We start from the raw sequence: 68,664 nt of genomic DNA, 5'->3' as shown, positions 1-68,664 counted from the left end.
GGCACCCCCAGCACCAGAGCAAGAAAGACTCTGAGGGAGCAGCCGGTCCAAACCCCCACCCCTGCAGCCCAAACACCAAGCAGCCAGAGGGACACACTCCAGAGCTTCCCTACCATCAGCTTCCTAGCCCACAGAAATCTTTGCTTGCCAGCTGAAAGCCCCACAGGGAGTCTGGGGAGAGAGAGAGCCTCCCAGGGACACAGCAATGTCCTTGCTGCTGGACCTCCTCTCCCCAGGAAGCTCCCCCTGGGAATGGGAGAGCTCAGGCCCTGACCTTCCAGCACCCATCCTGACTGCTGCTTCAGGAGCAGTCCTAAAGCCAGCCTCTCATTTCAGAGGGGCTGCCAAGGAATCTGGTGGTGGTGGCTTTGGCTCTCTGCTGGCCAGGGCCAGATTTCCTTTCAGAGGTGCTGGCTCTCTCAGGTCTGGCTCCTTCTCACTGCTGTCTAATCCAAGCTCATCTCTCCTCCCACCCAGCCCCAGGCTTCATAACCAAGGATAAGGTTTCATCCCTTCCCCACCACCAGGACTGAATGAGGGCAAACCTCCTCCCCAGAAGACAGCAGCACACCAGAGAGAAGTTGCTCTCCTGCAGTGTTTGGGTGATGGAGAAGTTCTTCAAAAGCTCTTCCAGGCCTGAGGAGCCTCACAAAGACAACCCCAAAATCCAAGCAGCTGGAGACCAGCTGCAGACCCTGCGGCAGGCAGCTCAGCCCAGCTGCAGACCCCGCGGCAGGCAGCTCAGCCCAGGTGCGGACCCTGCGGCAGGCAGCTCAGCCCAGGTGCGGACCCTGCAGCAGGCAGCTCAGCCCAGGTGCGGACCCTGCAGCAGGCAGCTCAGCCCAGGTGCAGACCCCGCGGCAGGCAGCTCAGCCCAGGTGCACACCCTGCGGCAGGCAGCTCAGCCCAGGTGCAGACCCCGCGGCAGGCAGCTCAGCCCAGGTGCACACCCTGCGGCAGGCAGCTCAGCCCAGCTGCGGACCCCGCGGCAGGCAGCTCAGCCCAGGTGCGGACCCTGCGGCAGGCAGCTCAGCCCAGGTGCAGACCCCGCGGCAGGCAGCTCAGCCCAGGTGCAGACCCTGCGGCAGGCAGCTCAGCCCAGGTGCAGACCCCGCGGCAGGCAGCTCAGCCCAGGTGCAGACCCTGCGGCAGGCAGCTCAGCCCAGGTGCAGACCCCGCGGCAGGCAGCTCAGCCCAGGTGCAGACCCTGCGGCAGGCAGCTCAGCCCAGGTGCAGACCCTGCGGCAGGCAGCTCAGCCCAGGTGCAGACCCCGCGGCAGGCAGCTCAGCCCAGCTGCGGACCCCGCGGCAGGCAGCTCAGCCCAGGTGCAGACCCTGCGGCAGGCAGCTCAGCCCAGGTGCAGACCCCGCGGCAGGCAGCTCAGCCCAGGTGCAGACCCCGCGGCAGGCAGCTCAGCCCAGGTGCAGACCCCGCGGCAGGCAGCTCAGCCCAGGTGCAGACCCTGCGGCAGGCAGCTCAGCCCAGCTGCAGACCCTGCGGCAGGCAGCTCAGCCCAGCTGCAGACCCTGCAGCAGGCAGCTCAGCCCAGGTGCGGACCCTGCGGCAGGCAGCTCAGCCCAGGTGCAGACCCTGCGGCAGGCAGCTCAGCCCAGGTGCAGATCCCGCGGCAGGCAGCTCAGCCCAGATGCAGACCCCGCGGCAGGCAGCTCAGCCCAGGTGCAGACCCCGCGGCAGGCAGCTCAGCCCAGGTGCAGACCCTGCGGCAGGCAGCTCAGCCCAGGTGCGGACCCTGCGGCAGGCAGCTCAGCCCAGGTGCAGACCCTGCGGCAGGCAGCTCAGCCCAGGTGCAGACCCCGCGGCAGGCAGCTCAGCCCAGGTGCAGACCCCGCGGCAGGCAGCTCAGCCCAGGTGCAGACCCCGCGGCAGGCAGCTCAGCCCAGGTGCAGACCCTGCGGCAGGCAGCTCAGCCCAGCTGCAGACCCTGCGGCAGGCAGCTCAGCCCAGCTGCAGACCCTGCAGCAGGCAGCTCAGCCCAGGTGCGGACCCTGCGGCAGGCAGCTCAGCCCAGGTGCAGACCCTGCGGCAGGCAGCTCAGCCCAGGTGCAGATCCCGCGGCAGGCAGCTCAGCCCAGATGCAGACCCCGCGGCAGGCAGCTCAGCCCAGGTGCAGACCCCGCGGCAGGCAGCTCAGCCCAGGTGCAGACCCTGCGGCAGGCAGCTCAGCCCAGGTGCGGACCCTGCGGCAGGCAGCTCAGCCCAGGTGCAGACCCTGCGGCAGGCAGCTCAGCCCAGGTGCAGACCCCGCGGCAGGCAGCTCAGCCCAGGTGCAGACCCCGCGGCAGGCAGCTCAGCCCAGGTGCAGACCCCGCGGCAGGCAGCTCAGCCCAGGTGCAGACCCTGCAGCAGGCAGCTCAGCCCAGGTGCGGACCCTGCGGCAGGCAGCTCAGCCCAGGTGCAGACCCTGCGGCAGGCAGCTCAGCCCAGGTGCAGACCCTGCGGCAGGCAGCTCAGCACAGGTGCGGACCCTGCGGCAGGCAGCTCAGCCCAGGTGCAGCACAGCCTGAAGGGAAATCCACCTGGCTCTGGGAAAGGCCTCAGGGGTGCCCAGCACACAGCTGCAGGTCTCTGCTCGGGGCCTGGGGGATTCAGACCCTGCTCTGAGGTTCAGCCCTGCATGGAGCTGATCTGCCACAGCTTCACCCTTCCCCACTGCTCAGGAGGCTCCAGGAGCAGCTGGGCACTGGAATCATCTCCCAGGGGCAGCAGTGGATGCCCTGCACCGGGCAGGGGGGAGGCTCAGCCTGGCAGGGGGCTGGGCCAGCTCCTTGCAGCTGCTCCATCCCCCACACAGGTTGGAGATGAGCCCTGGGGTCCCTTCCAAGCTGGCTCTGAGTGTGGGACCTTTGCTTGGGCTTTCAGCAGCAGCTCCTGGTGGCCCAGGCTGTTTGCTGCTCAGGGGGGTAGTGGAGTCTCCCTCTCTGGAGATATTCCAACCCCCCCCCCGGCTGTGTTCCTGGGTGCCCTGCCCTGGGTGCCCCTGCTCTGGCAGGGGGTTGGGCAGGATGAGCTTGGGAGGTCCCTTCCAGGCACTAACACTCTGTGGCTCTGTGCAGCTTTGGCTCTCCCATCCCCAGCTCTGTGTTGGGCAAGGAGGGAATTGGATCCTGCTGAGCTGCTCTGTAAGGCTCTCTGCAAAGGAGACTCAGAGGAGCTCAGGGCTGAGGCTTTGGAGACATTTGAGCTCCCTCTGGCTCTCCCAAGCTCCTTCCAGAGGCCTGTGTGACACCACCCTGTCCCTAGTGTGACAGTACCCTGTCCAAAGTGTGACACAAACCTCTCCATACTGTGGAACAAACCTGTCCTAGGGTGGCACCAACCTGTCCCCATTGTGACAAGAACCTGTCTTTGGTGTGGCACCAACCTGTCCTTGGTGTGGCACCAACCTGTGCTCATTGTGACACCAACCTGTCCTTGGTGTGACACCAACCTGTCCCCATTGTGACACCAACCTGTCCTTGGAGTGACACCAACCTGTCCTTGGTGTGGCACCAACCTGTGCTCATTGTGACACCAACCTGTCCTTGGTGTGGCACCAACCTGTCCCCATTGTGACACCAACCTGTCCTTGGAGTGACACCAACCTGTCCTTGGTGTGGCACCAACCTGTGCTCATTGTGACACCAACCTGTCCTTGGTGTGGCACCAACCTGTCCCCATTGTGACACCAACCTGTCCTTGGTGTGGCACCAACCTGTCCTTGGAGTGACACCAACCTGTCCTTTGTGTGACACCAACCTGTCCTTGGAGTGACACCAACCTCTCCTTGGTGTGGCACCAACCTGTCCTTGGTGTGGCACCAACCTGTCCTTGGAGTGACACCAACCTGCCCTTGGTGTGGCACCAACCTGTCCTTGGAGTGACACCAACCTGTCCTTTGTGTGACACCAACCTGTCCTTGGAGTGACACCAACCTCTCCTTGGTGTGGCACCAACTTGTCCTTGGTGTGGCACCAACCTGTCCCCATTGTGACACCAACCTGCCCTTGGTGTGGCACCAACCTGTCCTTGGAGTGACACCAACCTGTGCTCCTTGTGGCACCAACCTGTCCCCATTGTGACACCGACCTTCCCTGGGGAGGCAGCAACCAGTCCCCACTGTGGCAGCTTGGAATGGCTCGGGGCAGACCCCTCCCCAGCAGGCACAGAAATAACGACCCAGACAAACAGGTTGCAAAAGTGGTGGAGGGTTTGAATAGGGAGCAGTGAGTGTGTGCAGAAAGAAACACAGTGCCAAGAAAGAGACCAAAATAGACCCAGAAAGACCCCAACCCCACCTGAGGGTGCACCCAACACCCCCAGGGCTCCTCCTTCCCCCCCCTGCTGCTCGGCTGGTCGCAGCTGGGCAGGTCTGAGGCTGCCCATCCCCCGTGGCCTTGGGCCGAAGCAGGTCCCTGGCCGGGAGAGCTCTCCCCCAGGTACCGAGGCTCGGAGAGGGAAGGGAAGAGGCAGAGCCAGACCCCGCCACGAAATGAGAGTGGGGCAAGGGATCAGGGCAGCAACAGAGAACTGCCTGTGCCACCCAGGGGGCTGGCTGCTGGGCACAGCAAACACCCCCGGAGCAGAGGGCACCCGGCCCGAACGGCAGCACAGTGTGAGCAGAGCCTGGGCAGAGCTGCAGCCTGGGGAGAGCTGCAGCCTGGGGAGAGCTGTGAGCAGAGCCTGGGGAGAGCTGCAGCCTGGGCAGAGCTGCAGCCTGGGGAGAGCTGTGAGCAGAGCCTGGGGAGAGCTGCAGCCTGGGGAGAGCTGCAGCCTGGGGAGAGCTGTGAGCAGAGCCTGGGGAGAGCTGCAGCCTGGGGAGAGCTGTGAGCAGAGCCTGGGGAGAGCTGCAGCCTGGGGAGAGCTGCAGCCTGGGGGCTGTGAGCAGAGCCTGGGGAGAGCTGCAGCCTGGGGAGAGCTGCAGCCTGGGGGCTGTGAGCAGAGCCTGGGGAGAGCTGCAGCCTGGGGAGAGCTGCAGCCTGGGGGCTGTGAGCAGAGCCTGGGGGCTGTGAGCAGAGCCTGGGGGCTGTGAGCAGAGCCTGGGGGCTGTGAGCAGAGCCTGGGGGCTGTGAGCAGAGCCTGGGGGCTGTGAGCAGAGCCTGGGCAGAGGCTGCAGCCTGGGGGCTGTGAGCAGAGCCTGGGCAGAGGCTGCAGCCTGGGGGCTGTGAGCAGAGCCTGGGGGCTGTGAGCAGAGCCTGGGCAGAGCCTGCAGCCTGGGGGGCTGTGAGCAGAGCCTGGGCAGAGCCTGCAGCCTGGGGGGCTGTGAGCAGAGCCTGGAGGCTGTGAGCAGAGCCTGGGCAGAGCCTGCAGCCCTGCTGCTGTCAGTGCAGAACCTGGGCAGAGGCTGCAGCCCTGCTGCTGTCAGTGCAGAGCCTGGGCAGGGGTTGCAGCCCTGCTGCTGTCAGTGCAGAGCCTGGGCAGGGGTTGCAGCCCTGCTGCTGTCAGTGCAGAGCCTGGGCAGGGGTTGCAGCCCTGCTGCTGTCAGTGCAGAGCCTGGGCAGGGGTTGCAGCCCTGCTGCTGTCAGTGCAGAGCCTGGGCAGGGTCTGCAGCCCTGCTGCTGTCAGTGCAGAGCCTGGGCAGGGGTTGCAGCCCTGCTGCTGTCAGTGCAGAGCCTGGGCAGGGTCTGCAGCCCTGCTGCTGTCAGTGCAGAGCCTGGGCAGGGGTTGCAGCCCTGCTGCTGTCAGTGCAGAGCCTGGGCAGTGGCTGCAGCCCTGCTGCTGTCAGTGCAGAGCCTGGGCAGGGGTTGCAGCCCTGCTGCTGTCAGTGCAGAGCCTGGGCAGGGGTTGCAGCCCTGCTGCTGTCAGTGCAGAGCCTGGGCAGTGGCTGCAGCCCTGCTGCTGTCAGTGCAGAGCCTGGGCAGGGGTTGCAGCCCTGCTGCTGTCAGTGCAGAGCCTGGGCAGGGGTTGCAGCCCTGCTGCTGTCAGTGCAGAGCCTGGGCAGGGGTTGCAGCCCTGCTGCTGTCAGTGCAGAGCCTGGGCAGGGGTTGCAGCCCTGCTGCTCTCTGTGGCTCGGCTTGGAGCAATTCCTGTGCCAGAGGCATAGCAGCTGCTGGGCTGGGGCAGAACCACCCTGAGCCGGTGCCTGGCAGTGAGCTCCTTGGCAGCTGGGTTTAGGGGAGTGTTAATGAGCAGCCAGTGCCTGCCAGCACAGTCAGGGCTCCCAGGGGCCTCCTTTGTAAGGAATCAGCAGCAGGCAGCTCCCTGTGCTTCAGGAAGCAGGGCTGCAGGTGGAGGCAGCGTTAAAGGGCATCAGGATGGGCACCCAGCCCCTGTGCCTGCCCCACAGGCACCAGTGGGGCATCTCTTCCAGCACCCCAGCTCCTCTCTGAGCTCTGCAGCCAGCCCAGGAGGGCTTTGCTTTGCTCTCTCTGCTGCCAAAATACTGATTTTGCTCCCTGGTTCTCCTAGCATCCTGCTGAGCACAGCTGCAGCTGGCACAGGCTCACAGCATTGCCTGGGCTGGAAAAGGCCTCCAGGCTCACCCAGTCCAACACCAACCCAACCCCACCATGGCCACCAAACCATGCCCCAAGTGCCATGGCCAAGGGGTTCTGGAACACCCTGAGTTCAGGTTTCAGCTTTGTCCTCACCATGATTTCACCATCAGGAATGAGGGTCCAGGGCCACCCCTAAAGGAGCAACAGGGCTCACACAGGCTCTCAAAGCTTTCAGTCAAAGCATCCCCAAGCTACTTTGTCTTTATTCAACATCCAAAGGATGTATTCAACATCCAGAGGGGCTCAGCTGGGACCCTGAAGGCAGAGCTTGCTTGGATTTTCTTAAGGCTGAGGACCAGGGAAGCTGTGGGAGCTGAAAGCACTGAGCCATGCTGCTGGCTTGCCCTGCAAGGAAGGGCTGCAGAGCCTCCCCTGTGGGGCCAGGCTGGGAGAGCTGGGGCTGTGCAGCCTGGAGAAGGCTCCAGGGAGACCTCAGAGCAGCCTTGCAGTACCTGAAGGGCTCCAGGAGAGCTGGGGAGGGACTCTGGCCAAGGGCTGGGAGTGCCAGGCTGAGGGACAATGGCTTTGAGCTGGGAGAGAGGAGATTGAGAGTGGAGAGGAGGAAGAAATGGTTGAGAGTGAGGCTGGGGAGACTCTGGCACAGGCTGCCCAGGGAGGCTGTGGCTGTCTCCTGCCTGGAGGTGCTCAGGACCAGGCTGGATGAGGCCCTGAGCAGCCTGTGCTGGTGGGAGGGGTCCCTGCCCCTGGCAGGGGCTGGAGCTGGCTGAGCTTTGAGCTCCCTTCCAGCCCAAGCCCTGCTGTGACTCTGTCTTGAAAGGGACCTCCAGAGCTCATCCAGACCAACCCCCCCTGCAGTCAGCAGGGACATCCCCACCTGGAGCAGGTTGCCCAGAGGCACATTGAGCCTGACCTTGAATGCCTCCAGGGATGGAGCCTCCACCACCTCCCTGGGCAAGCTGCTGCAGTGCTGAGCACTCTGATAGTGAAGAACTTGCTCCTGGTGTCCAACCTAACTCCACCACTGCCCCTTGTCCTGTGCTGCCTGTCCCTGCCAGCAGTCCCTCTCCAGCTCTCTTGTAGCCCCTTTCAGGTGCTGGAAGGCCACCATAAAGTCTCCCCAGGGGCTGCCCCCATCCCATGGCATGCCCAGCAGCTGCCCACTGCTGCTGCCTCTCGCTGCACACACACTTCAACCACTGCAGCCAAAGTCAGCTGATGAGAAGGGACAGCCAGGAGCTGAGTGGCCTGGAGAGGAAGGGGGAGCAGAGACCAGGCCAGCCCTGCAAACAGCCTGGTGCCACCGACTTGGAGCTGCCAGGGCTTCCTGCAGCAGGGGGGCAAAGCTGGCACCCAACAGAAGCAGAGTCTGCAGCCAGCACCAGGCCCAGGGGAGCTGAGTGGGGAACCAGGTCGAGTGTACAGGGCCAGAAGTGCTCTCCCTGCTTCCTCAGCTGTGTGCAGAGCTGCTGCAGTCCCTTCCCCATACCCTACTGCTGCACCCAAGTCACTTTCTCCCAGGGAGAGAGGCAGGGCTGGATGGCACCTCAGGAACCAGTGCCCACAGCCTTTGTGGGAGCCCTGGATGATGAGGGCACAGAGAGACCTCCAGGGCAGCATCAGGGTCTCTGCTCTGTGCTGCTGGGAGGAGAAGGTGAAGGCAGGGAACGTGTGACTGAGCCAGGGCCTGAGGAGAGAGCACTGCAAGGTGACCTTTCCCCTGCTGGGGGACATCCTCCCGTGGTGCTGGCATGGAGCTGAGCTGCCTGCTCCTGGGGCTTGGCCCCACATCCACAGGGAAAATCCCTGAGCTCCCTCCCAGTGACCCAAAGGCAGCTGGGAATGGATGAGGAGCTGAAGCCCAAAGGTTCCCCTGGGGAAGAGGAGGCCACAGGCAAAGCTGTGCCACAGTTTCAGGGTCAGGAAAGTGTCCAGGAGCTGCTGAGCCCTGAGCTCCAGCTGCACCCAGGGGCAGCACGACTGAGCTCCACTCAGCTGCTCCTGCAGCTCAGGTTGTGCTGAGCACCAGCTGCAGCTATTCAAACAGAGCCTTCCAGCAGCACCAAGCAGCCAGTGCTGCTTCAGCACACCCAGCTCCACAGGGGCAGCCCTCAGCTCCAGTCACACTGGGGACGGGAAGCTGGAGACAGCTTCCTGCAGCTCCTGCCCAGCACCTTTGCAGCTCTGCAGCTGTATCCTGAGCCTCACACAGCAACACACTGAACACAGGCTCAGGCTCACAGGCTCACAGTATTGCCAAGGTTGGAAGAGACCTCAGAGCACAGAAAGTCCAAGCTGGCACCACAGACCTCATGACTGAACCATGGCTCCAAGGGCCACATCCAATCCCCTCTGGAACACCTCCAGGGATGGGGACTCCACCACCTCCCTGGGCAGCACATTCCAATGGCTAACAACTCTCTCTGGGAAGAACTTTCTCCTCACCTCCAGCCTAAACCTCTCCTGGCACAGCTTGAGACTGTGTCCTCTTGTTCTGGAGCTGGCTGCCTGGGAGAAGAGCCCAACCCCCACCTGGCTCCAACCTCCCTTCAGGGAGCTGTAGAGAGCAATGAGGTCTCCCCTGAGCCTCCTCTTCTGCAGGCTAAGCAACCCCAGCTCCCTCAGCCTCTCCTCACAGGGCTGTGCTCCAGACCCCTCCCCAGCCTCGTTGCCCTTCTCTGGACACCTTCAAGTCTCTCAATGTCCTTCTGAAACTGAGGGGCCCAGACCTGGACACAGGACTCAAGGTGTGGCCTGAGCAGTGCTGAGCACAGGGCACAATGACCTCCCTGCTCCTGCTGGCCACACTGTTCCTGATGCAGGCCAGGATGCCCTTGGCCTTCTTGGCCCCCTGGGCACACTGCTGCCTCATATTCAGGCAGCTGTCAATCAGCACCCCCAGGTCCCTCTCTGTTTGGCAGCTCTCAGCCACTCTGCCCCCAGCCTGTAGCTCTGCCTGGGGTTGCTGTGGCCAAAGTGCAGCCCCTGGCACTTGGACTTGTTGAATGCCATCCTGTTGGCCTCTGCCCATCTGTGCAGCCTGGCAAGGTCCCTCTGCAGAGCCCTTCTGCCCTCTAACTGACCAACCTCTGCCCCCAGCTTGGTGTCAGCTGCACATTTGCTGATGACTGACTCAGTGCCCTCCTCCAGATCATCAATGAAGATGTTAAAGAGGCTGGGGCCCAGCACTGCTCCCTGGGGCACACCACTGGTGCCTGGCTGCCAGCTGGCTGTGGCACCATTCACCACCACTCTCTGGGCTCAGCCTCCAGCCAGTTCCTAACCCAGCTCAGAGCTGCTGTCCCAGCCAGGGGCTGACAGCTTGGCCAGGAGCTTGCTGTGGGGGATGGTGTCCAAGGCCTTGCTGAGGTCCAGGCAGACCACATCCACAGCCTGCCCCACAGCCCCCAGGCAGTCACCTGGGCAGTGAAGGAGCTCAGGTTGGAGAGGCAGGACCTGCCCTTCCTAAATCCCTGCTGGCTGGGCCTGAGCCCTTGGCCATGCTTCAGGTGCAGTGATTGCCCCCAGGATAATCTGCTCCATCACTTTCCCTGGCACTGAGCTCAGGCTCCCAGGCCTGGAGCTTCCAGGTTCCTCCATCCAACCCTGCTTGTGGCTGGGGACCACCTTGGCCAGTTTCAGTCACCTGGGACCTCTCCAGTGAGCCAGGGCTGGAGGACAGTGATGGAGAGCAGCTTGGCAGCTCCTCTGCCAGCTCCCTCAGCACCCTAGGATGGATCCCATCCGGTCCCATGGCCTTGGGAGTGTCCAAGTGGCTCAGCAGGTCCCCAGCTATTAGCCTCATGGATTTCCAGGGCATCACACTGCTCCCTGACCCCATCCCCAGCTCAGGAGGCCACCTGAAGCTTGAGACTCCCTCCAGGACATGATCCAGTGTCCAGGAGGGGTTTGCTGCTTTGATTCCTGAAGGCACAGCAGTATTTTTCCAGAGGGGTTTCTTGTCACAGCCTTTTTGCTTTGCAGCTGTAGCCTCCTAATTAGGCTTTCACTCTAAGGTGACTCTTTAAGCCCTCCAGAGCTGGGACATCACACACAGCCCTCCATAATCTCTTCCTGAGGAAATGATTGCATTATTTAATTGTCTTTGTGCTGGGTAATTAGAGCAGGCTTCCTTCCTCTTCTCCACTGCCTCTTCTCCCTGTTACAGCTGCAGCAGGCTCCCAGGGCCAGTCCCTGCTGGCTTCCAGATGAAGAGAGCAGAGGCTGGGCTGGCTCTGCACGGATGAACAATCTGCTGTGCCTCTTCCTGCCCACCACATCCAGCCACATGCAGCAGGGCAGCTTCCTCACAGCCTGGAGGAGGAATCACAGACTGTTAGAGGCTGGAAGGGGCCTCTGGACATCATCCAGTCCAAGCCCCCTGCCAGAGCAGGGTCACCCAGGGCAGGGCACACAGAACACATCCGGGGGGGGGTTGGAAGCTCTCCACCCCAGGAGACTCCACAGCCTCTCTGGGCAGCCTGCTCCAGGCTCCAGCAGCCTCACACCAAACAACTTTCTCTTCCTGCTCAGATCCAACCTCCTGGACTCCACTTTGTGTCCACTGCCTCCTGTCCTGTCCCTGGGCCCCACTGAGCAGAGCCTGGCCCCTTCCTGCCCCCCACCCCTCAGGTATTTACAGACATTGCTCAGCTCCCTCTCAGCCTTCTCCTCTGCAGGCTCTCAGCCCCAGGGCTCTCAGCCTTCCCTCCTCACACAGCTGCTCCAGGCCGTGCAGCATCCTCACAGCCTGCCCTGGACTCTCTCCAGCAGATCCCTGTCCCTCCTGAGCTGGGGAGCCCTAGCTGGACACAGCACTCCAGCTGTGGTCTCACCAGGGCAGAGCAGAGGGGGAGGAGAACCTCCCTTGCCCTGCTGGCCACACTCTTCATGCAGCCCAGGACACCATTGGCTTCTTGGCCACCAGGGCACACTGCTGGCTCATGGATAACTTCTTGACCTCCAGCACCCCCAGCTCCTTCTCCTCAGAGCTGCTCCCCAGCAGGTTCCCCTCCCCTGCCCTGCTGCAGGAGGTTGTTCCTCACATGCCCAGGGCCCTGCCCCTGCCCTTGGTGAGCTTCCTGAGGTTCCCTGCCCAGCTCTGCAGGAGCTGCAATGCCATGGAGAGAAACTCCTCAGCACAGCAAACTCTGCTCATTTCCAGATGGCAAAGCCCAGAGCAGAAGTCAGCAAGTGTCTGAGGTGCCTGCAGGGACTCTGCCCTCCCAGAGGCTGTGTGTCCAGCTGCATGGCAAGGTCTCTGTCTCCAAGGCAGGACACAGGCACCTGGCAACACTTCACCCCTGTTCAAGGGGTTCAGATGCTTTCCTGGCTTGTTAGCAGCTTCTCATGGCTGCCCTACACAATCCTACAGTCACAGAATGGCTCAGGGTGGAAGGGAGCTCAGAGCTCAGCCAGCTCCAAGCCCAATGCCAGCACCTACAGAGCTGTGGCACTGAGGGGCAGCCAGGCTGGCTGGGCCCTGAGCCATGCCTCAGTGCCATCAGGAGGGGGCTGGAGGGGAGGCAGCCTTTGGAAGGCTTTCTGAGGAGATCTTCAGCTCAGCATTGGGCTGGAAGGCCACTGCTGCTTCTGGCTCTGCCACAGAGCACCTCTGCCCCAGAGCAGATCCCAGCACCCTGCCTGCCCTCCTGCCTTCCTCAGCCAAGCTCTTCAGCACTCCCTGACTCAGGGCAGCTTTGGGTCAGGAGGTTGTCTCCTAAGGCAGGCTCAGTGCAGTGGTGAATGATGAAGGTTGGACTGAGGTGGGGGTTGGGCTCCTCTCCCAAGGAACAAGTGATAGGAGAAGAGCAAACTGCCTCAAGGAGCACCAGGGGAGGGTTAGGTTGGACATGAGGAACAATTTCATCCCCAGAAGGCTTGCCAAGCCCTGACCAGGCTGCCCAGGGCAGTGCTGCAGTCCCCATGCCCAGAGGGGTTTCAAAGCTGTGTAGATGTGGTGCTGAGGGCCATGGTTCAGTGGTGCCCAGGCTGTGCTGGGTTGCTCCTGGCGACCTTCAAGGTCTTTTCCACCCAAACAGTTCTGTGATTCTAATCCCTGGATTTTCCTGCATGGGAAGAAGCCAGCAGCTCCAGAAGGGTAGCAAAGGCACCTGGAGCCCCAAAGCCTTTGTGTCCAGGGAAGAGACCACCCCAGCTCCTGCCACTGTCCCTGTGCAGGGACAAAGCCTTCCCTTGCTCCACCAAACTCCTGCCTGGTGAAAGGGATCCCAGGCTTATCCCAGCCCTGGAGCACAAGAGCTTGTGGAGGGAAATGGAACCATGGCCAGGGCCAGGCCTTTCCCTTCCCCCCACCCCAGGAGGTGATTAGAATGGTAGATTCAGGCTTGATTGGGTGGTCAATAACTGATCACTTCCAATCACCACCCCCCAGAGCTCTGTCTGCAGGCTGTGGGGCAGGAGCCCTCGGTGCTGGGAGCTCTGTGTCCTCTGCAGATGAAAGGCCTCAGGACTGGGGCTGACAGCAGGAGAAAGGCAGCAGCCTGCTTGCTGGTGCCCAGCTCTGTTGCCTGGGTACCAAGCACAGTAGCTCCATTCTGCTCCCTGCCAGGGCCCTCTCACTGCAGGCTGTGTTTCATTGCACTCCACAACCACCAGGGCCATCGATTCAGCTCTGGTGAAGTGCTCCAGTTGCTGCTTCACGTGGAGCCAGGCTGGCCCCAGAGCCAGCCCTGCCTGCGTGCCCAGGAGCTGGCCCCAGAGCCAGCCCTGCTGCCTGCGTGCCCAGGAGCTGGCCCCAGAGCCAGCCCTGCTGCCTGCGTGCCCAGGAGCTGGCCCCAGAGCCAGCCCTGCTGCCTGCGTGCCCAGGAGCTGGCCCCAGAGCCAGCCCTGCTGCCTGCGTGCCCAGGAGCTGGCCCCAGAGCCAGCCCTGCCTGTGTGCCCAGGAGCTGGCCCCAGAGCCAGCCCTGCCTGTGTGCCCAGGAGCTGGCCCCAGAGCCAGCCCTGCTGCCTGCGTGCCCAGGAGCTGGCCCCAGAGCCAGCCCTGCTGCCTGCGTGCCCAGGAGCTGGCCCCAGAGCCAGCCCTGCTGCCTGCGTGCCCAGGAGCTGGCCCCAGAGCCAGCCCTGCTGCCTGTGTGCCCAGGAGCTGACCCCAGAGCCAGCCCTGCCTGTGTGCCCAGGAGCTGGCCCCAGAGCCAGCCCTGCTGCCTGTGTGCCCAGGAGCTGGCCCCAGAGCCAGCCCTGCCTGCGTGCCCAGGAGCTGGCCCCTGAGCCAGCCCTGCCTGTGTGCCCAGGAGCTGGCCCCAGAGCCAGCCCTGCTGCCTGTGTGCCCAGGAGCTGGCCCCAGAGCCAGCCCTGCTGCCTGTGTGCCCAGGAGCTGGCCCCAGAGCCAGCCCTGCTGCCTGTGTGCCCAGGAGCTGGCCCCAGAGCCAGCCCTGCCTGCGTGCCCAGGAGCTGGCCCCAGAGCCAGCCCTGCTGCCTGCGTGCCCAGGAGCTGGCCCCAGAGCCAGCCCTGCTGCCTGTGTGCCCAGGAGCTGGCCCCAGTGCCAGCCCTGCTGCCTGTGTGCCCAGGAGCTGGCCCCAGAGCCAGCCCTGCTGCCTGCGTGCCCAGGAGCTGACCCCAGAGCCAGCCCTGCTGCCTGCGTGCCCAGGAGCTGACCCCAGAGCCAGCCCTGCCTGTGTGCCCAGGAGCTGGCCCCAGAGCCAGCCCTGCTGCCTGCGTGCCCAGGAGCTGGCCCCGGAGCCAGCCCTGCTGCCTGCGTGCCCAGGAGCTGACCCCAGAGCCAGCCCTGCTGCCTGCGTGCCCAGGAGCTGGCCCCAGAGCCAGCCCTGCTGCCTGCGTGCCCAGGAGCTGACCCCAGAGCCAGCCCTGCTGCCTGCGTGCCCAGGAGCTGGCCCCAGAGCCAGCCCTGCTGCCTGCGTGCCCAGGAGCTGGCCCCAGAGCCAGCCCTGCTGCCTGCGTGCCCAGGAGCTGACCCCAGAGCCAGCCCTGCTGCCTGCGTGCCCAGGAGCTGACCCCAGAGCCAGCCCTGCTGCCTGCGTGCCCAGGAGCTGGCCCCAGAGCCAGCCCTGCTGCCTGCGTGCCCAGGAGCTGGCCCCAGAGCCAGCCCTGCTGCCTGTGTGCCCAGGAGCTGGCCCCAGAGCCAGCCCTGCCTGCGTGCCCAGGAGCTGACCCCAGAGCCAGCCCTGCTGCCTGTGTGCCCAGGAGCTGGCCCCAGAGCCAGCCCTGCCTGTGTGCCCAGGAGCTGGCCCCAGAGCCAGCCCTGCTGCCTGTGTGCCCAGGAGCTGGCCCCAGAGCCAGCCCTGCTGCCTGCGTGCCCAGGAGCTGGCCCCAGAGCCAGCCCTGCTGCCTGCGTGCCCAGGAGCTGGCCCCAGAGCCAGCCCTGCCTGTGTGCCCAGGAGCTGGCCCCAGAGCCAGCCCTGCTGCCTGCGTGCCCAGGAGCTGGCCCCAGAGCCAGCCCTGCTGCCTGTGTGCCCAGGAGCTGGCCCCAGAGCCAGCCCTGCTGCCTGCGTGCCCAGGAGCTGACCCCAGAGCCAGCCCTGCCTGTGTGCCCAGGAGCTGGCCCCAGAGCCAGCCCTGCTGCCTGCGTGCCCAGGAGCTGGCCCCAGTGCCAGCCCTGCCTGCGTGCCCAGGAGCTGGCCCCAGAGCCAGCCCTGCTGCCTGTGTGCCCAGGAGCTGGCCCCAGTGCCAGCCCTGCTGCCTGCGTGCCCAGGAGCTGGCCCCAGGAACACTGGGGGGGGGGGGGGGGCTGAGCTCTTCAAGGCCTCATTGTCCTGCAAGGCACAGCAGCAGTGCTGCTCCTACCTGCCTGCTCCTCTGGCAGCACAGGGCAGGGCAGGGCTGTGCTGCCTGGCAGCTCCCTGGCACTGGGGAGATGCCAGCAGCAGGACCTGGTGACTCCTGGGTTTGCTGACCCTGACAAGCGGTGGTGACTCTGCAAGGGTTTGGCACTGGAGCAGGGCAGAGTCAGGTTGGACACCAGGAGGGAGTTGTGCCCAGGGAGGCTGGGGAGACTCTGGCACAGGCTGCCCAGGGAGGTGCTGGAGGCTCCATCCCTGGAGCCACTCAGGCTCAGCCTGGCTGTGTCCCTGCTGCCCATGGCAGGGGGTGGCACAGGATGCCCCTGGAGGCTCTCTCCCAGCCCAGTGCAGTCTGTGAAGCTGAGTTTTGTCTGAAGCCATGGGATAGCCCCCAGGCTGTGCCAGCTATGCACTGAGTGCCCCCAGAGTGGCAGCTGAGAGGAGCTGCCTGGGCAGCCGAGGGCAGACTCCTTTGCAAGGTGGTTTTGCTGTGGGTTAGGCTCTGCAGCTCTCACACCAGCAGTCACCTTGGCAGCAGCTCAGCACAGGTGCTCCAGCAGCAGCTTGGCAGGCAGCGTGGAGCCCCAGGCCCTGAGCTCCTGCAGTGGGAATGAAGGCCAGCAGGCTGGAGCCAGCTGAGGCCCCAGCTGTGGTGAGCAACCAGCTGAGGGGAGGAGTGCTCAGGACACTGCCTGCAGGGAAACCAAACCAGCTTCACTTCAGAGAGTTATGGCCAGAGAACCAAGAAAGCTTTCCTGACTGTGAGGATGTTCTGCCAAGGCCACTCCACAAGTGCTGATGCACCTCAGGAGCTGCTTGGGCAGCTTTGACAGCCTGTGGCTGAGCAAGAGGAGACTCTGCAGCACTTCCTCTCTGCCTGCTCCAAGATCTTGCCCTTAACAGGCAAAACCCCTTCAGGGTTTCCCCCTGGGCCACAGCAGGAAGTGCCCAGGCCCTCCTCTATGCTCCTTGGTTCTGACTTGGCCCTGTCCCCAGGAAGCCACCCACACAACTGCAGGGCCAGGCCATCCTCTGAGGCAAGAGGCACAAGATGGAGCAGGGAGAGTGCTTTGCTTTAGGCCTTTCACAGAACCCCCACAGCATTGGGGGGTTGGAAGGGACCCCTGGAGCTCATCCAGCCCAGCCCCTGCCCCAGCAGGGCACCCCCAGCAGCACAGTGCCCAGGGGGGGTTGGAAGCTCTCCACCCCAGGAGACTCCACAACCTCTCTGGGCAGCCTGCTCCAGGCCTCCAGCAGCCTCACACCAAACAACTTTCTCCTCCTGCTCAGCTCCAACCTCCTGGCTGCCACTCTGTGCCCCTTGCTGTCCCTTGTGCTGTCCCTGGGCACCCCTGAGCAGAGCCTGGCCCCAGCCTCTTGCCCCCCACAGCTCCTTTAGCTCTTGCTGAGCATTGCTCAGCTGCCCTCTGGGGCTGCTCTTCTGCAGGCTCTCAGCCCCAGGGCTCTCAGCCTTTGCTGCTCCCAGAGCTGCTCCAGGCCCCTCAGCAGCTCTGCAGCCTGCCCTGGGCTCTCTCCAGCAGTTCCCTGACCCTCTGGAGCTGGGGAGCCCAGAACTGGACCCTGTGCTCCAGACCTCAAGCTTTTTTTCCCCCCCACTCAGCAATCACAGCAGCAGTGGTGGAGCACAGCTTAGTCTCCTTCCAGGTCTTTAACAAAAGCCACCTCAGCTTCACCTCTGATGCAACCTTTCAGTCCAGTCACTGCCACTGAACCTCCTTTCCCTCCTTGCTGCTGAGAAGCTCCAAGTGTAACAGAGGACTCCATCTGCCTGGGCTTCTGGAGAGCCTGAACTTGCCCCTGGAGTGCAGCTCAAGGCTTCCTACAGAGCCAGGCCCCCTGCTACGGCTGCAAGGAGTCCTTGGAGCTGTTTCCTTCTACCTCTTCCATCCCCATGGCCATTCCCACTGGGTTCATAGATTCATAGGTTGGAAGGGGCCCAGAGCCCTCTCCAGCCTCCCCTGGAACAGCTCCAGGGATGGAGCCTCAGCCACCTCCCTGGGCAGCCTGCTGCGGGGTTCCAGCAGCCTCCTGGGGCAGAACTTGTTCCTCACATCCAATCTCCATCTGCTCTGCTATGGTTGGAAGCCATTGCCCCTGCTCCTGCCTTAGCAAACAGCCTCTCTCCAAGCTTAGGGCCTGCTTGGGAAGGTAAGGAGAAGCACTTGCAGCACAAGGCAGGCCAGGAGCAGGTAGAAGGAAGAGTGCAGAAGAGCAAGGGGGCTGGGCTGAAGTGCTTTCTATTTATTATAAAGTATTAATGATTGCCTGGATGGAAAAGGATTCTCTCAGACTTGGAGAACAAGCCCAGAGCTCTTTCTTCCTTCTTTTTGACAGGTTCTACTAGACAAGGAAATGCTGCCCAGGGGCAGCTGCTTGGAACAGGACCTGCTCTACAAGGGGGAGAGGGTAGGCTTAGATGTTTATTCTTCATCATACAGTGTTAGAAAGCACAAAGAACATTCAGAAGAAACAAGCTCCCCAGCTCTGCAGAGGGGGCAGGGATTAGACTCAGGTTTCTCTGTACACAGGCTTGTTCCTCACAAGATGCTCCACTCCTCTGGCTTGCTGGAATGTGAGGAAGGGGCAAGGAAAGCACCTCCCAAGCCCTGGGAGCCTGGGGTGGGGGGCAGGCCAGCCCTTTGCTGACCTGTTCTCCACAGCCTTTGGCTCCTTCCAGCCAGCCCCTGTGGCACCAGGACAGGAGAGCTGTGCTGCAAGCACAGGTGGCTGCCACTGCCAAGCCAGGCATCTGGGGAGCAATTCAAGGCACTCTTTCCAGTGCTGCCAGCCCACAGGAGCCCCTGTGCAGGAGAGAGCAGTGCAAGAGACAAACCAAACAACAGAAGCATGTTCTTGAAGGACAGGGGATGAGAAACTCCTTCAGAAGGTCCAGTTCCAGGTGGCTTCACACTTGCCAGGCACACCAGCTTGAGGGAAACATTCATGTGTGTGGGGGTGACCCTTGCAGCACCCTGCTTCCAGGGGGTCAGTTGCTCTCTGGGCCAAGTGGTCTAACTTAGCAGCAGCTTTGAAGATAGTGTTCAAGGGGCATCTTGAGCCTAATCTCACAGTAAGGTTTGAAGCCTACTTCACAGCTTTAGCAGTTGTCTCCTTTGCTTTTAAGAGAGAAGGTGTCCACAGCAGATCCTCTTTCCCAACACCACCCCCAGCAGATGGACTCCCAGTAACACTGCTTGCTCTGGTGCAGGTGGTGCTGCCACTTGGCTGGCAGCTGCCCCAGGATGCAGAACACCTTCTAGAGCACAAAAACAAAAGAGTTAAAGATATTGCACTGCTGGAGTTGAACTTTTGCCTCCCAGGCTCACTCCAAGTGTTTAGGAAACTGTACAGGAGTCCTTTCTGACCAGTCCCCAGCACACTCCAGCTGCATCCCAGGGGGCTGGAGGTACAGTAGCCTAAGCACAGTTCTGGCCAGCTGCCCTCTTTGCACAGTAGCCAACAGGCTGCTCCTCCACAGTCAGACCTTCAGCTTCCTCTTCTGATCGAAGTAGGCATCAAACCTGGACTGTGCATACTCCTGGGGAGAGAAGGGACACTCAGCACAGGGCACAGCTGCCATCAGCTCAGCACAGAACAAAGCTATCAGCTGTGCTCCCACCCCCAGTGCAGCAGCTCCCTGCAGTAATTGGCTCTGCTGGGGCAGGACAACCTGGACACCCCCTCCAGAGGTGCCAGGCCCCAGAACATTTCCTCCAGTCTCATTTCAGGCCTAACCCCATTAGCACTGCCAGCATGGCATTAAAAACAGCAACTGCCCTGGAAAGGAGGATTTCTGCAAGGCTGCCTGCAGGCTACCAGTACCTGCAAGCCATCCCAGCAGGCCACCAGTACCTGCAAGCCATCCCAGCAGGCCACCAGTACCTGCAAGCCATCCCAGCAGGCCACCAGTACCTGCAAGCCATCCCAGCAGGCCACCAGTACCTGCAAGCCATCCCAGCAGGCTACCAGTACCTGCAAGCCATCCCAGCACACTAAAATGCACCAAGAATTGGACTGCCCCAGGAAGAAGTTCTTCACCATGAGAGTGAGGAGACACTGGCACAGGTTGCCCAGGGAGGCTGTGGATTCCTCCTCCCCAGAGGTGTTCCAGGCCAGGCCTGGAGCAACCTGTGCTGGTGGGAGGTGTCCCTGCACATGGCAGGGGGTTGGAACTGGATGGAGCTTTAAGCTCCCTTCCAAGCCAACCCACTCTGCTCTCCCAGCAGCAGCTCCCTGCTCCTCTCCTGCAGAGCACCATCCCCCTGCCCAGCCTGACACAGGGCAGGAGTTCCTCTGCCCAGCAGGATGAGCTGCTCAAGTTCACCCTTTAGATGCTCTGCACCTGAAGGAAAGAGCACAAACTGCTAACAAATTGAGTTTCAAGGGTCTGACTTGGAGGGGCAGGGGCTGTGAGAGGCCATTTCAGTGACTTGCAGCCCAGGTGACTCAGGAGCAGGCACTGCTGCTTACACCAAGTGACTGAAACAACTCACCAGGTAGCCAAACTCAATGGAGGAGATCTTGGCTTGAATAATAGACCAGAGGCCCCAGAAGAAGTGTGATGCAAGGGCAAACCTGAAAGGACAAAGCTGTGTTTACTGAAATCCCCAGCTCAGACAAATCTGAGTCCCATAACCTGCTGGGAGAGCATTCCACAGCTTGGGAATGGCCACCCCCTTTCTTCAAGCATGGCATCATAAACCCCCTCCCCCTCGCTCCCCAGGCAGCAGTGTTTTGTCTGCCACTCTCATGCTGCACACCACACAACTGACACTGACCATGGGCAGGCTGCACAGCTGGGCCCAAGCCAACCTCTTGCAGTTCAGCAAGGACAAGGACAAGGCCCTGCAGCTGGGGCAGGGCAATCCCAGCACAGATCCAGGCTGGGGGAGGAGTGGCTGAGAGCAGCCTGCAGGGGAAGGCCTTGGGGGTGCCAGGTGGTGACAAACTCCCCAGGAGCCAGCACTGGGCCCTGGCAGCCCAGAGCCAGCTGAGTGCTGAGCTGCAGCCAGAGCAGGGAGAGAGCAGCACAGGGAGGGGATTCTGCCCCTCTGCTCTGCTCAGCCCCCACCTGCAGCACTGCCTCCAGCCCTGGGGCCCCAGCACAAGGACCTGGAGCTGCTGGAGAGGCTCCAGAGGAGGCTACCAAGGTGAGCAGAGGCTGCAGAACCTCCCCTGTGGGGCCAGGCTGGGAGAGCTGGGGCTGTGCAGCCTGGAGAAGAGAAGACTCCAGGGAGACCTCAGAGCAGCCTTGCAGTACCTGAAGGGCTCCAGGAGAGCTGGGGAGGGACTCTGGCCAAGGGCTGGGAGTGCCAGGCTGAGGGACAATGGCTTTGAGCTGGGAGAGAGGAGACTGAGAGTGGAGAGGAGGAAGAAATTGTTGAGAGTGAGGCTGGGGAGACTCTGGCACAGGCTGCCCAGGGAGGCTGTGGCTGCCTCCTGCCTGGAGGTGTTCAGGACCAGGCTGGATGATGCCCTGAGCAGCCTGTGCTGGTAGGAGGTGTCCCTGCCCATGGCAGGGGCTGGAGCTGGCTGAGCTCTGAGCTCCCCTCTAACCAGCAACCTGTCTATGAATCCATGAACAGATCAATCTCCTCTCTCTTGGCTGAAGTTTCTCCAGCCAGTGAGGCACACAGGAGTGGACATCCCCTTGGCAGTGCCAAGGCACTCTGCAGGATGAGTTACCTGTTGACTTCTATTAACACCTCCTCTTCCAGCTTGGACTTCTCTTCATTGCTCAGGTCCTCAAAGCCATGGTGGAATGCAGACAGGTAACTGGAGATGAAATGAAGCTGGAAGGCAAACAAACAGTCACAGCTCTGCCTCAGGGCATGTTTGCTACTCTCAGCACCGGGCAGGACTTTAATGAGCTGACAGTGATTCACTCCAGACACTGACAGTGCTGGGCTCAGCTGGCAGGTACATGCTGGTTCTACTAAGTGCTGGGAAGCCTGGCTTAAGGGAAGCCATAATGTTAGGACAGGCTGTGACACTTGGACACTGCCAACTGATGTCCCAGCTGCAGCCCACAGGTGCTGCAGAGCTCTGTGGCACTTAGTCACTACTCCAGCCTGAGCACCTGGGCTGTGGTTTTGAGAGCAGTTGGTCAGGAAGCCATGGAATTGAGGTTTAAATAGAATTGGAACAGAGAGTTGAAGATTTTAAGGCTGAACACATTTCACAGTGCCCCATAATGAACACCCACTCCTGGCCTATGCCTCAGGTGCCTACCTGCTGCTTCTTGGAAGGGTATTTGAGGGCAGTGGCTTTGAAGAAGGGGTACTTCTCATACGTGTAGTCATACATCCACTCACAGAAGTGATTTCCAATGTCAAACCCTCTGCAACAGAGCAGATCAAGCACCTCAGCACTTGCACAGCAGCAGCCTTTGGCTTAGGCAGAGCACAAGTCAGGTTCAGAAGTGTGAGGCTGCCTGCAGCTGCTGCAGGGCTGCTGCAGGGCTGCTGCAGGGCCGCTGCAGGAAGCAGAGCGCTGCCGAGCGGAACAAAGCCTCCAAACCAGCACAGGGGCTGCCAGCCCCCTGGCAGTGCTGCTCTGTGCTCCCAAGGCTGGCACCACTGGAGACAGCAAACCCTTGAGCACAGAGCAGAGCTCAGCAGCAGGCAGGCACACCTCTGATGTCAGCAGGCCAGGAGGTCACACAGAGGTGCATCCCACTGCTCCAGGGTGGAACTCAGGGCCCCAGGATGCTCACATTAAGCTAATGTTTCATGAAGCCAATGGCTGCACACACTTAGGGCAGCCTTAAACACAGCTGCTGGGGGACTGAGTAGGAACAGGAAGCACACAGAGCAAACCCTAGGATGGCTTTGACCTGCACAGGTGAGAAAGGGCAAGCAGCAAACTCACCCTGCAGAGGCACACAGCCAACCACTCCCCTCAGCTCCCCACTGCAGACAGACCTGGACACACCAGCAGGAAGCCATGTGAGCAGAACAAGCCCTCAAGGGCAGCCCACCCAAGAGCTCCTGCAGCTTGGACCCTGCTGTAGGCCTACACTCAAGCCCCCAGGCCCAGAACTGGATTCAGTGCTTATTCCTTCTGCCCCCCATCAAGAGCAGAGCCCAGCTCAGCAGGGCAGGTGATTCATGGAAGGGAATTTCAAGATCATCTACTCCAGCTCCAGCCCCCAGCCATGGGCAGGGACCCCTCCCACCAGCACAGGCTGCTCAGGGCCTCATCCAGCCTGGCTGCAAACACCTCCAGGCAGGGGAAAGCCACAGTCTCCCTGGGCAGCCTGTGCCAGAGCCTCCCCAGCCTCACTGCCAACCATTTCAGTCAGCCTGAGCTCAGTGCCAGGGAAAGTGATGGAGCAGATTATCCTGGGGGCAATAACTGCACCTGAAGCATGGCCAAGGGCTCAGGCCCAGCCAACATGGAGTTAGGAAGGGCAGGTCCTGCCTCTCCAACCTGAGCTCCTTCCATGCCCAGGTGACTGCCTGGGGGCTGTGGGGCAGGCTGTGGATGTAGTCTGCCTGGACTGCAGCAAGGCCTTGGACACCATCCCCCACAGCAAACTGCTGGCCAAGCTGTCAGCCCCTGGCTGGGACAGCAGCTCTCTGAGCTGGGTGAGGAACTGGCTGGAGGCTGAGCCCAGAGAGTGGTGGTGAATGGTGCCACATCCAGCTGGCAGCCAGGCACCAGTGGTGTGCCCCAGGGAGCAGTGCTGGGCCCTGTGCTCTTGAACATCTTCATTGATGATCTCGAGGAGGGCATTGAGTCAGTCATCAGGAAGTTTGCAGCTGACACCAAGCTGGGGGCAGAGGTTGGTCAGTGAGAGGGCAGAAGGGCTCTGCAGAGGGACCTTGCCAGGCTGCACAGATGGGCAGAGGCCAACAGGATGGCATTCAACAAGTCCAAGTGCCAGGGGCTGCACTTTGGCCACAGCAACCCCAGGCAGAGCTACAGGCTGGGGGCAGAGTGGCTGAGAGCTGCCAGGCAGAGAGGGACCTGGGGGTGCTGATTGACAGCTGCCTGAACAGGAGCCAGCAGTGTGCCCAGGGGGCCAAGAAGGCCAAGGGCATCCTGGCCTGCATCAGGAACAGTGTGGCCAGCAGGAGCAGGGAGGTCATTGTGCCCTGTGCTCAGCACTGCTCAGGCCACACCTTGAGTCCTGTGTCCAGTTCTGGGCCCCTCAGTTTCAGAAGGACATTGAGAGACTTGAAGGTGTCCAGAGAAGGGCAACAAGGCTGGGGAGGGGTCTGGAGCACAGCCCTGTGAGGAGAGGCTGAGGGAGCTGGGGTTGCTTAGCCTGCAGAAGAGGAGGCTCAGGGGAGACCTCATTGCTCTCTACAGCTCCCTGAAGGGAGATTGTAGCCAGGAGGGGGTTGGTTTCTTCTCCCAGGCAGCCAGCACCAGAACAAGAGGACACAGTCTCAAGCTGTGCCAGGGGAGGTTTAGACTCGAGGTGAGGAGAAAGTTCTTCACTGAGAGAGTTGTTAGCCATTGGGATGTGCTGCCCAGGGAGGTGGTGGAGTCCCCATCCCTGGAGGTGTTCAAGGGGAGATTGGATGTGGCACTTGGAGCCATGGTCTAGTTGTGAGGTCTGTTGGGACAGGTTGGACTTGATGATCCTTGGGGTCTCTTCCAACCTTAGTTATACTGTGAGACTGTGATATTTCTTCCTCCTCTCCACTCTCAATCTCCTCTCTCCCAGCTCAAAGCCATTGTCCCTCAGCCTGGCACTCCCAGCCCTTGGCCAGAGTCCCTCCCCAGCTCTCCTGGAGCCCTTCAGGTACTGCAAGGTTGCTCTGAGGTCTCCCTGGAGCCTTCTCTTCTCCAGGCTGCACAGCCCCAGCTCTCCCAGCCTGGCCCCACAGGGGAGGCTCTGCAGCCTCTGCTCCTCTTGGTGGCCTCCTCTGGAGCCTCTCCAGCAGCTCCAGGTCCTCCTTGTGCTGGGGGCCCCAGAGCTGGAGGCAGTGCTGCAGGTGGGGGCTGAGCAGAGCAGAGCAGAGGGGCAGAATCCCCTCCCTGTGCTGCTCTCTCCCTGCTCTGGCTGCAGCTCAGCACTCAGCTGGCTCTGGGCTGCCAGGGACCACTGCTGGCTCCTGGGGAGTTTGTTACCACCTGGCACCCCCAAGGCCTTCTCCTGCAGGCTGCTCTCAGCCACTCCTCCCCCAGCCTGGATCTGTGCTGGGATTGCCCTGCCCCAGCTGCGGGACTACCTGTGATGAGCTGCTGCTGACTGCAGCATGCACAGCTCCTGCTGAGGAAGAAGCAAAGGCTTTACCTGTAGTTATAGCTGCTGTATTCAAAGTCAATGAGCATCAGCTTCTGGTTCTCTGAGTCCTCTCTGCCTTCCAGAAGCAAGACATTGCCTGCAATGGTAATACAAGAGCAGCGAGGAGAAGCTGCAGAAGACAGCACAGCATCCAAACAAAGCCTGCCCAGATCATCCCAGTTCCCCCTCACATCCCTGCAGGGAGACAGCAAAAGCCACACTGCAGCTCACTCAGTGCCAGGGGCCAGAAGGGCCCTCTGGGGATCATCCATCCAAGCCCTGCCAGGGCAGGACACCCAGAACACATCCAGGGGGGTTGGAAAGGCTCCAGAGGAGACTCCACAACCTCTCTGGGCAGCCTGCTCCAGGCTCTGGCAGCCTCCCAGGGACAAAGGTTTCCCTCCTGTTCCCCTGGCAGCTCCTCTGCTCCAGCTTGCCCCCAGTGCCCCTTGTGCTGTGCTTGGCCATCCCTGAGCAGAGCCTGGCTCCAGCCCTGCACAGCTTGATCCCCAGCACTGAGGGCAGCCCTCAGGCTGCTCTGCTCCCAGCCCCAGCTGCCTCAGCCTGGCCTCACACAACAGCCATGGAACCTGCAGCTCACCTTCTTGGCAGTCATTGTGGCAAAACACAACTGGGGATGGAGTAGCTTCGAGCATGGCTCTAGGAAACAGCAAGAGGGGAGCTGTAAGTCACAAATGACCAAGTCCAGATACACTTCCAAGTACAGGATGGATTTTGCAGCCACAGCCACAGGCTCTGCTCCCCTTCCATTGAATCAATTAGGAGCCCAAGATGAGGACAAAGCTGGACTGTACTGATCAGCAAGTCAGAGCAGCAATTGATCCTATCAGTTTGCAGTCATGTGAGACTCAGGTCAGTTACAGGAGCAGGAACAATCCCCAGCTCATGAAGTAAAATGCCTGCAGGGTATTTCACTGTGTGATGTGCTCAGACAAGCGTGCAAGCTCAGAGCCAACGTGTGCAAGGGGGCAGACAGGGGCAGAGACAAAGCCTACCTGAGACTCTTCATCTCCTGGGGCAGATTGTAAGCAAGGAGTTTGTTCAGCTTCCTAGTTTGGGACTCTCTGGTAAACTTGATCCTCAGCACTTGATTCAGGTACCTGTTAGAGACAGAGGCCAGAGGACAGTGTCTGGGGCAGGAAGGGTATCAGGCTCCCCACCCCGAGAGGGCACTGAAACCAAACATCAAGAAAGTGTTCACTGATCCTACAGTCACAGCAGGGTTGGCTTGGAAGGGAGCTCAAAGCCCATCCAGCTCCAGCCCCTGCCATGGGCAGGGACCCCTCCCACCAGCACAGGCTGCTCAGGGCCTCATCCAGCCTGGTCCTGAACACCTCCAGGCAGGAGGCAGCCACAGCCTCCCTGGGCAGCCTGTGCCAGAGTCTCCCCAGCCTCACTGGAAAGAATTTCTCCCTAATCTCCAGTCTCTATCTGCCCTTCAAGGCAGATTAAGTTCAAGTAACTACAAAGCAGTCAGAGTCTCAGTGAGCTGCTCCTCAACACTACAGCAGGCCACCTTTTCCCACACTTCACAACCTAGAATGGTTTGGCTTGGAAGAGACCCTCCAAAGATCACCAAGTCCAACCCCCCTGCAGGCAGCAGGGACAGCTCCACTAGATCACTAGATCAGGCTTCCCAGAGCATCTCCAGGGCTGGGGCCTCCAGCACCTCCCTGGGCAGCCTGTGCCAGAGTCTCCCCAGCCTCCCTGGGCACAACTCCCTCCTGGTGTCCAACCTGACTCTGCCCTGCTCCAGTGCCAAACCCTTGCCCCTTCGCCTATCCCCACAGCCCCTCCTGAGCAGTCTCTCCCCAGCTGCCTGCAGCTCCCCTGCAGGTATTGAACTGCAGCTCTGAGGTCTCCCTGCAGCCTTCTCCTGTCCAGGCTGCACAGCCCCAGCTCTCCCAGCCTGGCCCCACAGCAGAGCTGCTCCAGCCTCTGAGCATCTCTGTGGCCTGCTCTGGACCCCCTCCCATCAGGTCCCTGTCCCTCTTGTGTTGAGGGCTCCACAGCTGGACACAGTGCTCCAGGGGAGGCCTTCCCAGAGCACAACAAACTTACTTCTCCATTGTTCCAAAAAGCCACTTGGGTTCTTTATTAAAAGGCATTTTCATGCCGTGGAACCTGGCCATCTTCTCAGCTATTTCAGCAGATATGTCAGGCAAGCTCAGCTCTTCAGTGCTCAGCTTCCTGCTCTGTAAGAAAACACAGAGACAAGGATGAGCTCCAAGCACAGCTTGCACCGGGCTGGAGGGGCCCTCAGGGGGCATCCTCTCCAAGCCCCCTGCAGGCAGCAGGGACTCTCCCATCAGTCTCTTTGCACAGTACTCAAGCCATGCACTTCCCTTCATCCCCAGTGACCTGGGAGCCTCAGGCCTCCATCGGTCCTCCTCTAGAGGAGGGCCTGGGGAGTATCACATCTCACACCAAGAATATCTTCACAGCAGCTTGGGTATAAACATTTCAGAGCATCAGAAGCATCTGCTCTGGTTGCTGCTGAAGGGAAGTGTTACTCCAGAGCTGCCAAGGATATGTTTGGTGTCTAACAGCCTTTTTATCTTCATTTATTAGACCCTGCTACAGCTGAAGAGAGTTCAGACCTCTCTGCCTGGCAAGAGCTGTAACTGGGCTCTCCTCCACACACTCTAAGTGTATCCGATTACAGCCAGCAATTACTGCAGGCTGCCAAGCATTCCCTTCCCCCAGCCCCGCTCCCCCAGGCAGCCCAGAGCCCTGTCAGGGCCAGTGGAAGCAGGCAGCAGCAGCAGCCCCCAGCAGAGCAGCACTCACAGGGATGAACTCCTCCAGCCGGCCCTGGGGAAAGATTCCATACAGCTTGGGGCCGAGGGCTCTCTCTGCCAGGATGGCAAACATAACACTCTCCAGAACCATGGCCTCTGCCCCCTGCAACACACAGCACAGGAAAGCATCACCTGGGGCCTGCACACAGGGAGCTGAGCAGCTACACTGCCACAGAGCAAGGCACTGCAGGGCTGGCTTGAAGACACTCAGAGCTTCACTGAGCAAGGAACAAGTTCCTCCCCAGCAGGGTGGTGAGAGCCTGGCACAGGCTGCCCAGGGAGGTGTTTGCAGCCAGGCTGGAGGTGGCTGTGAGCAACCTGCTGTGGTGTGAGGGGTCCCTGCCCAGGGCAGGGGGCTGGGGCTGGCTGAGCCTTGAGCTCCCTTCCAGCCCTGACAGCTCTGTGATTCTAAGAGGGGGTTGGGAGCAGCCCTGGCTGGGGGGCGCTCTGGTGGGTGGGTTGGTTGGGAGGGGCCCTTTGGAGGGTTGGGTGGGTTGGTTGGGGGGGGGGCCTTGGGTGGGTTGGCTGGGTTGGGGGAGAGGGCTGGGGTGGGTTGGGGCAGGCTGGGGTGGGTTGGCTGGGTTGGGGGGGAGGGCTGGGGTGGGTTGGGGCAGGCTGGGGTGGGTTGGCTGGGTTGGGGGGGAGGGCTGGGGTGAGTTGGCTGGGTTGGTTGGCGGGGGGGCTGGGGTGAGTTGGCGTTTTGGGGGTGTGGTTTGTTTTCATTCTCTTTCTGTTTGGTTCCCATCAAGCCCTGCTAAGGCCTCTGTGCCTGTGCCTCAAGCCTCTTGTCTGCCTCCAAGCAGCACTTCCCCCCCAGGCTGTCCCTGCAGCAGGGAGCTGAGCCCGGGGCAGCAGCAGACAGCTCTGCCCAACGGCCCCAGAGGCAGATCTCAGCGACCCAGCTCCAGCCCCGGAAGCAGAGCTGTCCTGAAGGGCAAGAGCAGCTCGGAGGCAAAGCCAGAGGAGTCACCAATGGCAGCGATGACGGCAACCAGCACCCAGCTCTGCTCCAGCCCCAGAGCCCCTGCCGGGCAACTGAGAGCTCGACCCAGGCCACAGGAGCTGCCGAGCTGAGCGATGGAGCCGAGGCCGCAGGGACTGCAGTGCCACTGCACCCCCTGCCACTCAGCAGGCTGCACCCCCTGCCGCCCCGCTGCACCCCCGCTGGCTGCACCCCCTGCCGCCCCGCTGCACCCCCTGCCGCCCCGCTGGCTGCACCCCCTGCCGCCCCCCCTGCCGCCCCGCTGGCTGCACCCCCTGCCCCCCTGCTGCACCCCCTGCCGCCCCGCTGGCTGCACCCCCTGCCGCCCCCCCTGCCGCCCCGCTGGCTGCACCCCCTGCCCCCCTGCTGCACCCCCTGCCGCCCCGCTGGCTGCACCCCCTGCCACTCAGCAGGCTGCACCCCCTGCCCCCCTGCTGCACCCCCTGCCGCCCCGCAGGCAGCACCCCCTGCCCCACCACTGCACCCCCTGGCGCTCAGCAGGCAGCACCCCCTGCCCCGCTGCACCCCCTGCCCCACCACTGCACCCCCTGCCGCCCAGCAGGCTGCACCCCCTGCCGCCCAGCAGGCTGCACCCCCTGCCGCCCAGCAGGCTGCACCCCCTGCCCCGCTGCACCCCCTGCAGCTCAGCAGGCAGATCGGGTGGCTTACTGGCCCAGACCCTGCCCTTCTGGCAGCTTCACCGAGTTGCAGCTCAAGGTGGGGGCTGGGTCGCAGAGCCCTGCTCTGAAGCATTCATTCCAAGGAGGAGACATCAAGGGAGAGTTTAAGGCATTTGCATGGCAATGGACTGAGCCTGTGCCCCCCCGGCCTCCCCCTCAGCTCCTCCGAGCAGAACTCCCACAGGAGGCCGTGAGGAAGCCGCTGCAGTGGAAGGCTTGGAGGCAGAGGATCTTTAAAATCCCTTCCAAGTCCAAGCACTATGAATGAAGGAAGCTGTGAAGGTCATTTTAATCCCTTCCTGCTCAGCTCTTCACTCTGCAGCCTGATGCCAAGCACCAAGCAGCAGATGAGACCCAGGCTCCTGGGTGTCCATCGCTGCCCATGGCTGTCCAAGCCAGCAGTGGCCAGCAGGGCTCTGTCTGTGGTTCCACAGCCCAGGGGCAGCAATTCTGCCGGCTGTCAGCTCCTCATTTACACAGCCTGCCTGGGGAGCAAGTGCCAAGGAAGTGCTCATCGCAAGTGACAGAGGTAGGCACTGCCAGTTCCTCAGCTGGCTCACTTCTGCCACACAGCTGCCTAGGCCCAGGCCTTCAGGCACGCTTCCAGATGCAGAAGCTTCAATCCACAACACCACAGCCCCAAGTGTCAGCAGCACTGCAGAGGATGCTGCATGGCAAGATCTGCTTCAAGATGAACAACAGGAAGCATCTGAAAGCAGCAGTTCATGAAGACTGAAGTTTAGGGCAGAGGGGCTGGAAGGAAAAGGCCTGGCAGGAAGGCCCTGGGGGTGCTGGGTGCCAGCAGCTGGAGATGAGCCAGCAGTGCCCAGGGGGCAAGAAGGGCAGCAGCAGCCTGGCCTGGAGCAGCAATGCTGTGGGCAGCAGGAGCAGGGCAGAGATGGTGCCCCTGGGCTGGGCACTGGGGAGGGCACAGCTTGAGGGCTGGGCTCAGCTCTGGGCTCCTCACTCCCAGAAGGACTTTGAGGGCTGGAGCAGGGCCAGGGAAGGGCAATGGAGCTGGGGAAGGGTCTGGAGAGCAGGGCTGGGGAGCAGCAGCTGAGGGAGCTGGGGGGGTTCAGCCTGGAGCAGAGGAGGCTGAGGGAGACCTCATTGCTCTCTGCAGCTCCCTGAGAGGAGGCTGCAGGGAGCTGGGCTTGGGCTCTGCTCCCCAGGCTCAGGGCACAGAAGGAGAGGAACTGGCCTGGAATTGTGCCAGGGGAGGCTTGGGTTGGAGAGGAGGAAAAATGTCTTCGGTGGCAGAGTGGTCAGGGCCTGGCAGAGGCTGCCCAGGGGGGTGGTGGAGTCCCCATGGCTGGAGGGGTTCCTGTGGCCATGGCCCCTGGGGCCAGGGCTTGGTGGCTGACAGTTGGACTCTGAGGGCTTTTCCAACCCAAGCAGTTCTCCAAGATTGAATGCTCTAGAATCTGACTCCTAAAAGAACTTCCTGCAGTAGAAGAATGGCCACAGGACAACAGCCCTAAGAGGAGCCCTGGAATCAGACCATCTCCATGTCTTGGCCACAATGAGGATGCCTTCACAGCACCTCACAGACTTAAAGTCCATGCACTGCAGACAGAGGTGTGGAAACAAGTTACTAAAGGACATTCTCCTCTTTCACTCTGCTCTGGTGAAACCTCACCTGGAGTACTGAGTCCAGCTCTGGGGACCTCCCAACACCTGCTGGAACAGGTCCAGAGGAACACCATAAGGATGCTCAGAGGCTGCAGAGCCTCTGCTGTGGGGCCAGGCTGGGAGGGTTGGGGCTGTGCAGCCTGGAGAGAAGGCTGCAGGGAGAGCTCAGAGCTGCAGTTCAGTATCTGCAGGGGAGCTGCAGGCAGCTGGGGAGGGACTGCTCAGGAGGGGCTGTGGGGATAGGCCAAGGGGCAAGGGTTTGGCACTGGAGCAGGGCAGAGTCAGGTTGGAGCTCAGGAGGGAGTTGTGCCCAGGGAGGCTGGGGAGACTCTGGCACAGGCTGCCCAGGGAGGTGCTGGAGGCTCCATCCCTGGAGCTACTCAGGCTCAGCCTGGCTGTGTCCCTGGGCAGCCTGCTCTGGCTAGAGCTGGCCCTGGGGCTGCAGGGGGTGGCACAGGATGCCCCTGGAGGCTCCCTCCCAGCCCAGTGCAGTCTGTGATTATTCATTCCCCAGCACACCTCCTGTGGGCACTGAGCAGATCCAGGTGTTCCAGTCCTCAGTTCAATATTCACCTGAGGCCTTTAAAGGCTTAAGCCCAGAGCTATGTCAAATCCTTTCTTACAGACACTTACAGGCTGCCCAAGACAGCAACCTGCTGCTCCCAGGCCCTCCAGCTGAATCAGTTCCAAGCAGAGGTAACCAAGCTGCTGGAGATGTGACCATCCCCACTTGGAAATGAAAGAGCCTTGGGGAGTTCTTTCCAAGGCCTTTCCATGCCCATGTAGGCCAGAGGAGAACAAAAGCCTTTCTGTACCTCAGCTGGAGCTGAAGCTCCTGCCTTACTCTTGCTGTGGCAAAAGGCTCACTATGAAGTGGACAAACCAGGAATATTGAAGCAACTTACCCCAAGCTACAGCAAGAATCGAGAGGAACCACAGCTAAGCCCTGTTCAAAGGCTGACAGAAACTATCCCCCTCCAGCCCCAGCTGGCAAACACAGCTCACAACACTGCAAGGCTTTGTTTCTCCTGCCCAGAGGATGAGCTGAACTCCCCTGAACAAACCCTCCCACAGTTTTGACCTAAACAAGAAACTTCACAGCTGCACCCTGACACAGCTCCTGAGCCAGCAGGGAAGCTCCAGCCTCAAGCCACCACTACCAGCCCAGAGCCCCTGCTGCTGGGGAAGAAGTCAGGGCAGCTCTGAAGTTCAAAGCTTTGCCTCCTGCACTGCCACACTTCCCCAAGCTACTGGCACTAGGCTGGGGCTGGCTGGAATGTTGTTGTTTTCTGGGACTTCAGGGGCAGGGAGGAAGTCAAGGCAGCTCCACCTTTCATGGCTGAATAATGATCACAGCATGGCTCAGGTTGGAAGGGAGCTCAGAGATCATCCAGTTCCAACCCCAATGCCATGGGCAGGGACCCCTCCCACCAGCACAGGCTGCTCAAGGCCTCATCCAGCCTGGCCCTGAACACCTCCAGGCAGGAGGCAGCCACAGCCTCCCTGGGCAGCCTGTGCCAGAGTCTCCCCAGCCTCACACTGCAGAACTTCTTCCTCAGCTCCACTCTAACCCTGCTCTGCCTCAGCTCCAAACCATTCCCCCTGGGCCTGGCTCCAGCCCCCCTCAGCCAAAGTCTCTCTGCAGCCTTCCTGCAGGATCCCTTCAGCTCCTGGCAGCAGCTCTGAGGTGCCCCTGGAGCCTTCTCCTCTGCAGGCTGCACAGCCCCAGCTCCCTCAGCCTGTGCTCCCAGCAGAGCTGCTGCAGCCCTGGCAGCATCTTTGTGGCCTCCTCTGGCCTCCCTGCAGCAGCTCTGAGTCCTTCTGCTGCTGGGGACAGCAGAGCTGGAGGCAGGACTGGAGGTGAGGTCTGAGCAGAGCCCAGGGGCAGGATCCCCTCTGCTGCCCTCTGCCCACCCTGCTGTGGCTGCAGCCCAGCACACAGCTGCCTGAGGGCTGCAGGAGGCACTGCTGGCTCCTGGGGAGCTGCTCAGCACCCAGCACCCCCAAGGCCTTTCCTTCAGGGCTGCTCCCAGCCCACTCTGCACCCAGCCTGGAGCTGTGCCTGGGGTTGGGCAGAGCCAGCTGCAGGACCTTGCCCTGGGACTTGCTGAGCCTCCTGCAGCTGGCCCTGGCCACTTCTCCAGCCTGTCAAGATCCTCCTGATGCCATTCCTGCCCTCAGGTGAGTGCCCTGCAGCACACAGCTTAGTGTCATGGGCAAAGCTGCCAAGGGTGCCTGACTGGCACTGTCCCTGTTGGAGAGGAATCAAAGCAGCACATTGTTCTCATTAACCTTGGCTCAACCACTGAAGCTCTTCCAGTAAAGTGAACAAAAAGGTCCAAAACACAACTTCAAAAGCAGACATTTGACAACAGAAGGTTTTGAAGTAGTTTCAACCAGCTAGAAGCAAAAGGCAGATCCTGGAAGTGTTTCAGATGGCAATCCCCAAGGGCAGAAAAGAGAGGGGGAGAAAAGCAGCACTTAGCAAAGGAGTACAAGTGCCAAACCACTGCAGAGCTGGGAAACAGCAGCACAGAGCAAGGGAAGCATCTGCCTGCTGTGCTGCAAGGCACTGCCAGGGCACAGACCTCCTTCACCAAACCCTCTGCTGATGACAAACATTACAGGCAGCTCAGCACTGTGCTGCATGAGCAGAAGTGGTTCCAAATGCAGCTTTAAAGCTTGCAGCAGACAAATGATGCAAGCACAGTGCTCATCTAGGCTTCATGAGGAAGAGCTCTCCAGCTCCATGTACTGTCCCCAGAGCTCAGCAGTGTTTCACACAGCAAGGGTTAGGCTGAGTCCTGATCTTCCTCTACTAAAGGAAGAGCTCCCAGGGAAGAGGCAGTGGTGCTGATACCTAATGCACAGATTGTGTTGGGTTAGAAGGGACCCTCAGAGGTCATCACATCCTACCCCCTGCAGGCAGCAGGGACACCTCCAGGCTGAGCCTGAATGGCTCCAGGGATGGAGCCTCCAGCACCTCCCTGGGCAGCCTGTGCCAGAGTCTCCCCAGCCTCCCTGGGCAGAACTTGCTCCTGATGGCTAACTTAACTCTGCCCTGCTCCAGTTCCAAACCATTGTTCCAGCCTCTGAGCATCTCTGTGGCCTCCTCTGGAGCCTCTCCAGCAGCTCCAGGTCTCTCTTGTGCTGGGTGCCCCACAGCTGGCTCCAGCCCTGCAGGTGAGGTCTCCCCAGAGCAGAGCAGAGGGGCAGGATCCTCTCTCCAGCCCTGGCCACACTGCTTTGGCTGCAGCCCAGGCTACCCTTGGCCTCCTGTGCTGCCAGTGCCCATTGCTGCCTCCTCTCCAGCTTCTCCCCCCCAGCTTCACCCCCAAGGCCTTCTCTGCAGGGCTGCTCTCAGCCTCCTCCCCCCCAGCCTGGATGGATGCTGAGGGTTGCCCTGAGCTAGGTGCAGGACCTTGCACTTTGCCTTCCTGAGGCTCTCCTCAGCCACCTCTGGAGCCTGTGCAGGTCCCTCTGGAAGGCTCCATCCTGCCCTTACCAAGCCCAGCCCCCAGGCTGGTGCCAGTGCAGGCTTGCTCAGGGTGCCTCAGTCTCTCTGTAGCATTGGTGCAGATATTGAACCAAGAAACCATTGATGGGAGAACTGGGGAGGTGTTTCCTGTTCATGTGGAATCTGTTCTGTCTTTAGTCTTTCCTGTTCATGTTAAATCTTTCCAAACCATGTCCAGCCACTCACAGTTACTGCTGTGAGCAAGCAGATCCCTTCCCTCCACTGCTTCCTATGGATTCTAGCCCAGGCACCAGCTGAGTGGCTGCTGGTTGCTGACCAGCAATCCCACCAGGCATTTCTCAACCATCTCCAACATTCTGTGAAATAAGCAGATCTGATTACTCACTTGCAAGTCATTTTCCTCCTGAGACTGTACAGACTCTCCTTTATTACAGGACCTCTATGGATGAGAAGAAGCAAACACAATGAGAAGATGAAGTTTCACACAGTTCACCTGCAACCACCAGAACAAAGGGAGCAGAAGTGCCAGCTACAATTAACTACAGGTCTCAGCACTCTCTTGATCTGTGACAGCTACAGCACTAGCATCCATCTGGCCTCTGAGCACCACGCTACTCCACCAGGTCCAAAGGCTCTCAAAAGGATGTGCCACTGAGCAGCAGCCCCTCCTGCAGAAGGCCAGGGCCTGTTTCCAGGTACCACTTTGTTTCCCCAGTGTTTCAAAACAAGCTCAGGGGAACATTTTTAATGAAGCAAAGATGAAGTGGCCCTGCAGGACAGCTGGGATGACATTCTTGCAGCTAAAGCACTTCAGAAATGCATTACAGGGATTACATAAAAGCCTTACAAGGACCATTAGAAGAGGCTTCTTTGCAAACCTGCAAAGCCCTGCCTCCCCTCCCCCCCAGTCTGTGTTATATTTGCTTATTTTCATGGTGTTATTTCCAACACACTGTCTGGGCTCCATGGACAATGCAAACCCAAGGCTTTGCTTCAAATAAACTGCCCAGAGAATCCTAAAATGGGTTGGAAGGGAGCTCAAAGCTCAGCCAGCTCCAGCCCCCTGCTATGGGCAGGGACACCTCCCCCCAGCACAGGCTGCTCAAGGCCTCATCCAGCCTGGTCCTGAACACCTCCAGGCAGGAGGCAGCCACAGCCTTCCTGGGCAGCCTGTGCCAGAGTCTCCCCAGCCTCACTGTCAAGGCTTAATGGCAGCTCCAGAGGCCTTGGTGAGCCCTGTGGGGTAGCAGCAAACTTGGCCCATGCATATTGCATGGTGCTAGGCTTGTTACCAGCCACTACAAAGCAGTCTCAGAGCATCCAGCCCTACCCTCAGTGGCACATGCTTTTAACAGAGCTGCACATTGAAAGTTCAAGATGTAATAAACCCCTTCATCCTTTAAAAGGCTTGAAGGGAAGGGGAAGAGAGCAAATGTTTGCTTAGAATTAGCAACAGTTTGTGGCTGCTCTTTAGGCTGCAGCTCCACCGCTGAGCATTTAAAACCAGCCTGGCTTTAAGGGCAGCCTGCAGCTCCACCTCCTGCAGCACGACACTGATTGCTAGACCCAGGTGCACACCCTGCTCTTCCAAAGCTCTAAGGTGTCCAAAACCAGGGTGGAAACATCAACTGAATGCAGTACAGTTCAGCACCACCAGCTGCCTGAAGTAACCATACCACAAGCTAATGCCTGACACCAGCTCTGCAGCTACAGCACTTCAGAAGCTACAGAAGCAGCGTGGTTAACATCAATCCATGGCCTTTCAAGCAAGTACTTCCCATTCCACTAGGATAGTAAGTTTTTAAAATAAAAAGACAATGTGGAGAGAAAAAAACCTTCACCATTAGTTCCTATTCCTTTGGCAGAAGTTAAAGTCAAAAGGTGATGCCTGAAGCTAGATGCACTCAGCAGCATTCGAGTCATTTACAGAGGGCTCCTCTGCACGAGCATGTCCTGCACCAGTACCACACTCTGGCATCTTACACATTTGTCTGGAACAGGCAGAAGGTTACTCACCATCCAGGAGTCTTTCCTGATTAATGGTGCTCTCAGAATGGTTCAGTTCAGCAGAAGGGAAGCAGATTAGGCTTCTCCCTGCCCCCTGCCCTGGCATCTGCATTCCGGCGTACAAAGAGCTGGCCAGTTCCAAGAGTGCACCTCAGACCCCCCTTGGAGACAGCCTAATGGCATCTGCTGTGCCATCAGAGCTGGGCAAGTGTGCTGCAGAGCCATCACAACAGGAGACTCCTGCAGCACCCCTTCCTCTTGTCTGCTCCCTCAGCACAGAAGAGAATGAACAGGAAGCGCTCTGGGACTCGCTTGCAAGTGTGGATGGGAGCTTGGAGAGGATCAGTCTGCACAAGGGGCCCCACGGTCAGCCTGGGGCTGGCCAAGTCTCCATGGAGAATGAAGCAAGCAGGAAGCAATTGTACATCTCCAAGGGGCAGGAATTGGCTGTTCCCTGACTGCACAGCCAGCTTGGAGAACAGTGGCCCAAAGGGAGGCGTCTCGAGGCTCACAGCTCCACCATGCCTCGGGCAACCAAGTCTAGGTCCCTGCCCATGGCAGAGGGGTTGGAGTGGATGTCTCTGAGGTCTCTTCCAACCTCAGCCATTCTAGGAATCAGCTTTCCCACAGGCTCCAATAGCTCAGCCCTCTGTCCAGCTCTGGGAGCTATTTACTTCAACAGCACTCACCGGGTGAATTACCCAAGTAAGAGCAGAGCTGTGGGAGGCTTTGAATCACCCTCTCTATGGAAACATGAGCTAGACAGGGATGTGCTCCACAGCTTGGAGAGGGCTTTAAATGCTTTTCAGTGCTGCCTTTAAGGTGGGGAGGTTTGTTCTCCAAGGAGACTGAGAAAGCTCACTGGAGTCTGAGTAAGGGAGGACAGCTCCATGCAGAGAGATCAGAAGCCTCAGGTACAAGATGGAACTCCTAGAATGGGAGACATTGCACAGGAGCTGATCTGCCTCAGAGAGGACCAGACAGTGCTTGCACAGCTGGCACAGAATGTTGAGTTCTTCATCACTTTCTCCCAAACTCTCTCCCCTTGCAGCTGGAGGATCAGGTCTCTGTCAAAAAAACCCCAAATGGTGCCTGGCAGAACTCTGCCTGGAGGAAGAGCCTGCAGCTTGGATTGTTTTGTTCCCCAAGGAGGCCTTGGGTCTGCCACAAACTGAAGGCTTCCATTAGCACTCCATTCTCCTGGACTTCACTGAGTTTTTGTGGAGTTGAAGTTTCAGCAGTTTTCAGGACTTCAGAATACTGCCATGCTTTGAGGAATCCTTAGGAATTCAGAGTCAAGGAATTACAGCATAGAAACATTAAGGTTGGAAAAGATCTTTAAGATCAAGTCCAACCATAAGCCAGCTACCATGCCTATAAATCCATGTCCTCAGGTGCCATGTCCCCATGTTTCCTGGGTACCTCCAGGGATGGGGACTCTACCACACCTCCCTGGGCAGCCTCTGCCAGTCCCTGACCACTCTTGCAGCCAATTTTTTCCTGATATCCAATCAACCTATGCAGGGGAAACTCTTCTTAATTCTACAAGCTGTTGAAAGACAATTTCAGTTTCAGGGCATGGGACCACAGAGGTTTGGATCCTTTGCATTTCAGGCTAGGGGACCACAGAGGTTTGGATGCAGCAGTAACTATTTCTGCTGTTGATCACCAACAGACCTGAAGGAGCTGGTAATGAGTTTAAGTCCTAGACTCTAGCATGTGAAGGTTAATTCCCAGTTCAAGCCCTCCAAAAGCCATCAAGCAGCTCTCCAATCCTCTCCATTCCAAGTCACCATTCTCTCCTGAGGGAGCAGAGGAAAGGAAGGGGCAGCACTCGGACGGTTTGCTGCAAGCAGTCAGCTGCACAGTAGCACAGCTGCTGGTGCTACTCAAGCCTTATTTAAAACACAACAACAATGAAATCCAGTACTAAAGAAAAAAATGAAAGCTGTAGAGAATGCTCCAACTTCAGAGATCTCATACTATACCGTGAATCGTGTCTGTCACCTGGAAACCAGAGTGCTCTAGGCACGATCGCATGGGCAAGCCTGCAGCAGAGAACACATGCATATACAACTAAAGTGGTACATTACCCCAGCACACCCTTAACTCCACCCAACACAAACACATCCCCAAACAGCTGCTTGCTTGCTTTCCAAGCCTTCTTGCCAGTGCCAGGGAGTTTGACTGCATGTTTTGGAGTGACTCCACGCTACAGACAGACATGGACACCAACAACCACGGCAGACGTTTGGGCATTACACTTACACAGCAGCCTGCATCTTACTGAGGTATAAAATAAAGAAACAACAAATAAATCAGTAAATAAAAGGCAGCAAGGCAGGTATGGCAAAGGGGTTTTACCACACAACTGTGCCAACCAGTTTTGGTCTCTCCATTTCTGTGTGAGCAGACACAAGAGGGACCTTAGGTGCCCCGGCTGGGTTTGCCTCGTTTATTACGCAAGGCTTTGGTTTGGCTGTTGCCAAGTAACAGAGCCCCAGGGAAACAGAGGGTTCAAGGTTCTCTTGACATGTATAATAGAGAATGAGAATTGATCCCCCCCCAAGTTACCTTTTGGTAGGTGAGCCCCCCAAAGGAGTTCACCTCAATTGGAGCTTTTTTCCCCCTTTGTTGCAGCTATCTTGCCTCCAGAGCCTATTGGCATTTCTAAGAGGTGGGCAAGCTTGGGTGGTCCAAACTGGGAGCAGAAACACTAGAGTGGATCTGCAGGTGAAATCCAATCTTCCAAGTCTGGACATGAAATGGCAGTTGGTGGAGAGCCTTTTCTATGTAGTTAACACAGTTAAAGATATTTGCATCAAGAGGAAGTTTTACTTCCAGTGCTCCCCTTTCAATTTAGCGGCTAGGCTGGAGCAAGAATGAGCGAAGCAGAGTAAAGGCATTTCCCTTTGGTTTTGCTCCACAGAGAACATATCTGCATTGTGCCTCAAACACTGGAGTTTTAATGTGGTTAGTACTTTATCTGTCACAAGCACAAATACTTCTCTTTCAACAGGAAAACAGAAGTTCTGCTCAAGGATACACTCCAGGGAAGTCCTTGATGTTCAGACATCCATGCCAGGGCGGCCATTCCGAACAACGGCCGGGCCAGCGCGGGTCAGCTCCCCCCGGCTCCCCCTCCCCACAACACTCATGCACACAAGAAAAAGAAATTGGCTTAAACATATCAGCTATGACAGAGGAAGGCACAAAGCCCCCCCTGTGTGGCAGCTTCAGCCAACTGGCATGGTTTCTGTTGGATGAGTTTCATGTACTGACATTTGTGTCTTCCAAGAGTCAGAATAAGCAAACTGGGGCTATTTTCAAACTGCAAGAAAGGTTCCTTTCAAAGGTGGCTCCAAGGGTTCTGCTGCCAGTACCATTGGCTCTTACACTGGGATCAGGTAGCTGGTTTGCAATTCCAGTGGAAATTTTAAGCTCCAGCTTGCCTCCTCTACAACAATTTGGTGCAGACTGCAGTATTTACAGGCCAGGGGCAAGGGCAGCTGGTTAGTGCTGCTGGTTTGGGCTCCATTTTCCAGCAGGGGGTAAAATGGCCATGAGTTAAGACATGCCACAGAGGCTCCAGCAACTGTAGCTACCAATGGCCAGTAAGATACTGAGCATGAAGTTGTGGTTTTAACCTAAGGTCTCAAACCCCAGCTTACTCCAGCAGCATCCCTTCATTTCTCACAGGGCTTTAAACCTGAGCAGCATCACCCCAAGTGAGTCCCTCTTAACAGGTCTGTCACTGGGGTTCTGCTCATGCCACCCAGAAACTGGTTAAGGATCCCTTGAAGTGAGGTGTTAAAAATACCCCAAGGAAACAGTTTGCTTATGTTTTCAAACTTGTATTTCAGAAGGTGGAGGGGAAGGCAGGGGGGGGTGGGAGGGGCTGGAAGAGACAAATGTTTGTGGACAAAAGAAATACTTGTGAACCTCGATGCAATCAAAGTTTTACCTTGGGACTTTTCTCTGCTTACTTAAGCTTTAGTGAACTGCACCAACAAGAGCAGTCATTTCACTGCCACTAGGGAAATAAAGGAAGTTAGACATCTCCAAAGATCCTTCAACACCAAGAGCAGAAAGGTTAGAAAGTTAACACACTTCCAAATCTGCACAACCAAATTAGTTCTGATTTCTTCCATTTCATTTCATTTTTGTGCTTTATTGCATTTAGGTTTTAGAGCCCAAAATTTTAGCTGTTGATTTCTTCAGTGGGCAGGGAAAAGGCAAGTAGGAAAAAAAATAAACCAACCAACAAAGCAACCAAACCCTGAGGGAAGAGGAGGGAGTCTGCTTTTCCTTTGCAGGGTAACAGCCAGGCCACGCTTCTTCACAGCTCTCGGCTCACAGAAGTGGTAGCACTAGAGCAGTCCTGCAGCCCATGCTCCTGCTCAAGCCTTCCACATGCTATTAAATCAGCACTGAATGAAAGCTGGGAGTTCAGGAGGCAATTACTAGCATCAGCTATAGGAGAGAGCTTGAAAACAGAAGTTTCTCATTACCTTTTTCCCCCCCACTTTGCTTTGGGTTTCTCTTAAAGGAGTAAGTGTCCCTGCCCATGGCAGGAGGGTTGGAACTAGATGATCCTTTGAGGTCCCTTCCAACCCTGTGAAAGGCTTTTGAAGCTCTAATTAACAAGCTTTAACTTTGCCAGTTGTGTAGCCAAGCATCTCATGCCATTTCAGACCGCTTCTATGTGTCTCTGGCAGCGCATGCTGCCACAGGAAATTTAATCTCTCATAGTTTAATCAGAGGAAACTTTAAAGGCAGTTAAGTGATAGTATCCAGTGGGATTTCTGAAAGCAGGTTTGGTCAAGGCAGCAGGAAGAATGGGCTGAAATTTCAGGAGGAGTCAAGCTCCTGCAGGTACTGGATCAGTTACTCCAGGCAAGTGGCAGAGGACTGGAAAATGTCCAATTAATGGATAATGGAAGCAGGATCTAAGTCAAATACAAACAACTGCCAGTACCCAAAGGTAATTTCAGTGAGCTGCCACTTTTCATAAGGTTAAACACTGATTATTTATTTCCAATATCATCAAGTGCCCGGCAGAGCTGGGGAGGAGCAGCTCTGCTGTGCTATGGGAACAGCCTGCCAGCTTCACAGGAGATCATCTTCACCACAGATTGATTTGAAACCCCACAACTGGAAGCAGACTTGCCAGCCCCTTCTCTTAAGGTTTGACAAATTTCAATGCTGCTCACATTTGACTAAGCAAATAAAGTAACATTAGGAGAGCCTGACAGAGGTGAAGCTTCTGTGCCAGCTAGGAGGCATGTCGCACGTTTAGGAATGAGATGGCTGTTCCAGTATTGATGTTTGTGCTTCATTTGTATTCTAACACTGCAGATCCCATTTTCCAGTGACACAATTACCCAGGAGATCTCAAAATGCTCCAGCACTGCACAGGGTTGACAAAACCTTCAACTCTAACCTCTCGGGTTCGTAAATGCTACCAAGATTAAAACTGAAGCGGTTTAGTCTCTTGCAGTCTTGCTAGTTATGCCAAAGGCCTACACACTGTAGAGAAGCAAACTTGAAAGCACTCTTCTGAAACACCACAGTCCAAACTTAACACCATGAACAGAACATTACTGATCAAACAGACAGCAAAGTGAGCCTCCAGCTGAGACACGCCAGGCAGGAGCTGTGAGGAAAGGAGAGTAAGTTCCAGACAACAGGCAGCTCTGCTTCAAGCTAGTCAGCTATCCCCCACCACTGCAACACTCCCCAAAGGATCAGGCCCAGATGAAGATCTCCAAAGCACCAAGCCACAGCAGCCCTCCCGCTCCCCAAGGCCCCTGGGCACTCACCATCTGCAGGATGGCTCCGTAGAGGCGCAGCAGGACCTTCCGCGGCTCGTCTGCCACCGTCCGCACGGCGTCGGGCAGCGAGCACTGGAACAGCATGTTGCTGAGGCCACCTCTGAGGGGAGAGGCAGGGTCAGCAGCCACCCTCACAGGCACACCCATCACCAGAGGATCTCACAGTGCTTGGCTTTGGAAGAGACCACCAAGATCTAGCCCCAGCCAGAGACCCCTCCCACCAGCCCAGGCTGCTCGAGGCCTGGCCCAGCCTGGCCTTCAACATTTCAGGCTTGGAGCCTCCACAGCTTCTCTGGGCAGCCTGTTCCAGTGCCTTACTGCCCTGATGGGGAAGAGTTAATCATCAAATTATTTTGGTTGGAAAAGCCCTTTAAGATCATCCAGCCCAACCCTTTGCCATCTCTGCCATGCCTGTTGCTAAACCATGGCACTCAGCACCACAGAATCAAAGAATGTTTGGAAGAGACCTCCAAAGCTCATCCTGCCCAACCCCCTGCCAGAGCAGGGGCACCCAGGAACACAGCCAGGGGGGGTTGGAATACCTCCAGAGAGGGAGACTCCACAACCCCCTGGGCAGCCTGCTGCAGGGTTCTGTGACCTCACAGAGACAAAACTGTTCCTCCTGTTTCCATGGAGCTTCCTCTGCCTCAGCTTCCACCCCTGCCCCTTGTGCTGTCCTTGGGCATCCCCCAGCAGAGCCTGGCTCCAGCCCCTGGGCATCACCCTGCACAGCTTTATCAACTGCAGTGAGGTCACCCTCAGGCTCTCCTCATGAGGAAGATCTTCCACTGCCTGAATCATTTTTGTGGCTCTGCACTGAACTCTTTCAAGCAGTTCCCCGAGGTCCTTCCCTGACCTGGACACAATATTCCAGATTTTGCCTCAGCAGGGCAGAGCAGAGAGGGAGAAGAACCTCTCTCAACCTACTGACCACAGCCCTTCTAATGCACCCCAGGATGCCACTGGCCACCTTGGCCACATTGCTGGCTCATGGTCAACCTTCCATCCGCCAGGACCCCCAGGCCCTTTTCCCCTTCACTGCTCTCCAACAGGTCAGTCCCAACCTCTACTGCTCCCTGGGGTTGTTCTTTCCCTGATGCAAGACTCTCCCCTTGCCGAGATTCATTACATTTCCCCCTGCCCAATCACAGCTCTGCCTCTTGGGAAGCCCTCCATGGACAGGGATTCAGCCACCTCCCTGGGCAGCCTATGCCAGCCTGAGAACACTTGCAGGGAAGAAGTTTCTTCTAACATCCAACCTAAACCTCCCCTGGGGTGTCTTGAGGGTGCTCTAACATGAGAAATAATTTCCCAACAGTACCAACAACCCAGAAGAGAGAGGGCTTCAATGACACATTGGCAACTTCAGGCTTCAAGTACAGTTTGCCTTCAGGATCCAAACTGCAGCTTGAGCTAGGAACTGACAGGTGTAAAATGCAGCAGGCAACTAAGACCAGATGTGGACTTCCCATCTTCAGGACTTCTCAAAGTGATGCTGGAGTCTTGTTTGGGTAATCAAATATATCTGATAAGCAGCTTAGGACTGTGCAGTGAGTTTGAACTGAAAGCTGGTACTTGAATTAAAAGCTTGGTCTAGTGGGCAGAGGGGTTTGGAACTGGATGGTCTTCAAGGTCCCTTCCAACCCAAAGCATCCTATGAATCACTGGGATGGCAGCTATAAAGACTGAACCCAAACACCACTGCAGCAGCAGAGTTCTGCTGCCATGAGCCTACTTAGGGACTCATTCCCAGAGCTAAAATCTACAATGAGAGCAGAAATTACTCAAACATTTGTCCAAACTGCAGTCACCCTGTGAGTCCTGTCAGACAAGACACAAGCCAGGGAGCCCCCTGCTCCAGGCACTCAGGGGCTACACAGCCATGCTGGCTTCTCATTCAACTCCTGCTTCACAACAGGGTTCTGACAGGGAATGCTGACAGCACTTCTGCTCTACAGGTTTAGCAAGCTGGATACACACTGGATTAGGAGAGCTAAGCTGCTTGGTCCCTAGTGAAGTCACTAAGAGCAGCAGTCCTACATTGTCTTTCAGCAGCATTATGTCCATGGAATGGCTCAGGCTGGAAGGGACCTCGGGGATCATCTACTCCAACCCCACTGCCATGGGCAGGGACACCACTCAGCTAGAGTTGATTGCCCAAGGCCTCATCCAGCCTCCCTGGGCAACCTGTGCCAGTGTCTCACCACCCTCACACTGAAGAACTTCTGCCTCAGCTCCAAACCATTCCCCCTGGGCCTGGCTCCAGACCCCTCAGCAAAAGTTTCTCTGCAGCCTTCCTGGCAGCAGCTCTGAGGTGCCCCTGGAGCCTTCTCCTCTGCAGGCTGCACAGCCCCAGCTCCCTCAGCCTGTGCTCCCAGCAGAGCTGCTCCAGCCCTGGCAGCCTCCTCTGGACTCATTCCAGCAGCTCTGAGTTCTCTTTATATTAGGAACACCAGAACTGGATGCAGGATTCAAGTTGGATTCATCAATAAGTTTTCAGAGTTCCCTTCTGCAGCAGTTTTTCTCTACCACTACTTCTGCTGTAAGAGGAAGCAGGACTTGAAACCTCTGCTTTACTTGCAAAGCAGAAATGTAAATCAGTTCTGCTGAAAAAAACCTTTGTCTGCTACTGAAGACCTTCCAAACCAGACACAAACCACATACAGCAGCCAGCAGTGAAGGGATGAAGTAGCACAGATCTTAACATCAGTTTTACTTGTACCATGCTACTGAACTCCCTGCACCAAGTCCAGAACGTGCACAGCAGTACTTTGTGCTTCATAAAGCCATGCAGGCTCTTGCCACACAGTACTCAAGTATTGGGGCTGTTGAGCCTGGAGAAGAGGAGGCTCCAGGGAGACCTCAGAGCAGCCTTGCAGTGCCTGAAGGGCTCCAGGAGAGCTGGGGAGGGACTCTGGCCAAGGGCTGGGAGTGCCAGGCTGAGGGACAATGGCTTTGAGCTGGGAGAGAGGAGACTGAGAGTGGAGAGGAGGAAGAAATGGTTGAGAGTGAGGCTGGGGAGACTCTGGCACAGGCTGCCCAGGGAGGCTGTGGCTGTCTCCTGCCTGGAGGTGTTCAGGACCAGGCTGGATGAGGCCCTGAGCAGCCTGTGCTGGTGGGAGGGGTCCCTGCCCCTGGCAGGGGCTGGAGCTGGCTGAGCTCTGAGCTCCCTTATAACCCACCCCATGCTGTGAATCTGTGAATATTACCTGGCTGTGAGGTTTGACTCCAGGAACCCACAGCAGATGCAGTGGTTAAATGCAGTCCTCAGCCCTAATCCAACACTCCTCTCACTTCACCAAATATTTTTCTGGGCTCTTTCACAGGACAGTGGGGGATTAGCAAATAGCTTTTGGAGGAAAAGGATCCCAAGAAGTAGACAAGCTGTATGCATTCAGTGATACAGAGCAGGGCTGCCCTACAGAGCCAAAGCCACTGTCTGAAAAGAAATCTCAAGACAACAGGGTGAAAAGCAGCTGCAGCACATGCTCAGGGAAGTGGAGAAGAGAACCAGGTGGCTTGGCAGGCACCCAAGAAAGGATGTTTAGAGACAAGAGATATGAGGTAACTTTGAGCCACCAAGGCTAACAGGTAGAAAATGCAGCCAGATGGAAAGGGCATCAAAGGCAGAGCACAGGCAGACTGCTCTGCAATCAGAGCAGGGCTTTGCTACACCAACCACATTTCTGCCTTGCTGAAACTCTGCTAGCCAGGCTTTTGGGAACCTTTGCCATCGCTGCTGAGCTCTGATGCAGGCTTGGGTGAAAATTCCCATACTGAAATAGAACCAAGCATACTGAAAGCCACCTTGCATGAGCTACTGGACTAAATCTCAAGACTCCTGCAGGGGCAGCTCTGTTCTTTATACACATGCCAAGCAGGCACACAGCAAACAAGCACCCAGAAACTCTTATTTCTACCTTCCCAGCCAAACAGGAGTGTCTCACTCAGGCTCAACTTCCTCAGCCAGAAGTTTCACTACAGTTTTATACACTTAAAGCTTCCATAGTTACCTCTAATCAAGGAAATCCATGTGGGAGTTAGATAAGAGATATTGTTCTCCTGAAAGGTCAGCAGGCTCAGGAGCTGAAGGGTCAAAGGGACAAACCTTCCTCTTAGAGATAAAGCTTCCAGCCAGCCTGCTGCTACCCTTTACTTAAAGCCTTCCGAGAGGGTCACAGAGCCTCTCACAGCTCTCCTCAAATCACAGCACACAGATGTCCTTGTACCTTGCATTCTGATCAGATGTGAATCTAGTTCTTTGCTCTCCAGCAAGGACTGGGCCCTTTCACCCCAGGAGGCCAAGTATCTCACAGCTGTTCATGGTGAAGGTTTGGATTACTGCAGTCAAAATCAGGCTGCTGGAGAGGGTCCAGAGGAGGACACAAAGATGATCAGAGGGCTGCAGCACCTCCCCTGTGGGGACAGGCCAGGTTATCAAGTCTGGAGAAGAGGAGGCTCCAGGGAGACCTCAGAGCAGCCTTGCAGTACCTGAAGGGGCTCCAGGAGAGCTGGGGAGGGACTGTGGACAAGGGCTGGGAGTGCCAGGCTGAGGAACAATGGCTTTGAGCTGGGAGAGAGGAGACTGAGAGTGGAGAGGAGGAAGAAATGGTTGAGAGTGAGGCTGGGGAGACTCTGGCACAGGCTGCCCAGGGAGGCTGTGGCTGCCTCCTGCCTGGAGGTGTTGAAGGCCAGGCTGGATGAGGCCCTGAGCAGCCTGTGCTGGTGGGAGTGGTCCCTGCCCATGGCAGGGGCTGAAGCTTTGAGCTCCCTTCCAACTCAAAGCCTTCTGTGGTTCTATGAAATGGCAATGCTGGCAGCAGCACTGGAGCATGCACACCAAGTGACTGCTGGGGAACCAGGATCCTCAAACCAACCCAATGCTACATTCTCCAGAGGTAAGAGTGGTGGAAAGACCTCTGCCAAAACAAAACACAGCTACCCCCCAGCACGGGCTCCCCACATGCTTAAGTTTCAGCCCATCTGGAAACCATCAAGCCAGCCTGCAGAGGTGTCTGTGAGGGGAAGCTGCTGAGTAACGGAGCAGTAACTGTGCTGAACTCAGAGGCTTCAGGAAGTAAGCAGCCAAGTCAGCAGTACAGTCTAAGAAGGATGCAGACAGAACTCAGCAAGTCAGATTACAGAAGGATTATCAGAGTGGTTCCCTCTCTAGGAACTGGCTTCTGAAAATGTCCTTCACAAACTCCTGGTGATGTGAAGAGATCTAACCCCACCAATGCTGCCTGCACCGGATTCCGGGGAGCTGCTCCCTTTTAACAAAGCTTTCCTAACGCATGATGGGCTTTGATCGTCACTTTATAGCTCAGAGCTCTGTCAACACCTTCTGCTCTTTTAGGGGGAGGTCTGCAGGCACTTTGTGCATCAACAGGCACAGAATCACTAGGAAAGCAAACTCAGGGCTCAAGAGGGTATGACAATAGCGTGGACATAGCGCTCTGGGACGTGGCTTAACGGCCACGGTGGTGTCAGGTTGATGCTTGGACTCCCTGAGGGCTTTCCCAACCCAAACAATTCTAGGATCTCCTAAAACTCTGTGACTCTATCTGATCAGGAAGAGTGACCAGGCAGTGAAAACGAAACCCTGAACTAACACCACCGTCATCAGCCCACGGGGGTAATTAAAAGGAGTGGGGAATTCTGCAAAGGAGGCAAAGTCCTCACACGCGTTCCGTAGGGCTTCCAGAACGTCCCCAATGTGCATACTCCTGCTTCCACGGCGCTGAGTCACAAGCACTTGTTACTATATATGCTGCGGGATGAGTCACGTCATCGATCCGCCTCATTTACCTGCTCGCTCCCGACCCCGGAACGGGCAGGGCCCCGCCAGAAGGACAGGGGCGGCAGCCCCGCAGCCGGCGCAGCGCTGTCTGCCGGCTCCATCCCCGGAGCGGGCCCCTGCCGCGGCAGCGGGGCTGCTGCCGCAGCCAGCCAGGGCTCCCCGTGCCGAGGCCGTGCCTCCCCAGCCGCCTTCGCCGCGCCGCCGGAGCAGCGGATTGCGGCAGCGGGTTAATAAGAGTAATAATACAGAATAAGAGAGTGGATGCGGCTCCCGCCCGCACCGCTCGCCTCAGGAAGCGGCTCCCGGCCGGGCCCGCCCCCGCCCCTCACGGCCCCGCCGCCGCCCCCCCGGCGCTGACCTGATGGGGTTGATGCGGAGCTGCTCCTCCCGCAGCCCCCGCCAGGCCCCGGGCAGGAACTCCTTACACCACAGATACGCCTTGCGCCGCGTCCGCGGATCCAGCGCCGGCTCCTCCTCGGGTGCCGGCGGCGGCAGCAGGAGCGCGGCAGGCGGGGTCGTGGCGCCTCTGCCCGCCGCCACCGGCTCCTTCCCCTCGGGGTCGGCGTGCGCTCGCGGCGAGGGGGGCTGCCCGGCGGCGGAGCTGCAGCCGAGCAGCAGCCCGAGCGGGGAAGGGTCGGTCTCGCCGTTGCAGAACTTGGTCTTCATGGCGCGGGTGGGCAGGGGGCGGCGGCTGCGAGGGCGGGTGGGCGGGGGCGACAGCTCGCGCGCTCTCCCCTCGCGTGCGTCCGCCAGTCGCGAGCGCCAGCGCCGAGTGAGCCGCGCGCCTCCCCCCGGCCCCGCCTTTTATTAGGAGCCCGGCACGCGGGCCCGCTCGCCTCACGCCGCTGGCCGCCGCCCTGATTGGCTGATGCCGATCGGCCTCGGGCCCTCCGCGGCGGCGAGAGGCTGGCGGCGGGGGTGGGGGGAGGGAGAGCGCAAGGGGGGAAACGCTGCCCGCGAGCGGGAGGGGCGCGCGCGCCTTCGCCCGGCTGCTGCCCGCAGCTGCCGCTGATTGGCTCGCGGCCGGCTGCACGAGGCGAGAGGGGCGGGGGCGGAGCGCGCCGATTGGCTGCGCCGCCGTTGTCCCGGTGACCGGCGCGCGCAGCGCCGGGTAGGGGGCGTGGGGGGCGCAGCGCGTGGGGATCCTGCCCCCTCCCGTTGCCCACCGCCGCAGGCCCCGGCCCGGCCCCGGCCCCGCCCCGCCCCGCCCCGCCCTGCCCTGCGGGCTTCTCTTCCGCCCGCCTAGCCCCGGCCCAGCTCCTCTCCCCCTCTCTCCCTCCCCTCATCCCCCCTTACCCCCCCCCCCCCGGCCCGGACGAGCCCTCGGGCTGCGTTTTCCCTGCCAGCCGGGCCCGGCTCCCTTGCCCCCAGCCTGGCCTGTCAGACCACCGCGAGCCCCGCTTCCCCTTCATGCCGGGCCCGGTCCCCTGTTCCCAGCCTAGACCTTCAGCTCTCCCTGGGCCCCGCTTCCCCTTCCCCCGGGCCCCTCTGCTTGTCGCAACCTTCCGACGGCGGCAGCCACGCAAGCCCGGGAGGTGTTTACCGGGGGAGGTTGGGTGCCCTGCAGCGGGGGCTTGGCCGCGCAGGGGCCGAGCTGTGGCTGCGCAGCGGGGACTGGGGGGCAGGCCCCCGCCTGGGGCCGTGGTTGCAGGGTCCTGCCGCGGGGCTGGCCGTGCCGAGGCTCGGCAGCGTGCTGCTGTGCTTCCCTCCCGTGAGCGGCCGCGGAAGCACGTGGGGAATCCCTGCCGTCCGGAGCGGATTGCGGCAATCTGCGACGTGTTCGTTTAAACTCCGCTGCTTACGGAAAGTTACCCAGTGGGGTACGGCGTTATCAGGGGTCAGGGCTGATTCATGCTCGCATGTCAAGGGGGTCTCTCTCTCTCGGCTCAGGACAAAACCACACCTGCACAGAACTCGCAGGGCTGCGAGGGGAGAAGCAAAGGCACGCACACGGCACCTCAAAAGTTGAGTTTCTTTGTTGGTGCTGGCGGTGGGAGGACAGTCTCCTGTTACGGGAGACGTCAGCACCTGCCTTCCGGCCCCGGGCAGCCGCGGAGCAGGCAGCGCCGCGATGTCAGAGCCAGCTGGAGGCAGCCGCAGCCTCCCCGTCCCTCCCGCAGCCAGAGGGTCAGCAGTAAAGGATTAAATCACCGTTAAGCCTTGAAATTCCTTTGCATTTCCCTGGCTATTTTTTTCCCTCCCCACTGCCTTTGGCTGTGTTCCCTTGATGATCTTTTCCTATGTGTCAGAGGAGCTTGTGCACTCTCTTCAGATGAGTCGCCATTCTTCTGGAGGTGGTTGCTAAAGCTGGGCTGAGAGGGGCACCTTGAGATGCTCCCTCCCTCGTCCCTCTCCCAACTATTTCACCGCATAGGCTGCAAGGGGCTCCCTGAGATGCTTCTTCCTTCATTCCTCCCCAAACCACATGGGCTGCTCCCTCGTTTTGTCTACACACTTCATCCCAGCACACTGGTGCTGGAAAAGACCCAAAGAGCCCAGGGATTTCCTGTGAAGTGGCAGGAAAGCTCCAGAACTGCTTTGTGCTGGCAAAGCAGCTTCAGCACAGCCAGAGCTGTGATGGCTGAGGGATGCCAGAGCCCAGTTTAGAGGAGATGGATGAGTTGGGGGTGCCAAACTGGAACAGAGGAGCTGCATATTCCCTTCTCTCCCCTCTGTGGCTCAGCTCTTCATTTATGAAACAAAGCCCCAAATCCAAGCACAGATGAGAATGCTGGGGAGGGCTGCTGGAGGTGGCAACTCGAGGCTCTGCAGAAGCCCTTTTGCAAGACCCTGCTGAAGTACCTGCTGACATCACTGGTGTGGGATAGCTAAGTACCAAAGCCAGAGCTGCAGATGGAAAGTTCATTCTGCAGCACACTGCTGATGCCTTTCCACATGGGAAGAAGTGGAGCAAACAGCAGAAACCAGCAACCCCTCAGACTCACCCTTCTGTTTCCAACTGCTGCTCTGTCAGCCTATGAGTATCAGGACTCCCCTCTCTCCCCCCACCCCAATTAGAGCAATTTGATTTTTTCCCCATAGATTGCTGGCAGTGTGGAAAGAGAAGGCAGAAAAGTGAGAGAAACAAAGGGATTTGTTTTTGCTGGGTGGAGAGAATTCCATCCACTTTCACCAGACAAGAGAGCTCCAACTTGCTGATGCTGGCTACTTGCTCGCACAGAGCTTGGCTTCAAAACCTCAAATCATCTCTTTGAAAGCCACAGAGAGTTGAGGAGGAGCTGGGGAAATGGTGGTTTGCTTGGTTTGATCCCCTTTGGGCCCCCACCGCCCCTTTCTGAGCGTCAGCCATTCAGTGAGTGCCCTGCATCCACCAGCAGCCCAAACACAGACTTCTTCAGATGTTTGTTTTGCTCATGACATCATTTATTGCTTCAGTACTTTATTGGGAGTTAGTAACTCATTGTAAGTTATTGCTGAGTTTACAGAGAGGGTGTAGCTCACTTGAAAACTGTGCAGGCTGCTGCAGGGTGAATGCCTATCTGCTGGGGAGCCCTGAGCATGTGCAGAGCAATAAAGGCCAGGCCAAGGCAGCAGAGGAAATCCTGACAGAAATAAAGGTGAGCAATGAGAAGGGCTGCCAGGCTGAGCTGGTCTGGAGGCCTGTAAATATGGCCCTTGCCAGCAGTGTTTTTATTAGAATCATAAAACTGTTTGGGCTGGAAAAGGCCTCTGAGCTCATCCAGTCCCACACCAGCCCAGCCCCACCATGGCCACCAAACCCTGGCCCCAGGGGCCATGGCCACAGGAACCCCTCCAGCCATGGGGACTCCACCACCCCCCTGGGCAGCCTCTGCCAGGCCCTGACCACTCTGCCATCAAAGACATTTTTCCTCCTCTCCAACCCAAGCCTTCCCTGGCACAATTCCAGGCCAGTTCCTCTCCTTCTATCCCCTGAGCCTGGGGAGCAGAGCCCAAGCCCAGCTCCCTGCAGCCTCCTCTCAGGGAGCTGCAGAGAGCAAAGTGGTCTCAAAACTGAACCCAGCCCTCAAGCTGTGCCCTCCCCAGTGCCCAGCCCAGGGGCACCATCCCTGCCCTGCTCCTGCTGCCCACAGCACTGCTGCTCCAGGCCAGGCTGCTGCTGCCCCTCTTGCCCCCTGGGCACTGCTGGCTCATCTCCAGCTGCTGGCACCCAGCACCCCCAAGGGCTTTCCCTGCTGGGCAGTTTGCAGCCACTCTGCCCCCAGCCTGGAGCCTTCCTGGGGTTGCTGTGACTGAGGTGCAGGACCCAGCCCTTGGCCTTGTTGAACCTCATCCCATTGGCCTCAGCCATGGCTCCAGCCTGGCCAGGGCCCTCTGCAGAGCCTCCCTGCCCTGCAGCAGCTCCCCACAGCCACCCAGCTTGGTGTCATCTGCATTATTGCCAGAAAGTAAATGTTGGTCTGGAATTCATGGATTGGTTAAGATAACTTTCCTCTTTAAACTGTGGTTCTCTCAGCCATGTGGTCCCATCACTGGCATCTCAAATGGGCAGGAAGCCATGTGGCAGTGGTGGCACAAACTTGGTTTCATTAAAAGCCTCAGCAGCAAAGCCCAAGGTGAGTGGTCTGAAGGCCTGAGTCACCAGCCCTGCTTAGCTGCAGCCTTCCATGATTCTATAACCATGAGGTGCTAGGGGGGGTTCAGAGAAGGGCAGTGAATCTGGTGAAGGGTTTAGAGCACAAGCCTTGTGAGGGAACTGGGGTTGTTCAGCCTGGGAAACAGGAGGCTAAGGGAATATCTCAGTTGCTCTCTACAGCTCCCTCAGATGAGGTTAGAGCCAGGAAATGGCCTCAGGTTGCCCCAGGGTAGGTTTAGGTAGAACACTAGGAACAGTTTCTTCCCTGGAAGGACAGTCAAGCCCTAGATCAGGCTGCCCAGGGCAGTCCCCATCCCTGGTGGGGTTTATGAGCTGAGGTGCTGAGGGACATGGTTTAGCACCAGGCTTCATAGAATGACAGAATAGCAGCTTGGAAGGGACCCCAAGGTTCATCTGCTCCAACCTTTCTGGGTGATGGTGGAGGTGCTGAGCTGGCCCAGCACCCTGCCAGGCTGAATCTCCACAATGCCCAGGGTAGGGTCTTGGTAGAACTGGGTTAAGGGTTGGACTTGATGATCCAAAAGGTCTTTTCCAGCCTCTGGTTCTGTGATTCCATGATCCAGTGATGCATGTGGAAAAACAGGTACTGCTTTTACTGAGCATGGAGATGAATTGTTTTCTGCTCTTACCCAAGAACCTCCCTGCCTTGGCATGCAGGAGGAGCAACAGGTAAGACATCCCTACTGCTCTCCAGCACACATTTCTGCCCCACAGAGAGGTTCTCCTGCTAGAGCTGCTAAGGTGAAGTCCACATGTGAAGTCCACATTCAAATAAAACAATCAGGAAAAAAAAGGAAAACAAATTATTTCCTCATGATTACATTCTGCTCCCAAGGACAAATCCATTCTGCACAGGAACTGCAGACAGTCAAAGCACACAACACAAAAGCTTGGCAGGCAGCAGAGTGGATTGGAACCTAAAAGGAACCAGAAAAAAACCAAAGAAGGGAACTAAGGACTGAAATTTTGCCTCAAACACTCACAGACTGCACTGGGCTGGGAGGAAGCCTCCAGGGGCATCCTGTGCCACCCCTGCCATGGGCAGGGACAGCTCCAGCCAGAGCAGGCTGCCCAGGGACACAGCCAGGCTGAGCCTGAATGGCTCCAGGGATGGAGCCTCCAGCACCTCCCTGGGCAGCCTGTGCCAGAGTCTCCCCAGCCTCCCTGGGCACAACTCCCTCCTGAGCTCCAACCTGACTCTGCCCTGCTCCAGTGCCAAACCCTTGCCCCTTGGCCTATCCCCACAGCCCCTCCTGAGCAGTCCCTCCCCAGCTGCCTGCAGCTCCCCTGCAGATACTGAACTGCAGCTCTGAGCTCTCCCTGCAGCCTTCTCCTCTCCAGGCTGCACAGCCCCAACCCTCCCAGCCTGGCCCCACAGCAGAGGCTCTGCAGCCTCTGAGCATCTCTGTGGCCTCCTCTGGAGCTTCTCCAGCAGCTCCAGGTCTCTCTTGTGCTGGGTGCCCCACAGCTGGCCCCAGCCCTGCAGGTGAGGTCTCCCCAGAGCAGAGCAGAGGGGCAGGATCCTCTCTCCAGCCCTGGCCACACTGCTTTGGCTGCAGCCCAGGCTGCCCTTGGCCTCCTGTGCTGCCAGTGCCCATTGCTGCCTCCTCTCCAGCTTCTCCCCCCCAGCTTCACCCCCAAGGCCTTCTCTGCAGGGCTGCTCTCAGCCTCCTCCCCCCCAGCCTGGATGGGTGCTGAGGGTTGCCCTGAGCTAGGTGCAGGACCTTGCACTTTGCCTTCCTGAGCCTCCTGAGGCTCTCCTCAGCCACCTCTGGAGCCTGTGCAGGTCCCTCTGGAAGGCTCCATCCTGCCCTTACCAAGCCCAGCCCCCAGGCTGGTGCCAGCTGCAGGCTTGCTCAGGGTGCCTCAGTCTCTCTCTGTGGCACTGATGAAGGTATTGAGTAGCACAGGTCCCAGTGCAGGCCCCTGAGGGACAGCACTTGTCACCTGTCTCCATTTTGTCATCAAGACATTGACCACTACAGTTTGAATAGAATAGAATAGAATAGAATAGAATAGAATAGAATAGAGTAAACCAGGTTGGAAGAGACCTTCAAGATCATCGTGTCCAACCTATCATCCAACAGCACCTAATCAACTAACCCATGGCACCAAGCACCCTGTCAAGCCTCGCCCTGAACACCCCCAGTGACGGCGACCCCACCGCCTCCCCAGGCAGCACATCCCAGTGGGCAATCACTCTCTCTGTGTAAAACTTCCTCCTAACATCCAGCCTAAACCTCCCCTGGTGCAGCCTGAGACTGTGTCCTCTTGTTCTGGTGCTGGCTGCCTGGGAGAAGAGACCAACCTCTGCCTGTCTACAACCTCCCTTCAGGTAGTTGCAGAGGGCAATAAGGTCACCCCTGAGTCTCCTCTTCTCCAGGCTAAGCAACCCCAGCTCCCTCAGCCTCTCCTCCCAGGGCTGTGTTCCAAACCCCTCACCAACTTTGTTGCCCTTCTCTGGACTCGTTCCAGCAGCTCAACCTCCTTCCTAAACTGAGGGGCCCAGAACTGGACACAGGACTCAAGGTGTGGCCTAACCAGTGCAGTGTACAGGGGCAGAATGACCTCCCTGCTCCTGCTGGCCACACTGTTCCTGATGCAGGCCAGGATGCCATTGGCCCTCCTGGCTGCCTGGGCACACTGCAGGCTCATGTTCAGCCTACCATCCACCAGCACCCCCAGGTCCCTCTCTGTCTGGCTGCTCTCAGCCACTCTGACCCCAGCCTGTAGCTCTGCCTGGGGTTGCTGTGGCCAATGTGCAGAACCTGGCACTTGGCTGTGTTCAATCTCCTGCCCTTGGCCTCTGCCCATCTGCCCAGCCTGTCCAGGTCCCTCTGCAGAGCCTCTCTACCCTCCAGCAGATCAACTCCTGCCCCCAGCTTGCTGTCATCTGCAAATTTACTGCTGATGGACTCAGTGCCCTCCTCCAGATCATCAATAAAGATGTTAAAGAGCACAGGGCCCAGCACTGATCCCTGGGGCACACCACTGGTGCCTGGCTGCCAGCTGGCTGTGGCACCATTCACCACCACTCTCTGGGCTCAGCCTCCAGCCAGTTCCTAACCCACTGCAGTGTGCTCCCATCCAAGCCATGGGCTGACAGCTTGGCCAGGAGTTTGCTGTGGGGGACGGTGTCAAAGGCCTTGCTGAGGTCCAGGTAGACTACATCCACAGCCTGCCCCACATCCACCAGGCAGTCACCTGGGCATGGAAGGAGATCAGGTTGGTCAGGCAGGACCTGCCCTTCCTGAATCCATGCTGGCTGGGCCTGATCCCTTGGCCATCCTGTAAGTGCTGTGTGACTGCACTCAGGATGCCCTGTTCCATAACCTTGCCTGGCACTGAGGTCAGGCTGACAGGCCTGGAATTCCCTGGCTCATCCAACCGGCCCTTCTTGTGGATGGGCACCACGTTGGCAGCTTCCAGTCCTCTGGGACCTCTCCAGTGAGCCAGGACTGATGAAAAATGATGGAGAGTGGCTTGGCAGCTCATCTGCCAGCTCTCTCAGCACCCTAGGATGGATCCCATCTGGTCCCATGGACTTGTGGGGATCCAGCAGCTGAGCAGATCACCAACTACCCCATTCTGGAACAGAGGGAAACTATGCAGCTCCCTGGCTCCTTCTGCCAGCTCTGCAGCCCAGCTGTCTGGAAGACATTCTGTCCTGCTAGTATAAATTGAGGCAAAGAAGGTGTTCAGTACCTCTGCCTTCTGCTCATCCTTTGTTCCAACGTTCCCCTCCGTGCCCACCAAGGAGTGGAGGTTGTCCCTGCCCTCCTCTTGCTATTCAGGTATTTATAGAAGGACTTTTTGTTGTCCTTCACAGCAGAGGCCAGGCTAAGCTCCAAATGTGCTTTTGCCTCCCTCATTTTCTTCCTACAAGACCTAGCAACATCCTCAGACATTCCATGGGTTGCCTCCCCTTTCTTCCAAAGGTGATACACCCTCTTTTTGTCCCTTAGTTCTATTAGAAGCTCATCCCCCATCCAGGCTGTCTGCCCCGGGGCTCATCTCCGGCACATTGGCACAGCCTGTTCTGAGCCTTCAAGAGTTCCTCCTTGAAGCAGGCCCAGCCCTCCTGGACCCCTTTGTTTCTAAGGGCTGTTTCCCAAGGAACCTTCTGAGTTAGTTCCTTGAGCAACCTGAAGTCTGCGATCAGCCAACCAGTTCCTTATCCACTTGGCAGTTCACACACCACATCCTCAGGTCCTGAAGAAATTCTGTGTGTTTCTTCAGTGGCAGGAATTGGTTCAGAGCAGGAAATGAAGTCATTGGTGACACAAGCAAGGCTTGGGCAGTCTGATTGCAGGGAAAGTCACTCTGTGGGACTTGGGCCAGGTGATATTATCTCAGCATGCTGCTTGCAGTGCCTGGCACTGGACAAGCTCTAGATCTTTGTGGTTATCTTTGGCCAACATAGCAAATGAATGAGCACAGAACTGTTGGAGCAAGTCCAGAGCAGGCCACAAGGATCATCCAAGGGCTGGAGCAGCTCTGCTGGGAGCACAGGCTGAGGGAGCTGGGGCTGTGCAGCCTGCAGAGGAGAAGGCTCCAGGGGCACCTCAGAGCTGCTGCCAGGAGCTGAAGGGATCCTGCAGGAAGGCTGCAGAGAGACTTTGGCTGAGGGGGTCTGGAGCCAGGCCCAGGGGGAATGGTTTGGAGCTGAGGCAGAGCAGGGTTAGAGTGGAGCTGAGGAAGAAGTTGTTCAGTGTGAGGCTGGGGAGAGTCTGGCCCAGGCTGCCCAGGGAGGCTGTGGCTGCCTCCTGCCTTCAAGGCCAGGCTGGATGAGGCCTTCAGCAGCCTTGTCCCTGCCCATGGCACTGGGGTTGGAGCAGATGATCTCTGGGGTCTCTCCCAGCCTGAGCCACTCTGTGTTTTTGTGATGTTATCCTTTTGGCAGGGCTGCCTCCTGCTCTAGCACTTCCCTTGCATTCACAGCAGGCACAGAAACACCAGGCCAGTGCCCAGGGTGGCTCCCTCACCTACAGCCCTTCTCACTCTGTGGGCCCTGGCAGGAATACTTCAGGAGCCAAAAATTCCACCTTGGATTTTTTCCTGGTAGCATTTTGTCCTGGAAAATGAACAAACACAGAAGAAAAACCAAACCAAACCTAACCCCTCTTATGGGTCTTGGAATCCTCTCTTTCAGGGTCAAATCACAGAGGGCATTGCAAATTCTCTTGATCAAGGAGGAGCAAAGGGGACTTTGGGTGTAATGCTCCACACCCCTATTGTCCCTAAGCTGCTTATTGTCTATTTTTCCATGCAGTGTTGTTACTGGAGACACAGATCTAGGAGACCTTCATCTGCCATGATCCCTAGCAGTGAGGAAGAGTGAGGAGGACATCTGCAAAGCTACATCCTGCCTACATGGCTAATAGAGCTTCAAACCTTCACAACTGCTGGCCTTCAGTGGAGCATTGTTTTGGCCACAGGTGCAGGGAATGAGAATCAGCTTCATTGATATTGGCTCCAAACTCATCAGAGGTCTTACTGGGTGTAGAACCAAGGAGCTGAAAGATGAGAGCAGGTTCCCTGCTCCAAATGCTGCTTGAATGCAGAGCTGGGCTGAGAGAGAGTTGCTCTAACTCCCTGAAGGGAGGTTGGAGCCAGATGGGGGTTGGCCTCTTCTCCCAGGCAACCAGCACCCGAACAAGAGGACACAGTCTCAAGCTGTGCCAGGGGAGGTTCAGGCTGGAGGTGAGGAAGAAATTCTTCCCAGAAAGAGAGATTTGCCATTGGGATGTGCTGCCCAGGGAGGTGGTGGAGTCCCCATCCCTGGAGGTGTTCAAGAGGGGATTGCATGTGGCACTTGGAGCCATGGATTAGTAGTCATGAGGTCTTGGGTGACAGGTAGGACTTGATGATCTTTGAGGTCTCTTCCAACCTTATTGATTCTATGATTGTATGACTTTGCTGTCACAGCCTGCTCCCCCCTGAGCAGTAGGCTGAGGAGGAGGAGTGTGAAGGGGCTGAGTGGCTCAGGAAGAGCCCTGAACTCTCCCCCACACTGGCAGTGACTGCACAACTCCTGTGTCAAAGTCCCTGGCCTCAGCACACTTTCAGGATGAGATTGACAAATGCAACCAGCAACCTGCTGCTGCCTCATAAAGATGTTATCAGCAGCTCCTTCAAGAAGCCTCCAAGCTTTCAGCCCAAGTCTCTCCACCCTACACAAGTGCCATTCTGCCTGTGCCACAGGGCAGACCCAGCCTCAGCTGGCTCTGGGTCTTGCCAGGGAAAGCTGCTGCTGCTCAGAGCAGTAAAGCCTTGTGAAAGACAAGGATGTGCTTTGTGAGTCACAGCTCCAGACCCAGCTCTCCTGTGAGCAAGAAGCTGTTTCTGCTGCACCAATGCAGCTGGGGTGAAGAAAACCACACCTGAGTGCAACTGCAGTTCCCTTTGCTGCAGGAGCAAAAGAGTCTACTAAGAGTTAGTGAATCACAGAAAGGAAAAAATTAACAAACCATAGAATGTCTCAGCTTGGAAGGAACCCCAGAGGTCATTTACTCCAACCCCAATGCCTTGGGCAGGGAGCAGCCCAGCTTGCTCAAGACCTCATCCAGCCTGGCCCTGAACACCCCCAGGCAGGAGGCAGCCACAGCCTCCCTGGGCAGCCTGTGCCAGACTCTCCCCAGCCTCACACTGAACAACTTCTTCCTCAGCTCCACTCTAACCCTGCTCTGCCTCAGCTCCAAACCATTCCCCCTGGGCCTGGCTCCAGACCCCCTCAGCCAAAGTCTCTCTGCAGCCTTCCTGCAGGATCCCTTCAGCTCCTGGCAGCAGCTCTGAGGTGCCCCTGGAGCCTTCTCCTCTGCAGGCTGCACAGCCCCAGCTCCCTCAGCCTGTGCTCCCAGCAGAGCTGCTCCAGCCCTGGCAGCATCTTTGTGGCCTCCTCTGGCCTCCCTCCAGCAGCTCTGAGTCCTTCTGCTGCTGGGGACAGCAGAGCTGGAGGCAGGATTGGAGGTGAGGTCTGAGCAGAGCCCAGGGGCAGAATCCCCTCTGCTGCCCTCTGCCCACCCTGCCCTGGCTGCAGCCCAGCACCCAGCTGCCTGAGGGCTGCAGGAGGCACTGCTGGCTCCTGGGGAGCTGCTCAGCACCCAGCACCCCCAAGGCCTTTCCTCAGGGCTGCTTCCAGCCCACTCTGCACCCAGTTCTACCAAACTTTGGTAAATCACACAAAGAATAAACCAACAACTGGCTCATGTCAGACTGTCATAGGAAGGAGACACATTCCCTCTCCTGGGTGAGGATGGGTTTCACAGTGCACTCAGAAGCAGTGGGAAGTGGACACTTCCAGCAGGATTTGGTGGAGGAGTGTCTCCATTCCTTCAAAGTCATGGACTCATGAGCAGTCCATCCTGCTCAGCCCATCCTGCTCAGCCACTGAAGCCATAGCTTGCAGGGTCCTGGTGTGGGGTTGAGGGGAGGAGATGTCTGTGAGATCAGACATCTGACAGCAGAGGTGTTCCTGCCCAGGGCAGGGGGGGTGGAGTAGATGATTTCTAATGTCCCTCCCAACCTAAGCCATTCTATGATACAAGAGATCTTTCTCTGGGCTGTATCTTGCTTGCAGTGTAATTAGTCACTGTGTGTTTTGGCTGTGGTTATCTCACCACTGATTCCAAGTGAGGTTATCCAGGGGACACAGGCAGTTCTCTTCACTGGCCTCATTTGTTAGGTGCTAAAGTAGATTAACCTATGGAAACTGGAGGAAGAAATCCTTGACAGGGAGGGTGGAGAGACTCTGGCACAGGTTGCACAGGGAGGCTGTGGCTGCCTCCTGCCTGGAGGTGTTGAAGGCCAGGCTGGATGAGGCCCTGAGCAGCCTGTGCTGGTGGGAGGTGTCCCTGCCCATGGCAAGGGCTTGGAGCTGGATGAGCTTCAAGGTCCCTTCCAACCCAACCCATTCTGTGCATCTCTAATCCTATGAGACTGATTCAGGAACTGTTCATGTCCAGAAGCCAAGTCTGTGCTCTCCAGGGGCAGCCTGCTGGTGCAGCTGGGATGCTGGTCTGGAAAACCTGACCTCAGGACCATGGAGAAACATTTGCCTTTTGCCATTCCTTAAGAGGATGACTGCTTGATTGACTTATTGTTGCATCCTCACCTAACAACAAGGTGCTGCTGCTGCCCAAGGAATGGCACCAGGGTCAGCTGCTGCTCAGCACATCAGCAACTTTGTCCCGGCTGAGTTCAGAATGTTAACCACTCAGCCCTTAGGTCAGAGCAACCCTCAGCATCCATCCAGGCTGGGGGGAGGAGGTTGAGAGCAGCCCTGCAGAGAAGGCCTTGGGGGTGCTGGGGGGAGAAGCTGGAGAGGAGGCAGCAATGGGCACTGGCAGCACAGGAGGCCAAGGGCAGCCTGGGCTGCAGCCAAAGCAGTGTGGCCAGGGCTGGAGAGAGGATCCTGCCCCTCTGCTCTGCTCTGGGGAGACCTCACCTGCAGGGCTGGGGCCACTGTGGGGCACCCAGCACAAGAGAGACCTGGAGCTGCTGGAGAGGCTCCAGAGGAGGCCACAGAGATGCTCAGAGGCTGGAGCAGCTTTGCTGTGGGGCCAGGCTGGGACAGTTGGGAGCCTGGAGAGGAGAAGGCTGCAGGGAGAGCTCAGAGCTGAGACCTCAGAGAGATTTGAAAATCTGCTAGGAAAGAGCTAAATATTCTCTTGTTTTAAAACCTGCATCTTTCATACCCTGGGTTGTGAGGGGCACTGTGGGGCTGTGACAGCTTCAGGCCTAGCTTCACCCCACAGGAGAACCCTGCAGGAGCTACTGCTGTGCATGCAGCTCCAGGCTGGCAATCTCTCCTGCAGCTTCAGGCACTTCCACCTCGGCTTTCCTTTCAAACAACCCCCTCCCACCTCCCCCTGGTCCCAGCAGAACTCGGGCATGCAGCCACCCTGCCTTTGTCACTGCGGAGCCTTGAAGCAGTGCCCTCGCTAGGAGTCCTCCCAAGGAAGGGAGGAGTTGCCATAGTAACCTGTACTGCATCACCTCCCTCCCATCTTCATCTTCTCTGGCTTTAGTAGTTCTGGACCAGAAGCAGCTCCTCAGCCCAAAGCCACACTTGCCTCCCCAGCTGGAGGAGAGTGTGGAAGGCACTGGCAGGTCCTTCCTTGCTTGCTTCACCTGCAGGAGGATGTCCTCTGTGCATCCATTGTTGTTTTCTGACACAACCACTCAAGCTGCAGGGGAACCCCTGGGGCAGCCAAGGGCTGCGGGGGACAAGTCCCTGCTGGGCACATTCCCATTGGGCTCCAGAGGAAATGTTCCCCATGGGCACAACTGGGCACTGGAATCATCTCCCAGGGGCAGCAGTGGATGCCCTGCACCGGGCAGGGGGGAGGCTCAGCCTGGCAGGGTGCTGGGCCAGCTCCTTGCAGCTGCTCCATCCCCCACACAGGTTGGAGATGAGCCCTGGGGTCCCTTCCAAGCTGGCTCTGAGTGTGGGACCTTTGCTTGGGCTTTCAGCAGCAGCTCCTGGTGGCCCAGGCTGTTTGCTGCTCAGGGGGGTAGTGGAGTTTAGCGACGACAGAGAATGGAATCAATACATCTGATCAATGTGATCTAGTATTGTCCTTTATTGCTTCAGTATCACAGGCCCATGGCTCAGGCCTATGGGGAAAGCATGGTACAGAGCAGACAGTAGAGCTGACAGGCTAGTAAGAGAAGCATGGAGGAAAGTGCACAGTAAGAAAACCCTTAGAACTTATATCAACTCGGAGGGCATTGCTGGCATGGCTTCATTGGCCCCTCAGGAGTGACCACACACTGCTACTATAGATTATTGGTTAAACCAGTAATAACAGGCAAGATTGTTGATGCAGGTGTGTGTCCTGTTATCCTGAGATAGCTCTCTGTGTTTATAGCTACTGGTGTCCTGCTTTGGTTACACGCCGCAGGCACAGCACTATTCTGCTATGCTGCTGGCTACTGCTGCACCCATGCTGGACACAGCCTACCACCGTGTCAGGCTCCAGGCCTACACTGCCAGATTGCTCACACTGCTTATTGCAACCATTACCACAGTGGAGTCTCCCTCTCTGAAGATATTCCAACCCCCCCCAGCTGTGTTCCTGGGTGCCCTGCCCTGGGTGCCCCTGCTCTGGCAGGGGGTTGGGCAGGATGAGCTTGGGAGGTCCCTTCCAGGCACTAACACTCTGTGGCTCTGTGCAGCTTTGGCTCTCCCATCCCCAGCTCTGTGTTGGGCAAGGAGGGAATTGGATCCTGCTGAGCTGCTCTGTAAGGCTCTCTGCAAAGGAGACTCAGAGGAGCTCAGGGCTGAGGCTTTGGAGACATTTGAGCTCCCTCTGGCTCTCCCAAGCTCCTTCCAGAGGCCTGTGTGACACCACCCTGTCCCTAGTGTGACAGTACCCTGTCCAAAGTGTGACACAAACCTCTCCATACTGTGGAACAAACCTGTCCTAGGGTGGCACCAACCTGTCCCCATTGTGACAAGAACCTGTCTTTGGTGTGGCACCAACCTGTCTTTGGTGTGGCACCAACCTGTCCTTGGAGTGGCACCAAACTGTCCTTGGTGTGACACCAACCTGTCCTTGGTGTGACACCAACCTGTCCTTCATGTGATGCCAATGTGACCCCATTGTGACACCAACATGTCCTTGGAGTGACACCAACCTGTCCCCATTGTGACTCCAACCTGTCCCCATTTTGACACCAGCCTGTCCTTGGTGTGACAGCAACCTGTCCCCATTGTGACACCAACCTGTGCTCATTGTGACACCAACCTGACCCCATTGTGACACCAACCTGTCCTTGGAGTGACACCAACCTGTCCATGGTGTGGCACCAATCTATCCCCATCGTGACAGAAACCTGTCCCCATTGTGACTCCAACCTGTCCCCATTGTAACACCAACCTGTCCTTGGTGTGGCAACAACCTATCCCCATTGTGAAACCAACCTGTTCTTGGTGTGACACCAACCTGTCCTTGGTGTGACACCAACATGTACTAGGTGTGGCACCAACCTGTCCTTGGTGTGGCACAAACATGTCCCTATTGTGACACCAACCTGCCCTTGGTGCAGGTCCAAACTGTCCCCATTGTGAGACCAACCTGTGCTTGGTGTGACTAAAACCAGTCCTTGGTGTGGCAACAACCTATCCCCATTGTGAAACCAACCTGTTCTTGGTGTGACACCAACCTGTCCTTGGTGTGGCACCAACCTGTCCCCATTGTGACACCAACCTGTGCTTGGTGTGACTAAACCCAGTCCTTGTTGTGGCATCAACCTGTGCCCATTGTGACACCAACCTGTCCCCATTGTGACACTAACCTGTGCTTTGTGTGACTACAACCAGTCCTTAGTGTGGCAACAACCTATCCCCACTGTGAAACCAACCTGTCCCCATTGTGACACAAAACTGCCCCTATTGTTACACCAACCTGTCCCCATTGTGACACCAACCTGCCCTTGGTGTGGCACCAACCTGCCCTTGGTGTGGCACCAACCTCTTGTTGGTGTGGCAACAACCTTTCCCCATTATGACACCAATCTGTCCCCATTGTGACACCAACCTGTCCTTGGTGTGACATCAACCTGTCCTTCATATGACACCAACCTGCCCTAGGTGTGACACCAACGTATCCTAGGTGTGGAACCAACCTGTCCCCATTGTGACAGCAACCTCTCCTTGGTGTGGCACCAACCTGTCCTTGTTGTGACACCAACCTGTCCTTAGTGTGGCGTCCACCTGTCCTTCATATGACACCAACCTGTCCTTGGTGTGACACCAATGTGTCCTAGGTGTGGGACCAACCTGTCCCCATTGTGACACCAACCTGTCCTTGGCGTGGCAGCACCCTGTCCCAATTTTGATACCAACCTCTCCTTGGTGTGACAACAAATTGTCCCTATTGTGACAACTTCCTGTCCTTGGTGTGACTCCAACCAGTCCTTGGTGTGGCACCAACCTCTCCCCATAGTTACACCAACCTGTCCTTGGTGTGACTCCAACCAGTCCTTAGTGTGGCAACAACCTGTCCCCATAGTGACACCAACCTGTCCCCATTGTGACACCAACATGTCCCCATAGTGACACCAACCTGTCCCCATTGTGACACCAACCTCTCCTTGGTGTGACACCAACCTGTCCCCATTGTGACACCAACCTGTCCTTGGTGTGGCATCAACCTGTCCTTCATATGACACCAACCTGTCCTTGGTGTGACACCAACGTGTCCCCATTGTGAAACCAACCTGTCCTTGGTGTGGTACCAACCTGTACACATTGTGACATCAACCTATCCTTGGTGAGGCACCAACCATTTCCCATTGTGACACTGACCTGTCCTTTGTGTGGCACCAACCTCTTCTTGGTGTGGCAACAACCTTTCCCCGTTGTGAAACCAACCTGTCCTTCATGTGACACCAACCTGTCCTTGGTGTGGCACCAACCTGTCTCCATTGTGACACCTACCTGTCCTTGGTGTGGCACCAACCTGTCCCCATTGTGACACCAACCTGTCCTTGGTGTGGCACCAACCTGTCTCCATTGTGACACCTACCTGTCCTTGGTGTGGCACCAACCTGTCTCCATTGTGACACCTACCTGTCCTTGGTGTGGCACCAACCTGTCTCCATTGTGACACCTACCTGTCCTTGGTGTGGCACCAACCTGTCTCCATTGTGACACCAACCTGTCCTTGGTGTGACACCAACCTGTCTCCATTGTGACACCTACCTGTCCTTGGTGTGGCACCAACCTGTCTCCATTGTGACACCTACCTGTCCTTGGTGTGGCACCAACCTGTCTCCATTGTGACACCAACCTGTCCTTGGTGTGGCACCAACCTGTCCCCATTGTGACACCAACCTGTCCTTGGTGTGGCACCAACCTGTCTCCATTGTGACACCAACCTGTCCTTGGTGTGGCACCAACCTGTCTCCATTGTGACACCTACCTGTCCTTGGTGTGGCACCAACCTGGCCCCATTGTGATACCAACCTGTGCTTGGTGTATCACCAGCCATTCCTTGGTGTGACATTATCCTGTCCTTGGTGTGACCCCTGCCTTTCCCTAAGGGCTGCTCGGGAGAAGTCCCTCCTGGGCAGATTCCCTTAGGGCTCCAGCAGAAATGTTCCCTATGAGTACTTTTGGACACTGGAATCATCTTCCAAGGGCAGCAGTGGATGCCCTGCACTGGTCAGTGTGGAGTCTCAGCCTGGCAGGATGCTGGGCCATCTCCTTTCAACTGCTGCATCCCCCAGACGGGTTGGAGATGAGCCCTGGGCTCCCTCCCCTCCTTGCACTCTGTCGTTCTTTGTCCTTTTCTCCCTGTTCCTTCCTCTGGCTTGCAACATATCCCTGCTGCCACCTTGTCTGAGAGCAGTCCTGCCCCTGTGGGCTCACTTGGCTCAGAGGATTGGTTTGTTGGAAGAGACCTTGTGGTGGTTTGGGAGGGCAGTTCTCCCCCACAGGCAGAAATGACGACTGCGACCGACGGGCTGCAGCACACATGGCGGAGAGGTGCAATGGGAAACGAGAGGAAAGCAGCAAGGGGAGTTTTACAGAGAGCCACCAGCACTGGGACAGAAGAGAGGTCCCAGAACATACCCAAGAACGTCCCATCCCCACCTGGGGGTACACCCAAACCCCCAAGGCTCTTTCCTCCCCCCACCCCAGCCTTGGGCCTGGGCAGGCCCAGGGGAGGCAGCTCAGCCATTTGACCTAGGCAGCAGCAGGGGACGAAAGAGGAAGTGAAGACCCCGCGTGGATGCTTTATAGGGGAGCAGGGCATTATGGGAGTGGAATACCTGGTCCCTGTGACCACCCCCCTGGGCTGGGCCCACCCCTTGGGACCTCCCAGGTGTGGTCTGTGCAGTGGCATCTGGGCCAGCACCCAGCCTAAACCACCACAGACCTCCAGGCTCATCCAGTCCACCATCAGCCCAGCACCACTATGGCCACCAAAGCCTGGCTCCAGGTGCCATGGCCTCAGCTTTCTTGAGCACCTTCAGTCATGGGTCCTGGGGCACACTAAAGCAAGCTGGACCTGGACTCCACTGCTTCCCAGCTCCTCCTAGGGTAGGAAATGCCCTGAGCAATCCCTCAGAGGTCACCTCTGCTGAAATGGCTTTCTCCAAAGTGTTTACTGTGACCAAGCCTTGGCCTGAGAGCATTCTCCATTCTGAATTCCACTCTGGAGTACAGAGGTGGAAGCTCTGGGCCCTCCCTGCAGGAAGGCCACTGAGGGGCTGGAGCCTGTGCAGAGCAGGGCAGCCAGGCTGGAGAAGGGCCTGGAGCCCCTGGGCTAGAGGAGGGCTGAGGGAGCTGGGGGGGTTGAGGCTGGAGCAGAGGAGGCTGAGGGAGACCTCCTTGCTCTCTGCAGCTCCCTGCAGGGAGGTTGGAGTGAGGAGGGGGCAGCCTCTGCTCCTTGGTGCCAAGGGCCAGGAGCAGAGGAGATGGTTGCAAGCTGCCCCAGGGGAGGCTCAGGCTGGAGATGAGGAAATCTTTCTGCCCTGGCAGGGCTCTGAGACCTTGTCCGAGGCTGCCCAGGGCAGTGCTGGAGTCCCCATCCCTGGGGGTGTCCCAGCAGCTGTGGGCCTGGTGCTCAGGGCCATGGTCTGGTGCTGAGCCTGCAGGGCTGGGTCAAGGGCTGGGCTGGATCAGCTTGGGGGCCTCTGCCAACCAGCTCTGGTCTGTGATGCTCTGATTCTACAGGGCTCTGTAGAGGTCTTTAGTGGCTGTTTGGGAGTCAGTAGGGGTCTGTAGGCATGTATAGAGTCCTATATGTATCTCCAAGGGTTTATTGATCTCTCTTGAGGTCTTTAGTGAGGCTATGGTACCCATTTGGGGACTACATGTGTCTGTAGGCCTTTATAGGGGTCTATAGAGCTCTCTAGAGGTCTTTAGTGAGTCTATGGGACTCAGCTGGGGTCTGTGTGGGTTTAGAGGGGTCTGTAGGACACTACAGGTGTCTATAGAAGTCTTTAGTGGGTCTATGAGAGTCAGTAGTGGTGTACAGAGTTCCACAGGGGTCTATAAAGCTCTATAGGAGGCCATACTGGCTCTGTAGGGTTCCATAGAATAGAATAGAATAGAATAGACCAGGCTGGAAGAGACCTTCGAGATCATCGTGTCCAACCCGTCATCCAGCACCACCTAATCAACTAACCCATGGCACCAAGCATCCTGTCAAGCCTCGCCCTGAACACCCCCAGTGACGGTGACCCCTGGTACCCCATGGCTTGGATGGGAGCACACTGCAGTGGGTTAGGAACTGGCTGGAGGCTGAGCCCAGAGAGTGGTGGTGAATGGTGGGGAGGTGGTGGAGTCACCATCATTGGAGGTTTTCAGGAGGAGACTTGATGGGGTGCTTGGTGCTGTGGGTTAGTTGCTTGGGCGGTGTTGGATTGGTTGATGGGTTGGACGCGGTGATCTTGGAGGTCTCTTCCAACCTGGTTTAGTCTATGTATTCTATGTATTCTATGTACCACCTCCTCAGGCAGCCCATCCCAATGGGCAATCACTCTGTCTGTGTAGAACTTCCTCCTAACCTCCAGCCTAAACCTCCCCTGGTGCAGCCTGAGACTGGGTCCTCTTGTTCTGGTATTGGTTACCTGGGAGAAGAGACCAACCTCTGCCTGTCTACAACCTCCCTTCAGGTAGTTGTAGAGAGCAATGAGGTCTCCCCTGAGCCTCCTCTTCTGCAGGCTAAGCAACCCCAGCTCCCTCAGCCTCTCCTCACAGGGCTGTGTTCCAAGCCCCTCACCAACTTCGTTGCCCTTCTCTGCACTCGTTCCAGCAAGTCAACCTCCTTCCTAAACTGAGGTGCCCAGAACTGGACACAGGACTCAAGGTGTGGCCTAACCAGTGCTGAGCAGAATGACCTCCGTGCTCCTGCTGGCCACACTGTTCCTGATGCAGGCCAGGATGCAATTGGCCCTCCTGGCTGCCAGGGCACACTGCAGGCTCATGTTCAGCCTACCATCAACCAGCACCCCCAGGTCCCTCTCTGCCTGGCTGCTCTCAGCCACTCTGACCCCAGCCTGTAGCTCTGCCTGGGGTTGCTGTGGCCAATGTGCAGCCCCTGGCACTTGGATGTGTTCAGTCTCCTGCCCTTGGCCTCTGCCCATCTGCCCAGCCTGTCCTGGTCCCTCTGCAGAGCCTCTCTACTCTCCAGCAGATCAACTCCTGCCCCCAGCTTGGTGTCATCAGCAAATTTACTGCTGATGGACTCAATGCCCTCATCCAGATCATCAATAAAGATGTTAAAGAGCACAGGGCCCAGCACTGCTCCCTGGGGCACACCACTGGTGCCTGGCTGCCAGCTGGCTGTGGCACCATTCACCACCACTCTCTGGGCTCAGCCTCCAGCCAGTTCCTAAC

The 68,664-nt window shown here is 58.0% G+C and overlaps 1 protein-coding gene across 2 annotated transcripts; it reads right to left on the bottom strand.

The window, feature by feature from the left end:
• Nucleotides 1–17,612: 17,612 nt before the first annotated feature.
• Nucleotides 17,613–48,377, bottom strand: CHKA (choline kinase alpha). Of its 2 annotated transcripts, XM_054171528.1 has the most exons (12): nucleotides 48,069–48,377; nucleotides 41,899–42,010; nucleotides 34,455–34,508; nucleotides 27,287–27,400; nucleotides 26,558–26,691; nucleotides 25,492–25,596; nucleotides 25,077–25,135; nucleotides 24,485–24,572; nucleotides 21,466–21,574; nucleotides 20,920–21,026; nucleotides 19,728–19,809; nucleotides 17,613–18,772 (listed from the first exon to the last, which is right to left on the bottom strand). In XM_054171528.1, the coding sequence occupies exons 1-12, from the start codon at nucleotides 48,374–48,376 to the stop codon at nucleotides 18,713–18,715; spliced, it is 1,332 nt and encodes a 443-aa protein (XP_054027503.1). In that variant the 5' UTR covers nucleotide 48,377; the 3' UTR covers nucleotides 17,613–18,712. The 2 variants fall into 2 exon arrangements, with proteins under 2 accessions (XP_054027503.1, XP_054027504.1); XM_054171529.1 differs by lacking the exon at nucleotides 34,455–34,508.
• Nucleotides 48,378–68,664: the final 20,287 nt, after the last annotated feature.

The sequence above is a fragment of the Dryobates pubescens genome, chromosome 22, assembly GCF_014839835.1.
Source record: "Dryobates pubescens isolate bDryPub1 chromosome 22, bDryPub1.pri, whole genome shotgun sequence".
Taxonomy (NCBI): Eukaryota; Metazoa; Chordata; class Aves; order Piciformes; family Picidae; genus Dryobates; species Dryobates pubescens.
The sequence above is the reverse complement of the archived record's forward strand: the minus strand, read 5'-3'. Positions and strand labels throughout refer to the sequence as shown.

Bases quoted from the DNA above. Each gene is read 5' to 3' on its own strand.
- CHKA (XM_054171528.1), bottom strand. From the start codon at position 48,376: ATGAAGACCAAGTTCTGCAACGGCGAGACCGACCCTTCCCCGCTCGGG. The intron at 27,401-34,454 runs GTGAGTAATCAG...TGTGTGTTGCAG, and splicing joins AGGAGGAAAATGACTTGCAA to GGGGCAGAGGCCATGGTTCT. The intron at 25,136-25,491 runs GTAGGCTTTGTC...GCTGTTTCCTAG, and splicing joins CAGGAGATGAAGAGTCTCAG to AGCCATGCTCGAAGCTACTC.